Raw genomic sequence first — 70,413 nt, 5'->3', positions numbered from 1 at the left:
GGCTGGCCTATTCTTATTGTGGATGCTCTAAGAGCATCTCCAACGACGGCTAGCGGACCGGCTAGCCGATTCCAGGCGCTGGCTGGTCCGCTAGCCGAACCATTGGAGGCGGCGAGCGGCAAAACGGCGAAGAAATCGGCAAACCCACGCCGGTTTACGGGCGCTGGCCGATTCGCTAGCGATCGGCCAACCCATTTTTACTTTGTCTTTTCGAAGAAATGGAAGAAAGAGGAGAGATGCAGAAATGGAGAAGAAGAAGAAGAAGAAGAAGAAGAAGAAGAAGAAGAAGAAGAAGACAGATGGAGAAAACGACACTTTTTATTTTTAGGTTTTAAATGGACTTATTGGACTTTATAAATGGACTTTTAAAGTTGGGCTTTTGGGCTATCAAATTAAATTTATTTAGTTAAATTTTAAAGATGAATATTAAAGTGAATCTTAATAAATGGACATATTTTTCTGTAAATTAATCTCGTATCTGTGTCGTAAATTTAATTCCATATTTTGTGTGATTGTAATTTATTTGTTTTTTTTAATTATGTAATTTTTTGTGTGAGTGTGAATGAGTGTGAGTGTGAGTGTGAATGAGTTAGTGGAATGTGGGGTCTACTACCAAAATGGTAAAAGTGAAGGTGACAAATTTTTAGGGTCGAACAAAAAAGGAAATAAGTGACAAATTTTCAGGGGCGGAGGGAGTATTACAATCCTTTATTTTTGTTCTGTTTTATGTATGGCCAAGACATGGGTTAAAATTAGACAATTAAACCATGAATCATCTTAATGGAGTACTAGTATTTAGTGGTAGTAGTATCTTTTATGATTTATTTTTATTCACGGTAGATAACTCAATATTTTAATTAATAGTATGACAATATTAATCCAAAATTAAACTTGTAACTAAAGTCATTTCGTTATAAATATCTATTCAATCATTTGCAAGCCAATCACTCTAGCCTCATACTAAAAAGAAATTCAAAATAAAACAATAATAATTACGTAAGCCTCATGCTTGAATAAAAAAAAATAGTAGTATATCAAATTATAACACATTATTTTTGGTGTATTTTGAGCATGTTTTTGTGAAACCGAAGGATAAAGGCGCAATGGTAATATCCGCCTCCTCCATTTTTTTTTCTGGATCCGCCACTGATTAGAAGCACACTGTCTTTGTTGCAGTAGCTTGGTTTTAAATTTAAAACCATTCAACAAGACTTGCAAGAAACAACAAAGAACAATTTTGGGTTTAGAGAGGCAAATGGAAGCCTGGAAACAAAATCCAGGTGCGTGGAGCGTCCTCCATATATAAAGGTGAAATAAGTTTGACATTTTCCACGGAGATTGAATCCCGTGTTAGATTACAATATGGTTTAATCATAATGTTGGTGTTAATAGAGAACAGATGCTATTATAAACTATTTGGAGTTTTGCACTCAAGGATGTGCTACTGATATTTGATTTTTAAATTATGTACTTTCTTGAATCTTGCTATTTTGAATTTTTCCGTAAAGCTTTGCTTTCCTGCTTTAGACCAAAACAGAGAAGAACTAACCATCCGTAAGGACAGGTTTATATTTCTCCAATAGGACATGTTTTAGCTCTATAGTTGTCTTTCTAAAACATGAGTAGTTTTCGGTGTAGTTCGTAATACTTGTTGTTGTTCCCGTCATGAAGTTCGAACACTTTATTTGTGGATGAAGAGGTATGGCCCCCTTCAACTCAGTTCTGTGGCAGCAATGGCAGAGGAAGAATCGCATCGATAGTCCTGAATAATCACTAGAAAGACCACTGAAAATGGTATGTGTATAACATGAAAGAGAGAGAGGCAATCAGGACAAAAACTGCAAGCCTTTACCATAATTTCAAAGTTCTTTGGAACTCAATGTTCACTATGTTACCATGTTTTTAGGTTAAAATTGGTCGATGGATTTGTACATTTTTTAGTACTCCGTTGAGAAATAGTATGTCTAAATACGTTGAATTGGCAAAAATTAGAAATGTGGGGTTGTTGTAGAACGTACCAGAATGTGGACCTCTGAATGAATGCCACATATTGAGAAATCCAAAAATAAGATGATATAAAAACATGAGGTTGAAAATGATGAGTTGGTAATTGAGTTGGTGCCATGGATTCAATCCTCTCCTCCTCCACCACTTTCCAACTGAGAAACCCCCTTCTCTCCCTCCACCAAACTCCATTATTCTCCTCCAAAATCACCATAAGCAAATCACAAAGAACCTTATCCTCTCTCAGAATATCTGCAGCTTCACAATCTGCTGCAACTTCCGCCGCCACGGCTTCTTCCATCGTGCCATCTGAAATGAAGGCATGGTCCTACTCCGAGTATGGCGGCGTCGACGTGTTGAAGCTTGACAACAATGTCGCAGTCCCTGAGATCAAGGAGGACCAGGTTCTGGTCAAAGTGGTTGCCGCTGCTCTCAACCCTGTCGATTCCAAAAGGCGAGCCGGCAAATTCAAGGCCACTGATTCGCCTCTTCCGGTAACTCTCCTTTCCCCTTTTCGAAACTAGCATGATTCTGCTTCTGCTTGTTGATATTGTAGTTAAACATAGATTCATAATTTGTTCATCCAAATGCGTATTAGACTGTTCCCGGGTATGATGTTGCTGGAGTGGTGGTGAAAGTAGGGAAGGAAGTGAAGGATTTGAAGGAAGGAGACGAAGTTTATGCAGATGTGAGTGAGAATACCTTGGAGGGGCCTAAACAGTTTGGATCCTTGGGGGAGTACACCGCCGTCGAGGAGAAACTGGTTGCTCTTAAGCCCAAAAACATTGGATTTGCAGAGGCAGCTTCCCTCCCTCTTGCACTTGAGACTGCCTATGAAGGCCTTGAAAGAGCTGCATTTTCCCAGGGCAAATCCATTCTTGTTCTTGGCGGAGCCGGTGGCGTCGGATCCCTCGTCATTCAGGTAGTGATGAGAGCTGAGAAAAAGTGTTCTTGAAATCTGCCTAACTCTCTCTTCTTCTCCTATCAGTTGGCGAAGCAAGTGTTTGGCGCTTCGAAAGTGGCTGCTACTGCTAGCACACCAAAGCTGGATCTTCTCACAAGCTTAGGAGCTGATTTGCCTATCGACTACACTAAACAAAACTTTGAAGACTTGCCGGACAAATTCGATCTAGTTTTCGACACTGTTGGTAAGATAACATACCTGAAAATGGATGTCTCAAAGTAAAATGGTGATTGCTGATGTGGGAAATGGGAACAGGGCAAGGCGATAGGGCTGTTAAGGCTTTGAAGGAAGGTGGGAGCGCTGTCGTCCTAACTGGCCCGGCCGAGCCACCCGGTTTTAGGTTTGTGATAACTTCGACAGGAGAGACCCTGAAGAAACTAAATCCTTATCTGGAGAGTGGGAAGCTCAAGGCCATTGTGGATCCTAAGGGGCCATTCCCTTTCGACAAGGTTCATGAAGCTTTCTCGTATCTGGAAACCGGTCGTGCTACTGGAAAGGTGGTCATATATCCTATTCCTTAGATTAATATATAATCAAAATCACCACAGTTATAAGAACAGAGAACATTAACTTTCACATGCCTTTTTGGCCATTTCAATAAGGGAAAGGTTGGTATTGTTCAAATACATGTCACTTCACTCAATGCACACACTTGCAAGGTTTCGAGACCTTGGCTATATCTATAACGGAAAATACCAAAAAAAATGTAGAAAGTAACCTCATTTTACAGTGAAGAGACCTTATTCTGTGGCGATGAAATGCCAGTAATATACAAAAAGCATGAATTAATGTTGGTATGGCTCATAGTGAGAGAGAAGGGGAAAGGTTGAAGTCGAGATTCCAGAGCTCGAATGCGCAGTTGACAAAGTCGTAGTGGCCTCCCATAAGCGACAGAGTTTTTTTCACCACAGCTTCCCTCACAAAGGGATATGTTAATAGGTTCCCCAGAGAAACATTCACTGCCTCCTGTTCATCATCATCATCACCATAACCAGTTTATATATATCAGATTCTTTTTCTCTTGCATTATATCAAAGCATCGAATGACTGGTTGAGGATTCGTTACCTTCTCCAGATGAGTGCATTGTTCGCCAAAATCCAAGTCTTTACATTCGGACCGCACCTTCGCCTTAGCCACCTTACAGATGTTCACCCACTCTTCTATGAAATCACTACAACCATTCGCAGAAAAAAATACAGTAAGTCGTAATAAAATTTCCTTTCTTGTTACTAATGGTGAAATTATGCGTCTTTAACACAAAATGCAGGATGAAATTAAAGTACAAAAGTATGCAACAAAGACAATAGAATAAGACATGAGGCAAGATTGCAATAAAAAAGGATAAGAAGCATAAAATAAGCACATTCCGAGTACAAGTAGTGATACTTTTGTATAAGCTACTGTAGGGTCCTATTCTAATGCTTATAGCATCGTAATCCAAAATCAAGACTAAATCTCCACCCTTGGATTTTAAAATGAGTGGATGAGATTAAAGCTCACAAATCTCACTAAATAGTAGACAAAATATCAACAAAAGGATAATATCGTCATTATGTTATCATATGATAATTTTCGTGAGTGTTTTTTTTATATCAACATTGTGTATTACAAATATCAACAATATGACATTAGAATATCAACACAAAGACAAGAAAATATCAACACATTTTTATTGAGATTGGACATGCATAATATTGAGATTTTGCCTATAATATATTGAGATTTTTTGTTGCATTTGTTGAAAATAAGATCAACATGTATGAAAATTGAAATATAATTTATCAAATTTCATCACCCGAACATCGTCGGAACATATGCAATTGAGATCTCGTTGGAATCCTTATTAAATTATCTTTAATTTGATATATTTTTTGCAAAAAAATAATTTAAATTGAGAGATGTTACGTAAATTTAAAGATTTGAGATGATTTTGAGGAGAGAGAAAGTAATTAGTTATAATTACTATGTATAGGATAGGATTTGACATTAATATCCTTTTAATTTAATTAATAATTATTTAAATTTAAAATATATTATACTTGGCATAATATCAACCACGAGATCTTCTAATTTAATGGTTAAAAATTGGTCTCAATTTTGGATTGATAATTAGTTAGCAATTGATCATATCCGGCCATTGTAATAAAATAACAAAGGGATGTGAAGGGAACATAACAGAACACTAACCTCTGCGTGGTCCCATCATCAGGGATGGACATGAGGCCCTTTATCCCTCCACAACAGCTATGTCCAATTACTAATATATTCTCCACCTAACAATACAAATTTCTTCTAATCAATAAAAATCACATGTATCAAAGAATAAATACTAAAGTAAACATTTTTTCAACTAATAAAATGACTCATTTGGCGTTGTCTATATTAGTCAAATTAAATCATTGAACAAAGTAATGATTATGAGGATGAGGAATCTATTCCCAGCTAGTTCAACATGCGTGAGCACCTTCTGTGGTGAAGGGTACGAAAAGTACTGGCATATGATTGATGAATAGTTTAGTTTATGCGATTTAATTCAGAATATACCTAAAACTATTTACTTGATCACCCTTCAACTATAAGATGGATCTTCCTTTTTCTTAAAGAGAATTTGAAGCTGTTTAGTACTGATTCCCACAGCCAAATTTAAGTTTTTGATTGAATTTTGGAAATTATGACTATTTGACTTCCACATTAAGGAACACTTTATCCTAAAGGAGAAAACAACACTAGCAAAAAAAGTGTTTGTGGAATTAGGTTGTCCTGTGGCTGAGAAAGTGGCACATATATATATATTAATACCATTAAGAAGTTTGTGGTATATGTCTGCAGAATTTTTCATCTTTCCACATATACTAACCACAACTTTTACTTTTGGTTATCAACTTATTAAGTTGTAGATAAGCACGTACAAATAATTGTTGACACCAAGAAGAATTAAGGTTTATCTACCCAAAAAAAAGTAGACAAACTTTATGATTTTTGCAACTTAATCCAAAATTTTAATTTATACACAAATATTGATACTTGATTGAAAGATACATCTTTCTAAGATAATTGACTCCAGTATTAAAAGTTTAGAAGTAAAATTAAAATATAAAAAGTAAAGAATAATAACCACCTTCAGATGAATCACTGCGTATTCAATTGCAGCCCCCATCCCTGAATATTTCTTCTGCAAATATTAACCATGGTTAGCTTACTTGGGAAAAGCATCACGAATAAATAGATAAAGACACTTGAATACTTTATTAAAGAATTAAAAGTAGTATTATTATTTGGGTTTGGTGTTTACCTGATCATATGGTGGAACCATGCTAGCAATGTTCCGCACCATAAAAGCCTCACCAGGTTGGAAATTCAATATGTGCGAAGGGCATACTCGCGAATCAGAGCAAGCAAATACCAAAAACTGCGTTTATTCATTACATCAAATTTTAAATGGTAAACTGTCAAATAATCCAGTCTTGTTGTATACATTAATTTTGATCTTGTGATTACCTTTGGAGTTTGGGTTTTGGACAGTTCCTCGTACAAAGCAGGATTTTTCCTATGGAACAAATTTGAGTTTAATAGTGCTAGTAAAATCAAAACTAGACATGGTAGCATGCCAAATGACGTAACACAAAGGGAATTAACGAGGAAGTTGATTGTAATTACGATATAAAAAATGAGTAATGCTTATCAGTTATCGCTACTTGTTGCACCTATCAATTATTGGCGCAAATGAAGGAGGACCACTCATTTCCCACTTGAATCAATCCCATCAAAATAGTGGAAAGATCCCATCTAATGAATGCTTATAAACATCACGTCCTAATAAATAAACTAACTAAAAAAGTCGCAATTAAGGCCCCTGGTAATTAATTAAATATTCGGATCAGCATAGGGTTAACACCGTAAATTAACATCTCCAAGAATCTCGCAGTTATTTTTTATTATCATTATTTTATGGTTTAAAACGCATTTAATTTCCATCTTATCCTCAAAAATCTGAAATGAAAGTCAACATACTCGTAATTGTCCTTCTTGAAATGCTCGAACCCGGCCTGAATCCTGGCAACCGGGTCGAAGCCCGCCTTTGAGGCTGCCGCGCCCGAGAGCTCCGTCATCAGCTTCTTAACCTTGGCCGCTGCTGCACCTTCCAATTCGCCGTTCTCACTGGAGGACAAAAATAATAAAGCAGTCAGGGTGGGGCCCAGGGATGAATGGGTGTTGAAATGAAATTCCTGATGATTTATAGGCCGACTAATCCGGCCGTAGCGGAAGATAGCTTCATCTGCCTCGGGAAAGGCGCAATTTAGTTTTCTGGTGGGGGAATCCCGAGGCCAGAATCGGAAGAGAATTGAATACCTCAGAAGCTTCTTAAGTCCTGCGATGGCTTCCTCGTATACCTCCAAAGCCATTTCACTCTCTTTTCTGCACAAAACAAAAAAAAAATGTCCACAATTTATCTAAATACATCATCCAAATAAACTTGCCTAAATTCATCAAATGTGCATGCTAGGTCGCCAATTTTATCTCCAAAAAGAATCACAGGTTGGTCAAATCGAAATTAACAAATCTGCTGGAATATAGATTTTGTATTCAACCTCTGATCACAATGATCCGCCCAAAAAACATGCTAAACATTTTGAAAATCCCCAAAACAATAATTGTAACTGAGTAAACAAGAGATCGCATGTTAAATGTTGGATTCACGGTGTGAGAATTAAAAATAAATGGAAAGGAATGGAGGTAGCAATTGGAAGAAATAAGAAGGAAAAAAAAGGGGAATAATGAATCGTGGGGGAGGGGATGATGATACGTACCTTTTTCGCCTGAGAAATCTTTTGTCTCTGACTCGGAATAAACCAATGCGTCCTAAAGGGCAGGCCGATCTTGTTCTATTATAGTAGTGCGTATGGGTGAAGAAGTAACCATGGTTAGATGATGCCTAACCGTGGTTAGTGAGAGATGACTGAATATTCAACGCAGCAGGCAGCAGCACATCAAAACGTGTGGGACTGGACCGACTCGGCCTCACCCTTTTTCTCATTTTTTTCCTCTTTCTAATTACATTTTCCTAATCTCGATTGCTTTCTATATTTCTTCACTCTAATTTATGCTCACTAGTCACTACAACACTAATATGTGTATTTTGTAAACTCTCATTAAATCTGACAAACTGCTCAAACACTTACGTACGAGGATGATAATTTACTCAATTAGGATTCACTAATCATTAATTAGTAACTACAATTCACAGATTACATTTATGATTCAGTTAAATGGAAATAACCTTACAATTTACAATATTTTGTACTAATATTTTAGAAATGTTATATGGAAGATCTACATCAATTGATTAAAATTCATCAATTTTAATTTCAGAAACAAATTGTACATCATCAAAATAATAGACTTAATTTTTTTCGCAGCAAAGTAGACATGTATCTGAACAAATTCTCAACAATCACAAAAACCGACATGGTGTAATTTTTTTTTTTTTATCTCAGACAGTACTCTAATTTCTCGACAAATTTCAAGCCAAGTCACATAAACCTTTTTTATATGTTTAGTTTTCTCCATATTGATAAATGATATCGTTACGTCACTGAATACTATACTAGTAAATATATATGTGAGAAAACCAAATAATAAAATAAGCCTTAATGAACTGATTAATAATTATCGTGATATGTAAAAAAATTAATTTTTAATTTATTTTTTCAGTTTTTTAATAAAGAAATATTTTGATTTTCTACTTGTCAATTTGGCTTCCGCGTGTTTCAAATTGATGATGTGGTTAAGTTAATTGTTAAGAGTGGTAAGAAAAATGATACAATTCACGGACAGTATCGTATTTGTGAATTTTTTGGTTATATTAGATATAATTTCATCTAAATTAGACATTGTACGAAAATTAAGAAAAACATTAAAATTCATGATTTTTACGACTGATTTTTAGACTTCCAGGATGAACCAAAATTTGACCAAAACTCATTTTTCTGATAATTTGCCAATAGTTTTAAAATTTGTACAGTTGCTGTTGAAAGAACAAGAAAGAATTTGGGACTGTTTCATTGGATGGAGAATTTATCCTTTTATTACTATGTACTATATAATTTAGTGACAGAAAATTCCAAGCTGTTCAATAATTGCCAGATTGCAAGAGAAAACTGCAAACTTAATTGACGTTGCCTATCTATATTATTGCAGTGGGGACCAATGTTGAACTGCTTCCGCCCAAAACGGATCATTGCCTTTGCTCCAATATCAATTTTCTTACTTATATCAAAGCATAACTTAAATTAATTAACTCGATAAAGTGATATCCAATTTATATAATACATCATAGTACAATATCTGGAATCACTTCTATTTGTAGATATATTTGACAAACTCTTCCTAATCCCTATAGAGCGCACAACTTAATATTTAATTGTTTTAAACACTCTTATTGAGGTTGAGAATGAATCAAAACTAATGAAACTACGTCAAAGTTAAGTATAGTTAACAAAATCACTACTTTCCGATGGCTTAATTAAGTCATGAGAGGATAGTGTGGCTAGTGGGGGTTTTAGATGGGCAAGTCAAATGCCAACCTTTCGAATCATTGATTATCTTCTTCATTATATATTCATTCCTAGCTATATGTATCCATTAATTTAGTCAAATTCTAGTGTTTTATAAAAAAAATTCTTATGTGCTCTACAAAAAGTATGACTTAAATCCAAAAGGGGGAGGGCATGTATAAATTATAATTAAGGACCCATTTATGCATATATTTTTTCTTTTAAAATGTGCATGTTGGCGGAACACGCATTATTGTAGTGTGCTAACCACTTTTTATCAGAATGCTTCTATTTAAATTATTTCGAAATTGTAAAGTTATCGAACCCGACAATGTGATACTATTATCTGCATTTGTTCGATGGGTTTTGGTGATAATTAGTGATTAGGTTATCTTATTATCAAATTCTGGATCCGCCTTGGGCAATACTCATATTTTTTTTTTAAACATGGATAAATTCATAATTAATTAGTGTATTTGTTCTGTCATTATATTATATAGTACAACTGAAATCGAAAGTAAACGACAGATGCATCATTGCATATAGTGCAATCTTCTTTATCCTTCTTTCCCAATAATACTAATTTTCCTTCAAAATTTATGGCATATTTTATTAATTAGTAGTCAGGTGATATGGAGATAAGATCCAAAATTAAATACAGATGTGGATGCGATTTGTCAACCCAAAGAGGAAAATTACTTTAATATAGTGTGTAAGATTAAAGTCTAATATTGATTCTCTATATTTGTTCAAAAAAATCAGTTTACACATTAAGTATTTAAATTTAAACCTAAATTATATATTTTGGAATAATCATTAAATTGCACTTTTGTCTTATTAGTTAATTAATTATCATTCTAATTAACTAAATTAATGAGTTAATTATCATTATAAATTAAAAGATTTAAAATACTTAAGTTAGTAAAAAAAATCCCACAAATTATATCATGACGTATTTTAAAAGAAAATTTCTTTTTATTTAAATTAATTTTTATTGTAAGTAAAATAACATGAATTTTAAATATTAAATTAATTAGGTTAAAATAATTAATTAGATTGATAATTAACATATTTATATGGTCAAAACGAAGTTGGCCGTTGTGGCTCAAAACATATTTTTTAGGATAATAAATTAATTCACTTAATGTGTATATAACTATATATGATAAAAATGAATTGGGCAAATATAGAGAATCAATTTTGAATATTAATCTAATGTGTATATACCGGAATACTTGGTTGTTTCATTGAATTCTACTACGACCTTTTCTATTTGTTTGAAAGGGAAAATAAAATTAATTGCTAAATCAGTTTTTAGGAAAATACAAAAGGTACTTTTGATAGTACAAAAAATCTCTTTTGTTATTGGGAGAAGATGGAAATTTTTTTATCATAGTAATAATTAAATGGTGAAGTCAACTGCCAAAGGTTTTTTATAGCAGAAAATATCAGGAAAAAGAAAAAAGAGATGGCACGTTGATTTGTAAATTTAAATTTATACTAAGTGAAGTAATTGTAGGTAAAGTAGATAATGAGGAACAAAATTTTTGGAAAAACATTATTACTTATAGTGTTTGCTCTCTTTCACAAATACATTTTCATATTTTCACAATTTAAATAAAACTTTTTATTTACTACAAATAATACTTTTTGAGAAACTCAAATAAATATCTCTTTTTCTCTCTATTTATAATTACAAGTCGATAAAACTCATCATACAATCAAATAAGAATTGTATCTATAGTGAATAAGACTTCACTTTAAAACAAGCTAAGACTATAAAAGTCTTATTCGATTTTAAAAATAGTTTTATTTCACTACAAAAAAGGAGGTCTTTCCCGAGCACCAAAGTAGTCGGCAAAGAGGGAAATATGCTCGGCATATCCAACTTTACCGAGCACTTCGCGAGTACTTAAGGTGCTCGGCTTTCTCTTCGTCGGCATTTTTACCCGAGCGCTTCTTGGTGCTCGGCTAACTGGTCAACTACCAGCATTGGCGAGCACCTATGAGTGCTTGTAATGCAGCAAGCACCTAGTGGTGCTCGGCACTTTCGAGAGGTTAACACTAAACCAGCGAGCACTGGCCTACTTCGAGCAGGTTTGCGAGCAAATACATGTGCTCGTAATGCAGCCAGCACCTAGTGGTGCTCGGCACTTTCGGGAGATTACACCCGAAACCAGCAAGCACCGGCCTACTTCGAGAGGTGTGCGAGCACATACATGTGCTCGTAATGCAGCAAGCACCTAGTGGTGCTCGGCACTTTCGAGTGAGAACTAGTTGCACCGACCACTTCGAGCATGTTAGCGAGTACGGCCATGTGCTCGGGAAATTGATTATTCTGATTTTTATATATATATATATTCTAAAATTTTAATTATTTAATAAACTATTAATAAATAAATAATATAGAAAGCTTAAATAACATTAAAAAGATAAATTGTTTGACAAAAATATATAAAGATAAAGGTTATCTTACAAAATACCACTAAACTACACATTTTTCAATTGTCCCAATTTTTCATTTAAAAGGCTCGTCATTCGTTCTTCCATTTGTTGCTCCCTCCTAGCCGCTTCCTCACGCACTAGTGCAATTTTCCGATCTGAATCGGCTTGCACCTTTTCAATTTGTAGCTGCATTTGATCACGATATTCTTTTAACGCGTTGCACGACCATTTCATCGATCTAGCTAGCATTGACGCAGTTAGAACCCACAAATGAGTAAGTAGCCAATGGGAAGAATATGATTGTTGTTTGCCCGGACCAGAAATTTGTTTTCTTTTCTTCACCTTCCCAAAAAGCTCCAAGAAGATGGCTTCATGATCCGGGTTCTCTATTCCTTCAGCCCGTAGTTCTTCAACCCGTGCCATAACGTCATCCTTCCATTAAACAAACATGAGAAACATTAAAAATGTGTAACAACAAAGGGAGAACCTCACAAGCAACAAGCTGATCATATCATACAATTTTGTACAGCATTATAAAGCTACAAATTCAGAAATCAAATCTGTGATTAAACCCATCATTATCAAATCAGAAATCAAATCTGTGATTAAACTCAAAACTCAGAATGAATAAAGACCAAGATTCAACACCAATCCAATCTCTTAGTTTCTATGACTAGCAGTGATGTATGACTGGCAGTGATGCATTGCTGAAAGTGTGTTTCTATTTCCTATGCGCTTCACCTTTTACCAGTAATATGCAGACTCTCATAGTTGCACAGAGACATATCAAGTTATTGTTAGCTATGCAGAGAAAAATTAGTAGTTCACTACTAAGCCAAGTCTCCAATATACAAGGGCATTCCAACAACATTTCTTTAATAAATATTGCAAATCAAGATACCATTGCATACATTCAGTTGTCTATAGCTGGATCATGCAGTAGGCTATAGCAGAACGCGCCTCTTAGTTCCGAAATATAAAGAGGCATTAAAATTTGTCATCCAAACTGTAAGTTTCTTTGCTACAATTTGTGCATAAGCAGGGTAAAATTATGCTTGAATTACCATTCAATTCCACTAGAAAAAAATGTTTAGAGAAACAAATGTCTGACTCTGGAGAAAATATTGGGCAGAAAAAACAGTTTTCAATAGTGTTCCTATATAACTACAAAGTTTCGAAGGTCATTGGGATAAAAAAAAATACTCATAGCAAAGTGAAAGACATGCTAATTCAGATAAGTAGTTTTAGTTATAGTTTTTCAAAAAGTTCAACTGAATTCCGTTTAAAGCTGGACACAATAGCTACTACCTAGAGCCAATGTTATTAAATAAAAACATCCATAAAATCATTCAGTGAAGTGAATGCATAAATCATAAATCATAATTTAACTGACCATGCATGAAACAGATTAAAAACCTTCCCTTTGAAAAAAAATATATAAATTATCCTTAACCTTCCCTTTGAAAAAAAAATATAAATTATCCTTGTGAAAAGACTTACTACAATTTGTTGAGCACGTTGCGAACACAAGTTGCCTTGTGAATCACCGTTCCTTAGCTTGTGGGTCTGTAGAAAGAAATCCATAAATGGAGGAAGCTTTCCATTGTTCTCTTTGGCCTGAAAACAATTTTCAACATAAGTATAAAAGTAACAAACAAATCAAACTAATGAAATATTATAAGTTTTACTGTTTTCGCTGTTGTCTCGGCAAATGATGTAGATCCATTACACTGTGTGCCAAGTGCAGTCTCAAGCCCTTGTCTACGGTTTTCAGAGCACCTCTCAGAAGCTGCAATACTCTCGGGTAAATTCCAGCCTTTCTGGTAATTCGCCCATTGGGCATCTGTGTAAAAAGAAGGTTTCTTTGTCTTCTTTTTATAATAGCTAATAAAATCCCCGTATCTGAGTTTACACTTGCTAACAAAAGACTTTTTACACTCGTCTTGATCATATGCCTCACAATTAGCAAATTTCTACAAATTAACACAAAATGACAATCAAATTTAAACTACAAAATAAGATATTTAAGATTGTAAGTAATCTTACTAAAAGAGGGAGAAAGAGAGATAAAGATAGAAAAAAAATATATCATGCACAAGTTTATCTTAAATTCAGCCCAATACGTGGTGCTCGGAATATGCTAAGCACATAAATAGTGCTCGTCTGTATCAGTAAAAATAAAATGAAATATATTGATGTAATAGATTTAAGAATATCTTAAAATTGTTGGAATGTTTCATGAATATATATATTTTTTTGGGAATTCGAAAAACACTGCATATATATTTTAGGGTATATTTTATGCTACAAAATTGTTGAAGTATTTATGAAAATATTTTTTTAGGAATGCCGAGCATAGGTCTCGTGCTCGGAATATTCCGACCACGGACATAGTGCTCGCTACATCTATATAAATTACACATTCACGCTGCATATATAATTACTGGAATGTTTTAAACAAGCCGAGCACCATTTAAGTGCTTGGCAATTGCCGAGTACCTTAAAAGTGCTCGGCATTTATATAAAATATAGTATAAATAACAATTATTTAACAATAATAATAATTTTAAACATGCCAAATATTTTTATTAGTACACATAAATATCACGAAAATTTTTCATGTATAAAAATTAGTGGATCATTCACCATATTTATTAAAATCTATTTTGAACATAAAATATCAACTTTTTTAACAATTGCCGAGTACCATAAATGTCCTCGGAATTATATAAAAGTATTATAAATACTCTTTATACAATGCCGAGCAACTTTGGAGTGCTTGGCAATTGCCGAGTACCTTAAAAGTGCTCGACAATTATATAAAATATAGTATAATTAATAATTATTTAACAATAATAAAATTTTCAAACATGCCAATATTTTTTACATGTATACAGAAATATCTAGAAAAATTTGCATGTGTGAAAATTTGTGGATCATTCATCATAAATATTAAGTTTGGTGCTCGCTATATTTATAAATTAAAGCCTCGTCTATTATTGCTGGAATGTTGCATTAAAATATTTTACCGAGCACGTATCATGTACTCGCTAATACATTTATTATGCGAGCATATTTCGGGTGGTCGGCAATATTCGAGCACAACGCTTCCCTGACTCAAATTGCTAAACCGAGCACGTTGACCGCGCTCGGTATTGCTCGCAAGTTAACTTCCCCATTCATGATATGGCCGAGCACCTTCAATTATGCTTGGAATGTTGCCGAGCACAGTTTAAAGTGCTCACGATTTTCCGAGCAGAATTGAAGGTGCTCGCTAGTGGTGCTCGGTAAACACTCTTTTTTTTGTAGTGTTTGATTCATCTATATATTTTGTTTATATTTAAAAGAAATAATCTCTTTACATTGAGTAAGTCCATTCTCTATTTTTCTGCCTTTTATATTTTGAAGAATCAGCCGTGGATATTAAATAGAAAAATTTTGTCGTAATTATATTCTTTTGTTGTTTGGGCCAAATGGAAAAGGAAAGTCAAAACCATCGATTTAATGCATATATTAATGTTTCATCACATTAATCCAAATATAATATCTTCAGTTCACGGAAAATATTTATTTATTGGGACCATCTGCAATGACAGATATTCAATTTCAATCTTGAGGGATACGTGAAATATGAATAAGCCTAAATTATAATTCTGAATTAACTAACCTAAATAGTACTAGCAATTAACCCGAAAGTAGAAACATTAACTTAAATTATTGTGATATGGATTTTCTGAAAGGCAAAAAAAGGTAATTTTCTTTGTCTCATAAATACCTACAGTATGATTTATGAACCAGCGTTTACATGATGTTCTTTTTGTTTTCTCCAAGATTTTTTATTCATATTATTTTATTTGTCGAATTAATTAGTTGGTTTCTGGATTATATATAGGCTGGCCTACGAAATGGATTAGATCACGGCCCTAATTTATAACAGTGAGCTCAACCCATTTAAAATCTTAGCTGCCCCAACAGGCCTACGACTAATAGTTCTGTGCCTATTCATAACATTTGAGCTAAGCCCATTTAAAATCTAATGAAACATTGTGTATCTTAGTCCATCACATAAAGTGTATAATGTGCAAAATATATTAGCCACAATTAATTCGAGTAAGCTCTAAAATAAATATATAGAGTAATATTCTACTTTCGTATTCCAATAATATGATATCGGGTATTAGTTAAAATATTATTCATAGAAAAGGGAACTTTAAATTAAGGTCATGAAAAATCAATACATCAAGCGTTGTGTTTCAAAATAAATATTGAAATGTGTGGAGTTAGAGGTCCAGTTCGGATGCCTCGAGTCCATGCTCTGACTCGGACTTTGACCCATGTATTTTCGTTTGTTTTCTATATTATTCTCTCTCTTAATTACTCTTTTTCCACTTTAACTAATACTCCTCTATCCCATTAAAAATAAAACATTTTTTTATTATCTCATTAAAAATGAAACATTTTTAAAAATTGAAACAATAATCTCTTTTTTTTTTCTTCTCTCTTACTTTATTTCTTTTCATTAACTCACAAAACAACACTATATAAAATTCTGTAAAAAAAACTTAATTGTTGGATATCGGTGGTGCACACCCTGACTCGATATTAGTATGATATTGTCCGCTTTAGGCAAAGTCCTTACGATTTTACTCTTGGGGTACTCCCCAAAAGACTTCATACTAATGGAGTTAGAGAAGCTCATTTATATGCTTGTAACTCTTGTTCATTCTCCATATGATATGGTTTGCTCCCTTTCATTAATGTTTCATATTTAATGGGCTTATTAACATTTTTCCAAGCAAGTATAAAAAAGAATTGTCTCAAATGCATAGGGACAATGAGAGTATTATTTTTTTTTATAACCGATCGATCTGTCGATTGTAAAGTCGATCACCTCACTCTAATAAAAGAGGTCTAGATTTAACATAAATTCTAGCGAATATGTTCCTTGTGAGTACAACAAAATAAATTAGTATTCTAATTTCTATTTCTCTAAAAGAACCGAACCAAGATAAAAGATAGTGAATGGTGACTAGACTTGAAAACTTAAATGTGCAAATGTTGCTTTCCCTTACCAAGAACTAAAATATGCTATAATGACGTAACACGAGAGTAGTATATAACGCAAAAAAGTCCGGCTAAATTTTTATTTATGCACATATAAATTATAATGGCTATTTTTGTCTTTCACTTCCTAAATTATTGCGTCTACAACTTTTTTTTTTTCCCAACTATAGATAAGCTAATATTCTTCCCACTAATGATCTTCCGCCCATTTGCACCATACGTACTTTAATGCACAAATTGACTCAATTTGAATTTCGAATATGTTGTCATTATGAATGAGATTATATAGCCACATAATTTTTCTCTTTTATGATATTAATATTATTATTCACCTAAATAAATTTTAAAAAAGCCGAGTTTGATAACTACACCTTTGGTGGCCACTTATACATATGTTTCCATCGTTTCATCACGCCCTATACTTTAAAATATGCTTTATACTTTTGAAAATTTGTTATTTCATGCTTCCATTATATTCTTGTAAGTTGTAGCTTTAATTATTTTGAACTTTATTTTTTATTTTTCAGAAAGTAGTACAAGGCTAAAGCAGGGACCAGATATGTACAAATGAGTTATACTCCATGATAACATTGTTTCATGAAACTTTAGAATTGCAGGAGAATATGAACAAATTTGAGATATACATATTCCAAGAAAGAGTCAAAGATGCAAGAATAAATGAATAATCTCTCGACTGTTATTTCCTTTTCAATATTTAAGCTGTGTCATAACAAAAGATGAATAGTTACTCAAAAATTGATATATATTGATCGATGTACGAGTCTATTGCTCCTCGTTTGTTGTTTGCCTTAATCTCGTTGGTTCTTTGTTGATATTCCTGGTCGCTAATTGCGCAGTTTATTCTGGCTAGCTTTTGGTTGCTTTCTCTTTAGCTTTGTTTTTACGTTACTTTCTTTTTTCGGGCTAGCTTCGTGGTTGATGGGCCGTCTTTTTTCTTTTTTTCTTCTTATTGTTGTATTTCGCCTTTGAGTGTTTTGCATTGTACATCACCCACTGTTGTGCATATATTACTATCTTTGAAAAACGTGCTCACTTATTGTATAACTTCAAAAAGAACAAAGATAAATGTACATAAATAAAGTGTACATTTATGTAATTACTCAGAAAATTTAATTCACTTGAATTAAAATACACATATGTTTTATTATTAGTTTTTTTATTGTATAACAATAAAAAAGAAATAACATGAAAAATTTATGACAATTTTTAATGTGAGTAATAGATTGAAATAATTATGCATTATTCAATTAAAAAATACTAGTATATTTTTTCCTAAATACTAGTAATAATTTAAAATTTTAACATTTTCCTAGATTGTTACAGAATGATTACTGACTAATATTAGATAATTTATAACAAATTAATTAATATTTTTAAATAAATTTTTAATATAAAATATATAAAAAGTTCAATTATGTATATACCATTTATGTACATTTATAACTGGGAGTCACGTGACTCACATCAGAAACTTAAATGTTGTAAGAGATTCAAATTAACAATTTAATTCCCACTTAATTGTTAGATTTTGACGTGATTTCGTACTTAATAGTTAATGCACGTTTTTTTAAGGGAATAGTTAATGCATGCTATACACCAGTATTACACTCTGCCTCCTAATAAATGTGTCTCAAATCTCAATCATATGAATGACACGTGCCGATTCTTCAATTTATATGGAATATATGTTCCCAACATAAAGAAGTTAATGTCAAATTAGTCATATCTTCGATATTTTTGGTAATCTGAATATGAGACGTATAACTAACAATGTTTGATTTTTATGAACGTGATTGGCACAGCAAAGAGGTCGGTTTTCTTCTAATTACTCCCTCCGTCCCGCTTTAACAGTCTCATTGACTTTTCTGCACTCGTTTTGTAAAAATGATAATAAATAGTTAAAGTGGAGATATAATAAAGTAAAAAATAGAATAATATAGAGAAAAGTCTTATCTACATTATTCTCTTTTTTACTTTATTATTTCTCCACTTTAACTATTTATTATCATTTTTACAAAACGAGTGCAGAAAAGTCAATGGGACTGCTAAAGCGGGACGGAGGGAGTACTAATTTATGGATTAATTAAGAAACATGATCTCAAATTAAATCAAAGGTAGAAGTTAAGTTCGAAAGACTCTTCTTTTTGGCCAATGCATACCAGTTGTTTTCAATTTGCCTAAATAAATGAAACCTTCAATTTGATGGCTCGGTCCTGCAATTTTTTGGATTCCCCTACGTACTCCCTCTCCCTCTATTCCATGTTAACAGAGCCTTTTTTTATTTTGAAAACTTATTAATATAAGAACATCCCCAATGGTACTTAGGCCAGTCATAGGCCAGCCATAGGCCAGTCATAGGCCAGCCGCAATAAAAATAATTCAAAATATACTACATTTACGGAATTAAAATTACGATTAAAATACGAAATTAAATTTACGACACATATACGGGAAAAATAATCCATTCCATTAAAAAAAAGTACAAAGATTTTATAAAAAAGTACATGATTTTTTTTTTTTAAAAAAGGGCTTCAACACACGAGCCCCGCCACTCTCTACTCCTCATCGCCGTCGCCGCCGCCGTCGCCGCTGCCGCCACCCGTGGTATCTCGAGCCCATGTCGGAACCCGCTAGCCGTGCCCTCGCGATCTCCAAATCAACACGCATGCTCTCGAACATCTCGTGAAGAAACATCTTCTCCGTGGGGTCAGTGGCGTTCTTCCACTCTTGGAAGACCTTGTACATCGATATATCGTGTTCCTCCCGGTGACCCCTTAACTCCCTCGCATCCTCGGAGTGGCATACCGTGCCGCATCCCCGTGCATCCCGCCTTGCCACATCGATCCCCATCATCTCGCTCGCAAAGATCATCTCGTCGCCGTATCTCCCGGGGTATACCCCCCCACCTGGCGCCGACTGCCCGCCGCTCCCTTGCCCGTCGCCTTGTCATCCCACTACGGCATACCCCTATTGCTAGCTTTACACTGCAGCACCGGCCATCATCCTCATCATCTCGATCTCCAAGGGATGTTAAACCCCGGGCCCATCTCCCCCCATCCAGCATCCCACAGTGTACCGTGGGAAAGTCCGAGACCCACTCGTCGCCGGGACCGGACTCGTTGTTGTGATCCATCGCTCGATGATGCTCTTGTACGAGAAAGTTAGAGAGTGAGAAAACTCGTTAAAACAAGTGGTGCAAATGAAAATGAAACGAAAATCGCGTTTATATAGGTTTTTAAAAAAAGAAAAAAAAATCAAAAATCGGCGCTGGCCGATCGGGCCGCCACAATGGCGGCTAGCCGATCGGCCAGCCCACGCCAAGCGCTAGCCGATTTCGCTCGCCGACTGCAATAGTTCGGCTAGCTAATGACGGCTAGCGACACGATCCGGCTAGCCGGTCGCTAGCCGACCATTGCGGATGCTCTAATTGAGTCATTTCTATTTTTGGTAAAAAATAATCATTACTTTTACTTTGCTTTCTCTTCATCTCACTTACTTTATTCATCATTCACTTACTTTATTCATCATTCACTTAACACATTATTCTTAAACTACGTGCCGAAAAGAGATGCATCTATTAACATGGAACAGAGGGAGTACTAGTACTACAATGACCGCCGAGGCTATATATATTATACATTGGAACAAGAAAGACAATTCATAGCCTACTCAACATTTCTTTTGAAATCAATACAAAATTAAGATCAAATTATAGAAATTTAACAAATGTACAAAGAATCATACTTTTATTATAATCTTCGAATAATGCCTGCATACTTCATTTGTTTATATCAAGTTAATCAAACTCAGTTAGATATCATCCCAGACCTCTATCATCATGTGGGCTACATCTCCATACATATGTTTAATTTAATTATATCTATATTTATTAATTGGGTTGCGTTCAACGTTATAATCCAACATGGATTGATATTGATATGTCGTTATAAAGAATATGATTGAAGAGGGAATAATTATGATCATCGGCATGTGCAGTTCCACTTGATATGAGAAACTTTACTTATTAATGGATCCCAGTTTGAACAGAAATTCCTCTTTTATGAGAGCTGGAATCTTGAAAATGGCCTCAATAATTTCTCTCAATCATTTATCACAATATAAAATAACAACAATAATAATTAATAATATTGAAATTTATCACATAATTAATCACTTTTTTCAGTGTTATAATAATTGTCTGTACTCAACTCAAATCCTTGCAAATTCCAAATACGTATATCTATATGTTTATTGTAGTAGGTTTGTGTTAAAATGACAACCCCTCTTAAAGTGACACTGTGACACCACTTATACAGCAATATTACAAACACTACACAGCAATCTATAGATTGTTGTATAGTGTGTCGGATATTGCTAGACAAGAAAAATTGTTGGATAAAGACCAACAAATTGTTGGCCGTCTTTTTCAGATTTTTTTTTCTTTTTTGCCACGTGCCAGCTTATTATTCGTCCACATATATAAATGATTGACTAAGAATTATTATTTGATATTATTTTAGGTGGTGGTGGCACCTTAACGTGTCCCTATTATATTTGTCACATGGTTAATCAATTGCCTATAATACTGAAACTATAATATTGTTCCCCAATAGTTCTTGAATTATTTTATTTCGGAGGGAGCATCAATCAAATGTACCACGTGGATATCACAAAATTACAGGCTGTATATATACCAACCTAACGGCTAATAATATTAGTATAATTTTGTCTCAAAACAAAATGTACTTAATAATGTTTTCTAGTAAGTGTTAATAATAAAATTAATTTAGACAAGCATAAGACAAATTTATCTACTTCCAGTTAATATAAGTAATGCAAGAGGATACAAATATCTTAGATAGAGCAAGATCTCATGGAAAAAAATTATTGTAGATTATCAAGCTCCTTGTTTAGCTCCACATGGTATACACTATACATACAATCATGCATGAATAAATTTTTGTTCCACTATATCCATATGGCAACAGTTGATTTTCAAAATTTATTCAAATAATCCTTTCAATTCATCATTCACATTGCTTTCCCACTGTGAATGTTTATTTATTAATTACAAAAATGTTGTTTTTCTCCAAAAATAAAAAGGAAATAATTTATTTTTATCTTATTGCATACTATATCCAAGTAGAATCAGTGTAGCTTACGATTCAGGCATTGATCATAAAACTTAATTAAATGACTAGACATTTAGCCAAAACAAATTACTCAATCCTATATTAGCAAACATAAAATACAGAAGTTTAAACAACGGAATATTAGCAGATTTGTGGGGTAACAAGTCCAATATCTAGTAATATTCTTTTTTCATAAAATGCAAGTTTGTGGTGATTGACCTGGTAAACACTAAACAGCACTGGCCCTAACACCATATCGAATTGATCAACAGATTTTAATTTCCAGCACATTGTTCAATATTATTACTTGTAAAGTTTTATTTATATATTTATAAGAATTATGATGCAAATGTGACGCCACTATGATGCATAAGGTTACCTAACTATAGTTAGCATGTATCACAGCTATATCAGCGGAGTCAGTGGATAAAGCAAAAATATATATAAATATATTTTAAGGAATTAAGAAAAGGCATAAATAAGGATATTTCAAAAAAAAATTGAATTAAGTGTTAAAGTAGCATAAATAAAAAAAATTTAGGTCAGGCATCTGCCCCCCTTTTGGAGGCCATGTACATACGTCCCCGAGTTGTATACATATCAAATTATATACGCGTTCTTGAATGATACTCATAATATATGGAGGTGTTGTTCGATGGTCATGACTAAATCATTAAGATTAAGTAATGAGATTATTTTAGTTGGATGACTATAGATCATTATCTTATTATTATCAATTTAGGATTAAGTTGTGAGATTCAATCCCATGAATCAAACGTACTTCGTATTTAATTGTAGAGTGAACTACAAAAATAGTCCCTGGACTATGCGTTTATCTCGCTAATGAACCCTGGACTTTAAAAATATCCCCAGACAACCCTGGACTAAGCATTTATCTCGAAAATGGTCATTTTTCACTGTTTCGTGACGAAAATACCCTTTTAAAGGGTTTTGGAGGGTTTGGGCAATTTGGTCTTTTTACATTTTAAATCTGATATTATTTCAGTTATGTACTAAATCTGATATTATTTCAAAATTATCATTCTTCTTCCCTTTTGTCATCCTTCACTTTGTTTCTTTATTTCAATATTAGATTTAATTTTATAAAATTAAATTTTAAAGTTAGATTTTTAAATATCAATAAACTTTTTAATTATTAAAATTACAATTAAATAACAAATTAATAGTTTTAATCAATATTTGATAGTGTCTAATATTAAAATTATTAAATATTGATTAAATCTTAGACATTATCAAATATTGATTAAAACTATTAATTTATTATTTAATAGTAATTTTAATAATTAAAAAAATTATTGATATTTAAAAATCGAAATTTAAAATTTAATTTTATAAAATTAAATCTATTATTGAAATAAAGAAACAAAGTGAAGGATGGCAAAAGGGAAGAAAAATGATAATTTTGAAACAATATCAGATTTGGTACATAACTGAAATAATATCAGATTTAAAATGTAAAAAGACAAAATTGCCCTAACCCTCCAAAACCCTCTAAAAGGGTATTTTCGTCACAAAACAGTGAAAAATGACCATTTTCGAGATAAACGCTTAGTCCAGGGTTGTCTGGGGATATTTTTAAAGTCCAGGATTCATTGGCGAGATAAACGCATAGTCCAAGAACTATTTTTATAGTTCACTCTTAATTATAAGATATAATTTTACAAACCAAACAATTCACGAGTATAATGACCACGAATGGGTAATGCACTTTTTAATATCCTAATTGGTCTTTTGCATTAGTACTACTTTCTAATATGTATTTTATTTATTTTAACAGTTTTTATTGTCTTAATAGGTGTTTCTGCGCGCTCGAGACACCTCTCTCCAAATATTGATGCTCCCAGGCAATGTCAACTTTTTTAGATGTGCTTTGATTCTTCTTTAGTTTTACTTTTTCTTGTCAAAATTGACTTTTGTCCCCAATAAATTCAGGTCACATTTATAGTATCACAATCAAGCAAAATTTCATCTGCTACCTACCACGTAAATTTAAGTCTTTGCTGGTTACACAAACTGTGTCAAATACCTAATCGTAGTGTTCTACTTTTAAATACGAAAGAAACTCTATATTATTTACTTATACAGGTCTTGTATATTTTTATTATTGTATAGATAAAAGATTGCCGTTACATTGTGCTTATTTGAGACTTCAATAGTTGATAATTAATCAAACAAATTAATATAGTCTAATAGCTTAAGTAGGGTCAAATTAAATTATAGTACCATAAACTGATCCATTAGAATCTTCGGTTTGGTTCATTTTAAGGCTAACACAAGTATAATATAATTGAGTGCAATTATGGCCCACTAAACCTATTATAGTGGAGCGATTGTTTGAATATTTAGGACAATATAATTAAAGTATACTTCTTTATAGTGGATTTAAACATCATGATTTATTCCTTTATCAGAATCTGAAATCTTTTGGGCATAAAATAGAATATCACAATCTTTAAAATATATTTTGGATACTAAACCTTTTATTATCCGACCGACACCACAGAAGTCAATATAGTTCATGGCCGGAGGGCCTGTTTCTCAAATAAATGCACGATTTTATTCGATCTTACAAACCTTTAAAACGTTGTAAATCATATCATCAAATTTTAATTTATTGTAAAATTAATACTACTAATATTTTAGGTCACATTGACATGGCATGCTAAATTTTCATATTTGACACTCAAGTGTCCGTCTACATGTATTTAAAATCCATGGAAATTATCCGGTAATGATCGCAAGGTTTTCAGAGTTTAAATTTTGCTAGAGACAAGGAGAGCAATAAAGATTGAACCCTTGTTATGAATCAGGAAATCGCATGGTTTGATGTTCTCGAACGGTGAAACACTTCAAATATCATCACTAGAAAAAAGTCAGTTTACCGACGAAATTAGCGACGGAAAATTTTCGGTATGAATTACTGACGGAAATATTTCTCTACGAATTACCGACGTAATATTCCGTCGGAAAATTTTTCCTTTTTTAATTAGTCAATGTACTTTCCGTCGGTAATTCTGTCGGTTAAAAAAAATTACCAACGAGTTCTTTATCGAATGTCCCTCGGTAAAGAACTCGTCGGTAAATTTTTTTTACCGACGGAAAGTACATTGATTGTAAAGGAAAAAATGTAGCGACGGAATACTCCGTCGGTAATTGCATGCTTAACTACAAATAGGTCAAAGTAGTGTTTCCTTGTGAAATAAATTACTCCCTCCGTCCGCGATTAGAAGTCCCGGTCACTTTTGCGCACCTATTTTATAAAAATGATAAAAAAAAATAGTTAAAGTGGAGAAATGGTCAATTAAAAGGGAGAATAATGTTGAGAAGACTCTTGTCAACATTATTCTCTCTCTTACTTTACTATTTCTCCACTGGAACTATTTTTTATTATTTTTATAAAACGGGTGCGCAAAAGTGACCGGGACTCCTAATGGCGGACGGAGGGAGTAGCATTTTAACTTCTTATATGCACTAAAAAAAAAGTTAAAAGACATTTTTTAATGCAATTAAGAACACTAATTTATGTTTTCAAATATACCACCAACGCTTTAAAAAGTGTCATTATTATTGGTGTTCCAACTAAAATTAGAGGACGCAAATGAAAGCTAGCGTCCAAAAAAAGCAAAAGATTAAGTTAATAGGAACGTTTACCTTTGCGTCCTAAATTGTGTTGTTATTTTTTAAAACTTCCTGACGCAAGTAATTGTGTCTCAATTTTTATGGCGTGAAAAGATAAGTTTTTGTAGTAATGCTAATAGTCATGAAAATTAGTATAAATTTTGGTTAAATTTTAGTATTCTCCATAAACTTAAAATGTAATCATCTTCACAAACTTATGTAAAGTAGTGAAATTCCTACAATTTGGATTTCCAGCGGAATTTATGAGAAAATTTTAAATTCAAATAACGCATAAAACAACATTATTTTCACTTATTCAAAACAACATAGTTTCTTATATTGATCGAATTGTACACCACATAATCAGACATGCCACCTCAATATCATGGTTTGGTAAAATTGTCACCATATTCCGGGATAGATTGTGCGGATTGTTCGTTCATCACCTTCCACTTATCTAAGTAAAATTGTCGCTACAATATTTACTTTCAGAGTGAAAATTGATGCAATATTTCTGCAGACATGAAACTGAATTAAGAATTGATATGAACACAGTCCGTCTGAATGATGTTATGAACAATAATTGTTTCCTTGTTAATTGTTCAAATTTTATTCGCTCATTTTTGTATGCATGTGCTTCTTTTTTAATTTATTTTGAGTATTTTTCTTGTCCATGGACAAGGGTTTTTTTTTTTAACTTTTATTATATTTGCCAAGTGAATTTTACATTCTACTAATTCACTTCACTCACATTTTATTATAAAACCAGTATGCGAAAGTAAGATCAACATTGCACTAATTTTTTCTACCATTTTTTTATAAAATCAAACAAATTCTTAAAATCCAAACGGTAAAAAAATGGGACATCTAATGTCGGACAGAGTGAATACTATAATAAGGTCTATTGTACTAGTATTATTAAGTGCAATTAATAAATTAGATTGTGCATATTAAGTAAATAAAATCTAAAACTTTAATTTATAAAGAAGTAGACTTAACAGATATCATTATTTATTGTGATATTTAAAAAAGCGAACATCTTTTATGGTCCTTGAACTTTGTCAAACTATTATTTTAGGTCCATGAATTTAAAAAATAGCATTGATGTCCGTCAACTATGAGTTAATATCAATCGAAGAACTTTTTTACTATTTCCAAGTTTTTCTGGATGAAAATACTCTTAATACCTTGAAGGGTGTATATTTTTACTAAACTTATCACATACTCATATTTTTATAAATATCTATAGTATATATTTTTTACGAGATATAATTTGACATTCAATATTATCACTTAATTTTGTGACATGAAAGAAAAGTTCATTCTTCAACTTTTTATAATTAAATAATTTAAAAATATTTTTGAGGTATGGATACTCGAAAAATTAATGTCACAATCAATAGACGATACTTGAATATTGATATATTGAAGAAGGAACTTTTTTTTAATGTCACAAAATTAAGTGATAATATTGAAGGTCAAATTATATTTAAAAAATTTATCAAAAATATATAGTAAAGATATTTATAAAAAATATGAGTATGTGATAAGTTTATTACATCCTTCAAGGTATTGAGGGTATTTTCGTTCGGAAAAACTTGGAAATAGTAAAAAAGTACTTCGATTGATATTACCTCGTAGTTCACGGACCTCAAAGAATAATTTTAAAGTTCACAGACCTAAAATGATAGTCTGACAAAGTTCGTGGAAAAAAAAGATGTTCCTCTGTTTAAAAATATTACAATAAACAGCACATGCAAATTTTTATCCACTCACCATTCCATTATAATTTAGGTAGTATTTTTTTAGATACAAAATTTATAAAAATTATATTTAGTGAATTGACTGAAGAGAGAATAAATATGAAAAAAAAAATAGTAGGTATTAAAAGTGTTGCTTTATTGTTAAAAATGTATTGACTTAACCATAGCAAGATGGGCAAATAAATACTCATCTGACTTACTTATAATGAGACAAATTTATTATTTTTCATGACGCTAAACTTTGATATATTTTTTTTTCATAAGGTGTTGTATACGTAATAGTTCCAGTAATTTTCTTAACCTCGTTTGAATGTAGTGCACTGACAAGAGGTGAGGCAGTTGGACTCCAATAAATCCAAAATATTTTAGGATTTTCTACCGAAAATTAATGCATGCCTTATCTGTGTTTTTTTAAAGTCCACGGAATATCCAACTAATTAATTAAAAGAGTTTATTAATTTTTTAAAAAGTCCACGGAATATCCAACTAACTAGACGAGCTTATTAATTTATTTTGACTTTGTGACACATTTTTAACATAAAGATAATTTTTATTTATACACACGTAAATATAGTATGTCAACTGATTGGATATAATTATAGTTGTCCTGGCACTGTGGTCATATTAATCTTTTCTGTATTGTTTCAATTTTATCAAATCCACGATTTTGTGTACAAGATGAAATAAAATGGCATTATTGGTATATATTTATTGAAATAAAATGTAGGTTAATTAAGTATTACTCCTATTTATTTCAAACTTTAAAATTTTATGTAACCATTGCATTGTTTGAGATTTGGAGCATCTCCTCATGCAAAATACTACTCTTTTATTTTCTCTCTCTCTTTCTACAAATTTTACTTTCACTTGTTTTCTTTTAAACATAAAAATAATTCAAGATTTATTTCTTATTCTTATTAAATTTAAACCTGATTTAATTCCATCATACAGGTCGATGTCATTAATTATAATTTAACTATGTTGCCCCCCCTTAAAGATCGAATGAAGGTTCATGATACACGCGTCGCTTTCAACTCAAACATACAAAATAAGACCTCAAGAATAATAGTTACAGTAGCATCACTTAAATAAGAAAAAGGAAAATAGAAATAAATGGCTAAAATTAAAGAGGAAAAAGACAGCAATTATTAGAGTGGGTGGTTGCGAGCCACATAAACAATGACGAGAGTGCCCTTGAAACTCCTCAGAAAATTACGGGTTTTGGCCCTGGTCACGGGCCTTTGTCCCTAGCAACAAATGTACAACGCTCTATCACCACTTTACGCTGAGAATATTAATTATAATAACCAATGTTGGGAGTTGATCCTATTCAAAAACAAATTTTTTTATAATCATAAATCCATGAAAAAACATTCACTGCATAAAACAAAATACACATTCCAATTCGCAAAGGCTAGAAACGCGTTTTTCTATCCACTATTCAAATCAAAGACTTACCCATCCACCCAATCGCCACTATCCACGTGTCAATAACGCGTTTTTACTTCTCACTGTGAGCCTCGACTCACAAGTCGCTGTTGCAACTTTCACCTAATTAATGTTTTGTTTTAAATATTTTTTTCTCTCGCATGATGAAATACTCGACTACTATTATTTAAAATGTACTACTACTGTATAAAGTTAGCAATTAACACCAAATTACCAGATATTTTAGACAATATGATGGGAACATGAGTGGAGCTAATTATGACTTCAAAAGTTAGTTAGTGATGTTAATTTAGAGCAGTGTGGAAATTAAAAATATGTTCATTTCATGCTGAAAATAGTGTTGAATAGAGTTTGGTTGGCATTGAAATAGTGCAAATTTCACATCAAATTTGGTGTAAGCATCCTATTGGAGATGACCTTCTTCACATCCTAGGCATGAAATGTTTATATGAAAATTAAAATACATTGCTAACAAAAAAACTACACATTTAATGCATTGAAAGAGTTTAATGACACGAATTTATATATTCATAAAATAACAAAAAATTACAATTATTTGATTAGTGACATGCAGGTTATAATTCAATCATTATAAACATTACTCTATTATTTAAACAGTAAGTTCGTAATGTTACAAACTAAGATTAATGAGCAAATATTACTACTACAAAAGGGAGTATCATTTTCAAGCTAGTTTTCAAAAGTGAAATGAAACCATTTTTCTTAGGAGAACAATATTCTAGGTATTTATGTTATGTATTACCATTGCTGTTAGATATCTAAAGTAATACTACTACTATATTGAGAAATAAATTATATTAGGAAATAAAAATTAATGATCACAACTTGGGATTAATTAAAAATAACAATTAATTTTAAAATTGTAATACAGTAACTTATAAATTTTGAGGTCTCACTTACATGTACTATTCTGTAGTGTATATTTTAAATAAAATTTGTCTTAGACCATTATTTATTAAAAACGTTCATTTCAGAATAATCCTAAAAGTATTGCTTTATAGAGGTTTTATTGTACAAAGATCCAACAAAGCATATTACCGGGGATCTAAAGGTCAACTCGTTCAACAAAAATATTAATATACGAGTATGTACCTATATTTTTGAATCACACCTCTGATGTGTGTAAACCTTAATAAAGTTGGAAATACATGTCGGACCTAAATCCTAACGAGCTTCAACTTATAAAGCAAACAATATATTTCAGTACCAATTTCTTCATCATCACCTTTCTATGTCGAATGTTGCTAACACTTTCTTTATAGTAATATTTCATTCTTAAAGTTTGCTTGCATATGGAGTACTCTACAAAAAACTCACTGCCAATTACATAATTCTCGATAAGAAATAAAGTGCCGTTATATACATTATGATAATGTATGGTTTAGAAGATTATATTTTATAATTAAATTTGGTTTATGAGATTAAATCTCACAATTTAATTTAGAATGAATAATTATATAATAAAAAATTATAGTCATACATTTCCAATTAAATTAATCTCACAACTTAATCCTAAATGAATAATCTTATAATAACTAGTCACACTCACCATCCTTCAACTAAAATAATCTCGCAACTTAATCTTAGATAGATATTTTTGTGATAATTAGTCAGTCATCTTCCTTCAACTTAAATAATCTTTCAACTTAATCTTAAATAGATAAATACGTAATAATTAGTCATTGCCATATATTTAAACTAGTCTCACAACTTAATATTAAATGACTAATTATATATTGGCAAATGGAATTAATTGGATGGTGCATATTTACCAAAAAATACGGATAAATATATTAGCAGTGACGGTATTCAAAAATCAAAATGGTACCCAACTCAACCCCACCTTCCATTTTCTCCTCCATCACACTCTAGTATAAAAAATGTTGCCTCCAACCATCAACCAACCCATCACCAACATTCTCACTCTTCTTTCTCTCACTAGAACAATGAGCTCCGCCGCCGCTCCGCCGCTCCTCCCCCTCTTCCTCCTCGCCTTCCTCTCCATCTCTTCTCTCAATGTAAGACACAAATATCTCTTATCCTTATCCTTTTCCTTTTCCTGTATCTCCGCTGGTTCAAGCATTTTATCAAACACCTGTGGTCCTCTAATTTCTTGTTGTTTTGTGAAATGCAGGTAGCAGCCGCTGGAGAAAACCCATTCACGCCCAAGGGCTACGCAATGCGGTACTGGAAGAAGCAGATCTCCAATGACCTGCCCAGGCCGGAGTTTCTGTTCGACAAAGCTTCGCCGCTGAGCGCCGCCCAATACGCTGCCTTCTCGAAGCTCGCCTCCGATCAGAGCTCGCTGTCGACGCAGCTCCCGGAGTTCTGCTCCAATGCCAATCTCCTCTGCTTCCCCGATTTGGCCCCGAGCCTGGAGAAGCACAGCGACAATGCCAACTTCGCCGCCTACGTCGGCAAGAACTTCACCAACTACGGCACCGATCGCGTCGGCGCAACCGACGGCTTCCGGAGCTACTCCGAGAACGAGAATGTCGTCGCCGACACGTTCCGCCGCTACAGCCGCGACTCCACCGGCCACCGCGATAAATTCACCGCCTACGCCACGGACGCCAACGTGGTGGACCAGACCTTCAACACCTACGGCACGGCGGCCACCGGCGGCAAGGGCGAATTCACCAACTACAACGACCAAGTCAATGTGCCCAACCTCGTCTTCACCTCCTACTCCGACAGCGGCAACGGCCGCCTTCAATCCTTCACAGCCTACACCCAAAACGCCAATGCCGGCGACCAGAAATTCACCAGCTACGGCAAGAACGGCAACGGCGCCGAGAACGAATTCAGCAGCTACGGCAACGAATCCAATGTGATGGGCTCCACCTTCACCAACTACGGCGAGAAGGGCAACGGCGCCAACGACACCTTCACCAACTACGGCACCAACACCAATGTCCCCGAGAATCACTTCAAGAACTACGGCACTCAGGGCAATGCCGCCACAGAAACCTTCAAAAATTACAGAGATCAATCCAACGTCGGCGACGACACCTTCGATTCCTACGGCAAGGCCTCCAACGCCGCTAAAATCGGCTTCGTCAACTACGGCCAGTCATTCAATGAGGGCACCGATAAATTCACCGGCTACGGCAAAGACTCCACCGGCGCCGAGGCCGATTTCAAGATTTACGGCGTCAACAACACCTTCAAAGACTACTCGAAGCAGGGCACCAAATTTTCAAGGTACATTAATGAGAGCTCTGCTGTGGTGGCCTCATTAGTTTCCAGTGGCAAAAAGGTGAATAAATGGGTGGTTGAGCCAGGGAAGTTCTTCAGAGAGTCCATGTTGAAGACTGGTACAATCATGCCTATGCCAGACATCCGGGATAAAATGCCCAAAAGGTCATTTTTGCCCCGCCTCATTGTCTCCAAATTGCCCTTCTCCACCTCCAAGCTCGCAGACCTTAGGAGGATCTTCCACGCTGTCGACGACTCGGGCAGCATGACCAAAATGCTCACTGATACGCTGGCGGAGTGCGAGCGGGCACCCAGCCCCGGCGAGACGAAGCAGTGTGTGGCCTCGATCGAGGACATGATCGACTTCGCCACGTCAGTGCTGGGGCGGAACGTGGCGGCGCGGACGACGGAGAGCACCCGGGGGTATAATGGGAATATCAAGATTGGAAATGTCAAAGGGATCAACGGTGGAAAAGTGACAAAATCAGTGTCGTGTCACCAGAGCTTATTTCCCTACATGCTTTACTATTGCCATTCCGTCCCAAAAGTCCGGGTCTACGAAGCGGATATCCTGGATCCGAAATCTGAGTCGAAAATTAACCACGGCGTCGCTATCTGCCATGTCGACACGTCCTCGTGGAGCCCGGGCCATGGGGCGTTCATCTCGTTGGGGTCGGCCCCTGGTAAAATAGAGGTGTGCCACTGGATATTCGAGAACGACTTGACATGGGCAATTGCGGATTGATCCGGGTTTGGAGCCAGATACGGGTTAGAGTCGGACCAGTTGTGTTACGGAAAGGGTGAACCACTGGTTCGACCTTATTATAATTGAACTCATTCTATATTAAGCCTAAGTTATTTATTTATTTTCAAACTCTAGAATCTCTGATAGTTGCTCAATTCAATGTTCCATGTTGATCAATCAGTTATATAAATGGGCTACGCCTCCTTCCCTTTCGTATTTTTCTTTGTATAATTTTTGTGCTGTGATTTAACAGTAGTATAATGTAGCAAACTTTTGTATTTATTTTCTTAGCCAAAAATTGCGATTAAGAGATTGATTGGGAATTTAAATGCTTCATTGGTTTTGGATTTTGTTAGACAAAGATGTCGTCGGTAATTGGTCAAACTTGGAAGTGTCTCATTGTTTAAATAATTTTTTGAAGTAGAAGCCTATCAAATTAATTTATATAGGGGCTCGAGTAAGCACAAAAAGGGAAATTAAACAAAATCAAACCAGTGTTTTTTTCTACTCAAATGGAGATTTGGTGAAGAACTGACAAATTTGAAATGGGAATGGGGAAATAAATAGAGGGATAGTAGAATATTAATAAGATGAAACAATGTCAAAAAAATTGAATGCTGAGGCAGTTGGGAGTGAAATGGGATGTTTGTTCATAATCATATTCTTATTTCTTACTATGTACTACTGTGGATTTATGTATGTAGAATTTATGTGGCAAAAATATTGTGGTCCACATGAACCACTGTGTATATTTATTTATTATAGTCACACCTTCTTTGATTGTTGAATGTGAGTGTGAGTGGGAGATAAAGCCATTTTCCAGCTGTTTTTGGGCCACTTTATTTTTGTAACTTATGACTATATTTTTTGTTCCATGAAAAAACTATAGCTTGTGTATATAAATATATATTTTCCATTTTCGAGAACACATCTACTGTTTTATCTTCTTGCAAAAAGTGAACAAATAAATAAGGAAATAATACTGTTCGATGCTGATGACTGATTATGGTGGGATGGGCATTATGCATTATCCATCACATTTGGATATATGGCTTTTTTACTTCTTTTGAAACTTTCATCTAATCGAATGACGTTGTCATCTACTTATCTATTGTTAAATGTGATTTGTGGCCAAACTTTGGAATCATTTATAAAAATGACATAAACTTCAATGAAAGTAGTAAAATTGGTTGTAACTTCATTGAAAATTATAAAGTCGGCCCGAACTTTATTAGCCACGATGCTTTTTATTTTTATGTTTTCATGTAAAATGTCAATAATTTAAGTTTTCTTAATGTATATATACACACACATATATATGAAGAATAGTAGTAATAATGAGTACTAAATTAGGATGAGTAAATTTATATAGTGCAAATTCAATTCATTAAGACATGGATAATTTACTTAATTAATTTAAATTTACATCAAATCACAAAAGACCTAAAGCTACACTTTTTTATCAGTTTCGATCCTCAATATCACTTTACAAGTCACTTTATTTTACTTGGAAATGCACAAACAATATTACTAGTATTTATCTTCATTCAATTCTTTATTATCTTGAATTTCCTTTTTGTTAGTATGATGAATAATATATCATGTTTTATTGCGTCAATACAAAGAAAAGCCGCGTTAGAAAAGAGGATATATAAGATTCTGAAAAAATAGGGTGATAGAGCAACATCAATAGCTTATTATTTTGTGGTGTTGTATTGTTGGATCACAAAAATCCGATAATGTTTTGATTCACATGTGAAACTTACTTGTAGTCTTGTAATAATTTATCTCACTTCTAATTGGAAAAGTTTTGAGATTGAGTCACGGGGCCATCACCATATGTCCATGTCCTTGTATTTTCTTGTGACTCAATTCCCCTACAAATTCATCTCCTTTTTTATTTCAATTTTATTCACAACTCTATTCCAAATTTTATTTATTTATCTGACTAAAACCTTCATTTTAATAATTCTTGTATAACCCTTTATGCATTAACTTAATTGGATAAACAACTGGCAGCCACTTAATTTTGTCCAAATAAAATGATCCAACATTATTACCTGATTAACACGGATTCAGTTGGATTGTTGTACTTGTTTTTGATATTTTGCTCGTGTTTGGTTATGTCCTAAAGAATCGAATTTCTCTTTGTCTCATTTTCTACAATTATGACAAATGAAACCATTTTTTAAATGCACTAATATTATTACTAGTTTAATTCTATTGGAAATTTGATGTGACAAAAAAAAGTGAAAGTCCTCTTATTTGTGTGTTGAATGCAGGCTTTGGGAATTGATTGGCATAATTTTCTACACTGTAAAAGCTGGGAATCGTTACCTCAAATTTAAAAGAATGTTGTTTACATGGTGTGGACATATATGATGGAATTCGTGCTTCAGAAAAAAATCAAATGATTTCAAGGATACAAATAAAATATCGACACCAGTAGCATTTTTTCTTGTTTTCTTTGTAATAGTAGAAAAAAATTTATATATATCTCGATCTGGACTACCACTAACTTAAAAATATAAAAAAAATAAAAACTTGGGTTTTAAAGAGCTATATGTCCAATTGATGGATGCTGTGTTATCTATCATTGATTAAATTTAGTACTAGTACTAACAAATACTGGCCTATGTTGTCATTAATTGCTGTTGTATAACTCTACAACTTCTTTTAATTAGTTGCAATGAAGGGACTTACAAATATAAAATATCCTACATTAATTGTGTCACAAGATCAGCATGCCGAAATGCAACATTAGTATAAATAAATTCGATATTAAAGTCACGTGAGAATTAATTGGTGATAACATGATGTGTATTGCTACTGTAAAGTTGGAATAAGCCTTTTGACGATGCCAACAATTTTTTGCAATTCCCATATGCTACATGTGGTTAGACATTGAAAAATCAATAACTTTTTTGTCAAGCTTCTCTATTGCATAGATTAGTCCCAAGCTTAAAATTAAGTGGAGTGATCAGGCAATGCCGGCATAAAATTAGTAGACTGTTACCAAACTTTGAGTATTCTATTCGTTTTTGTCACATATGTAACATATGAAAATAAAATATTCCAACATGATTCCAAGAAATTGTTATTTTTGGATGTAAAAATGAACCTAAAATAAAGATAAAGAACATATAGAGGAAGAAATGCTAAATTATCTATATCAACAAATTAGCTCTACGTTGAGAAAATATACAGTGTCCCTATCAAACATTGCCCAACAGTGAATGTGTTTAGTACTCCCTCTGTCCCGGATAATTCGGGTCACTTTGACCGGGCACGGGTTTTAAGAATTGTAATGAAAAGTGGGTTGAAAAAGTTAGTGGAATGTAGGTCATACCTTTATATATTAATTTTATAATAAAATGTGAGTAGGAATGAGTTAGTGGAATATGGGGTCCACTACCAAAAATAGTAAAAGTGAAGTGGGACAAATTATGTGGGGCGGACCGAAATGGAAAACTGGAACGAATTATCTAGGACGGAGGGAGTAATTACCATAACTTTGAAAGTACACAAAAAAAAAAAAAAAAAAAAAAAAAAAAAAAAAAAAAAAAAAAACCCAACACACAAACATAGTCGTACGAGAACTCAATAGTTATTGCAATCGAAGTAAGGATGAGATGGGATCACTTGAAGATCCCCAGCCATAAAATGTATAACCCCCCACATATCCCATCTACCAGCAAACTAGTATAAAGTGCATAATCAGAAAAGCAGAATCCAATTTCAAACATTACTAACTGCAGCTCATATAGCAAGATAAGTCTACTGAGTTTTGAATTTTAAGAGGTCCACTAGTTAACAAGAAATGCAGCAAAACTTCTCTATTTCTCTGTCCGCACGAGTTATGATAAATGTACTTATTGGATCATCTTACCTGGTTTAGTGGTTCCTCAACATATAATTTGGGATATGAGCGGAAAAAGGAAATCCAAATGCAAGAGCTGGTCAAACAACCACCTAAGAATATTCAGGCGCCATCATCTTCATCTAAGTAGGCTGATTGCCTGTTCAAGCCGTCAATAAATTTCTTCTATTTTATGGCTTGAGTGACTATATGGAGAAGAATTCAGCCACCGCACCTCAAACATGCATAAACAATTATGCAGTTCTTCTCATACATGGTTTTCCTGCAAATGCCGTTTGTGGTCTCTTTCTGAATACTCATGCCTCCCCAAACCATTCCTATCCAGGGGGCTACCAGGCTTCCTCTTGCGGATTGACCTAGGTGACTGATATTCCCGGTCAGCCTCATCAGATGGTTCAACTTCCCCTTCTTCAACAGTATCAAAATCATCTTCATGTGAGGATTGACCTTTCATTTGAGGTAAATCTGTGGCTCCAGCCTCATTGTTGTATTTGGTGCTCTGAGCGTTCTCATGCTCTGGCCTTGAAGGCTTGGGCCAGCTCTGCTTTCTTTCGCGCTTAGTCTTGTCGCTGTCGCCTGGTACTTCCACGTCTTCCAGTTCCCTCTCAAGCTCATCCAGGGGATCTATTTTATGAGTTACATCCCCTTGAGCTTTCCTTCTTTTTTCAACGAAGGTAGCTCTAAGCTTCTCCATGTCATGCTTTTTAGTTGAACCTTGAGGGAACTGGCCAGCTGAATCATCAATGTTAGACACATTTTTTCCATGATATTTATCCTTCGGTTCAACCGCATCCGTTTCCTGATCTTCATCTCCATGCCCTTTATTCTCAGTATCCCCTGAGTTCCCTTGCTGTGTCATGGCCTCTCGCTCATGAATTTCATCTTCTCCCTGATGGTCTGAAATACTATTATTTTCAGAACTTCCATGTTCATTATACCTTGTTTGATTAACTCCAGGAGGTCCACTTCGATTATGATGACCATCTAAGCCTGGCCTTGATGGTGCTGCCTTCACGGACATCTTTGAAGTAGCTCCACCATGGAAGGAATTATAACCAGTACCATGTTCTTCATTGGCTAGAGCTTTAGATGGAGGTCGTTGACTGTCTCCAGCACTTCCCTCTGCTTCACTAGCATGTGATGGTGGCACTCTGTTTTGTTCATACAACTCCAGCATCTGGTTGCTAACCTCTACAAGGAAAAAACTCCAATTAAAAGGGAAATATTATTTATGATAAACCAAACTAGCAGATATATAAACTCAATGCAATAGTTGAATCATCCTTGACCCTCCTCCCCCTTCTTCTCCATTCAGGCCAGAAATACATAGGTAAGAATATCAAGCAAAACTAGATAAAACCATCTTTTCAAACATTTAAAATGATCTAGTGAGAGGAATAGTCTACTGATTAGCATGACGTTTGTTCTATTTAGCATTATGAGTTCAATCTGTACATGCAATCAAAGGCAGGTAGGGTTCCAACCCTCTAATTGGCGTGGGGTGACATCAAACTCCTGCCACCAAACCTTCTCACCATCAGATGGAAGCTTTACTTTGAGAAACTTGGCAGCAAGGAAAATGGCACCTGCTGCAATGTGGTGCGGCTTAAACTGCAGGCACAGAGATGTCCGAAGCCTGCATGCCACTCTCGGATCAAAAGGAGAAACAGGTAGGATGGCCAAGGATAATGCTAATTTATAACTATATGAGTGCATCATACCCATCATTTACAAAGTTCCATGCAACTTGCGCTAGGGCATTTTGTGCCACCTTGAATTTTTTAATTGCCTCAACAAGGGGTTTATAAGGATGGTGTACGTTGAGATCATAACCAAGTGTTCCAAGAACAACCCTTTCTCCCAACAGAGTAAGTTCCTTTTGTTGCTCATACACCTCCTGTACTAAATGATCCATTATCAAATAACGGATACATAAAAGAAATTTCCTTTGTAGTATTGTCATATATACATGTGTGTGCGTGTCCATGCAGATTTTAGGTATTATAACCTAACGGACATAAATAAACATGTATGAAATGGCATATCAAATGTGAAAGAATCAAGGCTAGTATCAAGCCAACAAGAGAGTAATTTTCAGCACCTTCTGCTTGATCCTTTGCACAGCAGCAGGATCTTTTTTGTGAGTAATCTCATATGACACCAGAATTACATCTTTTAGAGGACGAGGAGTTTCTTCAACCTTACCCGCTAAAAACATGCATACTGTGGCAATGGTCTGCAAAAACATGTAGATACATCAGCTTTCAAAATCTATACATACATAAAGCCAGCACAAAATAGTTTTAGTTCAGACAATATAAGATTTAATATTATCAGCACCTGAGTCTGCATGCAAGACTTGTTTAAACTTTATTTTTGTGTGCCTTTTATTATCATTAATATTCTATAGTTATCATAAACAGATGTTGAAACAGTATAAGCTCATTGAAAACTAGCTATAAACAACTAACAACTCATGAACACCCACAAGAAAACATATTAGAGACACACTGCATCTGGATTAACCTATAATTATATTATGGTACAGTGTCCAAATATAGAACTCACAATTGCTGTCCTACGAACATTAATCGTAAGGAAATACACCCAAGTTGAAGAATAATACACCCTCCGTCCGCTATTAGGCGTCCCATTTCTTGACGGCATGAGTTTTAAGAAATGTTAAGAAAAGTGGGTGGAAAAAAGTTAGTAATTATGGGTCCCACTTGTATATATTAGTTTTAAATAAAATGTGAGTTGAATGAGTTAGTGGAAAGTGGGACCCTATTACCATTTATAGTAAAAGTGAACCGGGACTCCTATTAGTGGACGGACTAAAATGGAAAAACGGGACTCTTATTCGCGGACGGAGGGAGTAATAGATACTAACTTTTCCTTATATGTTTTAGCATTTGAATAGGCCTTGGCATTTGCTTGACAATTTTGCAATACATGTTTACTTGTACAACCAACTTAGAAACAAATTCACTAAAACAGTTGCATTGCTGATAAGTTCTGGTAATTCCCAGATGTTATGTCAGGGTCAAATATTTACAAGATGCAACAAATAAGGAAATGATTTATGCTCTCTGTCAAGATAGATGGGCCCCAGTTCCAAACTTACAATAAGAGTATATAACATGTCACCCACTAGATATTATAGCACTGAACCTCTACGTAATTCTTTACTGAAAAAAAGAATGCCATATTAGCATTCAGTTCCACAAAACCATATATTAGTGTTCAACAACTCAACATGAGTCTTTTGCAAGAAACTTTCATCATTATAATTTATGAAGAATATAATTGAAATTTTTTATAAAAAAAAAAAAAAACTCACCCTTCTATCATTTTTAGCATGGGACTGACGAAGGAAGAAGCGATGACAAAATATAATTGCGGTAGCAATTGTCACCTGAGGCCTGCATTATGAAAGATCAAGCAGTGCGCTAAGAAAATTGCAAAGGTAGCATGGTATTTGATTGCAGAACTAGAACGCCATCGAATAACACAAGCAGGATGGACTATCAGTACACAGATTTATTACCATATCTGTTCACGTTTCTTTTATGAGGATGCATGCAGGGACGGAGCCAGGAATTTATATAAAGAGGGGCAAAATTATACATAGATAAAATTTAAGAGTTTCAAGAGGGGCAAATAGTTAGAAATTACAACAAATTAATTTTATAATGTATATTTTATAGATATGTGATGAAATTTGAGGTGGGGCATTTGCCCATGCTAGCTATGAGCTGCATCCGTCCCTGGATGCATGCAAATGAGTTATAAGAAGCTCACAAGAAACCAAAAAAATTCTGACCTTAAATTCCTTAAGAGGACCAAAGTGACGAATACTGGAAGAAAACCTGAAAACCTAAAAACCTTAACATCTGCCATCTATTATTTAATCACTAAGTAACACAAAATTCACAAGAATTCACTCATTTACAATTAATGAGATGGAGCATTTCACACAACAATATCAATGAGCATTAATTGAACCCCACAATTACTCACAGCTTACTGGCCTACCATTGAAACAAGGACATGCATTCTAATGCTCTTCAAAATTAAAAACAAAAGGAGAAACCAATCATACCTGGAGCAACACTAGCTATCATATTAAAAAAATCTACAGGCAGTCAGGCACCCACAGGCCACAAGGAACTTTCAGTTTTGAATCCTCATAAATACGAGTAACATTATGAAACTACAAAAGCATCCGGAGACAACTTACACTTTGAGCCGCATGCCTAAATCTTGTAAAAATGTGCAATATGATTTGCGCAGGTAATTCTCTTTCTTCAAATCAATGCCATTCTGTCTAGATGGAGAGTTCTCTTCTAGTTCCTTCCTTGAAAAATACCATTGCTCACCAGATTCTTCTGCTTTCTCCTGAGTAACCTTAAAATTTCCATCAGATGCAAAGGAGGATGGCTCACCAGCCAGCTGACTAGCCATATGTAGTTCCTTTCTCCAACCAAAATTCTTAAGGAAATATAGACTCCTCTTAGTCTAATATAATAAGCTCTGCATTGGAGCCCTCATTCATCAGCTTTCACCCAGCAGACTAACACGATAGCAGCATCAAAGTAGAGTTAACATGCACCTGTCAGTATAAGTTAGAAAAAGAATACAAATAGATACAGCATGGAACCAAATAACAAAGACCATCAAGAGGCATTATAAGGGCACCAAAATCTGGCACTTTGAAAAATCAACCACACATTCACATTAAATTTTCTTTTTTTATTAAATTTTCCATATGATGTTCAACAACGTCTTCACTAAACCAAAAGTTAAAAGATTTTGAGGAGAGAAGTCTGCTCTAGATGCCAATTCATATAAGCAAAGCGAATATAAAATTTAGATCAATGGCTTCCAAAAGTTCCACACGAACGAATCCTGGAAATTGGATTCCAAAGTTGCAATTTTAAGTTCTCAAACAGGCAGCCTCCTACAGATCTTATTTAACTGCAAATTGGTGAAGCACAGTTTCTAACAACGACTTGACACAGTTGAACTTAATAGCACAGGCAATATTAAAAGTTAAGTAGATTATATTTAACCCAATAGCTTCTGTATAGGCAGTACAACTGAAAACAGTTCCCACATGAACAGTTTTTATATACTCCTCTTTGCAAAAAATTATATCTCATGTGACTGATTCCATATGCGAAGATTACTTTGTCCAGGAGACTCTCATTTGGCAAAGGCATAGCAAAAGTGACTGAAATTCATCCTAGATTCCACAGTTTAGGCAACATGCAGTATCTTCATGTATCTAATTAGTTATTAACCCACAAGAATTGGAAACAAGCAGAAAATAGGTTTCAAGTAAAAGGAACAAAAATATAAAACTAGGGTTTATCAAATACCAAAATTTACATCAGATAAAACAATTCTTAGGCCGTGTTTGCTAGCAGTGATATGATAGGAGGCATTCAGATAGTGATGAAGACACGGTGACATGATTCAGTATGATATAGTAATATAAGAGTTTGTTTGGTGGAAAAGTTAAAAATGTTGATAGCATGCTTTTGGCATTTGGTACCGAAGATTGAAAACCGCATAGCATAACAATATGACCAGTTTAAACTTTAACCTCGTCAAAATAATTTTATTTCAATAGAATCCTTCCAGCTATTATTCCCATTTAGCAGCACTTTCACACTTTTGTTCACCTCAAACACCAAATTTGAAAATAGGGTTTCCGCAGCAGGTGAAATTTGGGCTGCCACCGGTGGTTGGTTCGTGTCCCTTCTCCGCCGATCCGACAGGCGTAGCGTAGCTATATGTAACTCTTTTGCGAATGCGACGCAACAGCCACACAGGGCAATATCTGGCCAAGCAAACTAAAGCTGCACCTTGAAACCCAGCCAAATACAATTTTCAGCTGATATGAAGGATTCGGCTTTCCAAACAATCAATTTTAATGGACCAAAACGCTCAAATAAAAAAGAAATAATCTGAAACAAAACACCCTCTTACGGCCTCTGCATTTGCACATAAAATGCACCCACAAACCCAATTATGCCACCACCCAACTACACCCACACACCCAGCAACACATAAATCTATTAAAGATAACTAAGCTATTGCATTTGCACAACATAAACCCACATCTCGAACTTGGACTCACGCACCCAACTTAACAGAAAAATGTTAAAGGGGTCAAGCCCTAACTGCATTAATCTCGCATAAGTGACGCGCCTTTCAAGTGCAGGCAGAAAGCAAAATGGGAAACGTTAATCGCGCAGAAGTAAAAAGTCGGCAGCCCCTCTCCCAGCGATTTGATTTCGTGAGGAAAGCCAACAGTAATTACCTTGGGGTTGCGATACACTCGGTGAAGGTCTTGGTGAGATGCGTATCCACCGAAATCCAGCGTCGCCGGAGCTGAGAGGAAGAGGCAATCGACGGCTTCAACGGTGGGATGGAAACCCTAGCACCCGATAGCTGCTCTGGAATTATGTGGAGGGGTAGATGATAGCGTAATGGCAAAGAAGGGGCATAATTGGAAAGTTGGGCTTCTATTATTATGGTTTTCTGCCCCAGGCAAACCCCTCCGATTCCATATCACTTTTCAAATGACGAATTTGGGTCGGCCAAAACTTCAAACGTGCCCTTAATCAGTGGCGGAATGTTGTTACGAGGGAATGGAATGGATTGTTTAAAATAATGTCAAATTGATTTTGTTATCTACAAATTTTAATAACTTAGTAGAAGGTAAATAATTGTAGTTTGGACCTGTACTCACATCTTTATGCCATTTTTACTATGCTACGGCACTTGTCTTGTGTGCTACTACTAGTTTTCAAGTGCGATACAAATCATGTATTAATCCTATGTCTTGGTCTACCAAACGTTGTTTGTTTCTCATGTGTATTATGGAGTACTATGGTTTACCAAATGTTAGAGAAGAGATCGGAGGATTGCAGATGATGTCTCTTTACTAGGAGACGGAGTGAAAAGAGGTGTGAGAACCCATAAATAATGAAGAAAATAGATGGATAAGAGCAGCGGTGAAGTCATAAGTTTTACGATGATGGCCCAAATTACTGTTAATAGTTCTATGATTTTTTCGATGTTCGTAATGTGGGAAGCTCAAAATAATCGTTATTTTCAATTTTTATGTAAATATAATGGATGGAAACGATTTTTTCATAATGTTTAAATGTCACCATAGAAAATATCAACGAAAATATAAATTACTTCATCCGTCCATTTAGAAATCTTATTTAAGTCAGGCACAGGTTTTAAGAATGTAAATGAAAGTTTGTGAAAAAAGACAGGGAAATGTGGGTCATATTTTTATATACTAATTAAATATCAGTGGAAAAAGGTTAGTGGAATGTGAGGTTTATTACCATTTATGAAATATTCTAACCGGAACTCCTAAAGTGGGACACCCATAAATGGTAAACTAGGACTCTTAAAGTGGGTCGAAGAGAGTATAACAAATAGAATACAATAAATTTTTTTATTTTTATTTTTATTATGAGTATAATAATGGAAGAAAACAATTAAAAAGCTAATCGATATTGGGACCTAGTGAATAGGAGACACGGTCTCAAACCACTTGCGCTATCACCTTCGCATATAACATTTGGTGTACATATAAAGGTAAAAGAGAAATTGATGGGGGACCAGGGCCCCTGGCCCCAACGTGGCTTCGCCACTAGATAAGAGCCAGAGTTGCTTATGGCTTTAGTTACGAGCCCAAAGTAGACAATTTCTATCCATGGGTGACAATACATCATGTAACCTACTACTCCGTCCTTTAAAATAAATCAAGCGGTATAGATTTTAATGCACAACTAATAAAATATGAGAAAGATTAAAAAAAAATTAAAGTATTAAGTACTTACATAACAATGAGTCTCACCTTATTTTAAAAAATCATAAAATATAAAGTTTTTTATTTTAAGATACAAACTAATATGAAAATAGTTGTTATTTTATTATTTTCTTATAGAGGCTGTTTTGGTATTATAGCCTTGTAATTGTGTTTTACCTGCAAGTTTATGTAATTGAATTTTAATGTGAAATTGAGTAATTGATACTATAACATTATATTGAAAAGTGAAAATTAAAAATTGAATAGTAAATCAATCATGCTAACTTAAATAGAATAATAATTTTAAAATTTTAAAATTCATACACTTATATATATATATTTTAAAACAATAAAAATGGAAAAGGAAAACAAACAAAAAAAAGGGTTAAAAATAATTTTGGGAAAGAGGGCAATAGGGATGTAATTTTTTTAATGTGTGTCGCATATTATTGGCTTAATTTCCAGTCCAAATATTTAGTCATGCCAAATAGTGAATTTCGAAATGGATCGTCCGAATTCCAAATCTAAGCACTCGACACATTCTTAGGACTCGTTTGTTAAGAAAGATGAGATATAACAAGATTTGTTAAATAAGATAAGAAATGCGGGCTTCGTGTCAAGATAAGCTCGGATGAAAGGTTTTTCGTTGTTGTTTGGTAGACAATAAATTATCTAGATTTTGTATTAATAAATCATAATAAATGAGTTAGAAATGCTATCCGACCAAATTTGTGAGATACATATCTTTGTATTTTAAGGAAAAATTTGCGAGCTCGGATGGGCTATAAAGAAAACCACGGGCTGACATAATAGGTTAACTGTGATATCAAATACTTAGAAATAGTCATATAAGTATCTATATCTATGATATCAAACGGACCCTTAAAAGTAAACATATCCCACTTTCTTATTGTAATATAATATTTTTTTACCAATTTTATTTTAAAACATTTTCCATCCACAAATATAATTATTTTTTATGATCGAATGAAATATAATTTAATACTGTTAATATATAAGTAATATTTTACTAAATCAATGAATATATTTGTTCACAATTTACCTAAAAATACAAAAATAGTAAGATCATGAAGACTATCCAACAAGATTTTGCTTTTAATGTCTTTTTATAAGCATATTGACAATCTTGTATCCAAATGAGAATAATGTATATATTTTACATGCTTTATCTTCAAACGGTTCTTATAGGCAATTGGAGAAATAACAATTCTAAGCGAAATATCACAAAGGAGCGAAATTATATGTTCAAAATTTTACCAAGTGAGAAGTCCAAAAACAGTTGAATTCAACAGGATATATTGGGAAAAAAATCTATATTACCTAAATATTTATGAATGTTTACGACTTAATTATTCTTATTTATGTATTCAAACAAAAATATAAATTGCTGGGTAAGAGGGGTGTAGTGTAGCAGAGCCACCTCAAACATGACCGTTGCACTCTTCCGCAACGTTCCAAATTCCCAGATTTTAAATTTGTTGCCGACCGTTGAGCCTCCCCTCTAATTTACTTGACTCACGCAAAATCCACCTCCGCTCCGCAGCTAAAACAAAATAGAAAACCCCAATTCCCATTTCTTGGATTCATCAATTCAATTCAATCCAATCCTCTTTTCAAGAAATTCAGTCAGATAATGGCGGCCTTGGCACCGGGGATTCTGTTGAAGCTCTTGGACGGCATGGCGACCGGCCTGAAGGCGACGAGCGAGCACCGCAGCTCCCTCGTCCAGGTCACCGACATCGTCCCCGCCGATCTCGACGAGAAGAATCTGCTCCCCAAGCACGGCTTCTACATCAAGGTCTCCGACTCCTCGCACTCCATCTACGTCAGCCTCCCCTTCGACCAAGGCGATCTCGTCATGAGCAACAAGATGCAGCTGGGCCAGTTCATCTACGTCGATCGCCTCGACCCGGGCTCCCCGGTCCCCGTCGTCCGGGGCGCCAAGCCCCTCCCCGGCCGGCATCCTCTCATCGGCACGCCGGAGCCGCTCATGGGGCTCAGCGCCAAGGGCCAGAGGAGCGCCGCCGCCGTCCCCAAAAGGGCTTCGTGGGAGACAGGGTCCAGCGGGAGCGACGAATCGCCGCGCACTTTGAAGCCGGTGCCGCTTGATTTTGATCAGTGTACACCGCTCAAGGTCAGAGGGCGGGCGATGAGGGATGGGAGCGCCGTCAGATCCTCGGCCGGCGGCGGGCTCCTTTCGAAGATGATGGAGTCGCCGATGATGCGGAAGAGCTGCGTCATCACGCCCTCCAAGTTCTCTCGAAGCAAGAGTGTTTGCGACAGAGAGCAGCGGATTTCCAAGACTCCCTTCACCATAGCTGTAGGTACATCTTTGCTCAAATGGGGGCCTAAGCAAGAAGAATTCCAAGTCATTGTTGCTGATGCTATTTCTCATTTTGCAGGAGAAGAAGAGTTCCACTCCACCTCCATCGTTGAGGAGTAATGGGATCCCCATTGCACCTTCTCCCAAGATGATTGAATCCTCGCACTCTCACATTACTTCCAATGATGATTCAAATTCCATCAACACAAGTATTCACATGAATCTTCCTGGAAAGCTCAGCATTCTTGGAAAGGTAAAAGAGTCTCTTCAATCTTCAATGTAGTGCGTGCTAATTTGCTAACTCGTTGGCTAATGACATCAGGAGGCCGTGCAGCAGCGAGAGACGGCGCAGAAGATCGCACTTCAAGCGCTACGAGATGCCTCAGCAACTGAGAATCTCGTTCGCTCTCTCAAGTAAGCACTACTAATTCTCTTATGCAGATGATTGCTTAATAATGAATGAAATGAAGTTTGATGATTCCATGGCTTCTTGTAGGATATTTTCAAACTTGACTAAAAAGGCAAAGGCAGAGTCCCCTGCAGCCTGTTTCGATCAATTCCTGGACTTCCACACCCAAATTCAGCAAGTAGTGGCAGAGATGACATCCATTCAAGCAGCAACGTCTTCTACCGAATTAAGAGAAGAAGACACAGCAGTTTTGAATGAGATAGCACCCAACTCCATGGAGCATCAACCAAGCTCAGAGTCGGTCGCATCCAAACGAAGGGCCGCGCTTCCCAAATCCATTGAACCAGCTTCTTCAAACAAGTCAGTATTGGGGAAGCATTTAAGGTCGAAAAAGGCATCCGAAGCAGAGAACGACGAAAACAAGAAACCAGCGTCTTCTTGCAGCATGTCCAGCTCCATCAGACTTGGAAAGCAGATCGAGAATGAAGCGGGTAACTGGTTCATGGAATTCTTGGAGAAAGCATTGGAGAAAGGCGGCCGAAAAGCCAAAGAAACAGATGGTCAGAAAGTTCCTCAATCTCTTATATTGAAAGTGATAAACTGGGTGGAAGTGGAGCAGAGTGACCCAAACAAAAGGCCAGTGCACCCTAGAGCTTCAATCATAGCCAGAAAGCTCAGGATTAGGATGAAGAATCCCTGATTTTAGATAATATCAGGCATCATTTGATTGATTTATTAGTTGTGCAAATACAGACAGTACGTTTGATCAGATTATAAACTCCTCCATATGTTTACATCTCTGTTTAATCCCCCTATAAATAATACTAGTACGTAAACAAAAAACTTGCACCAAATCAGAACTCGGCAACATCAGTTGAGCAAAAGGTGTGGACCGCTAGAGTACTATGTTTCAGACTTGGGCTCCTTCAGCCCTTTTTATTTTATTTTATTTGGGATTTGTTTTCCAGCTCCTCAACGCAGGAGTATGTTTCATTAGATTTCATGGTATTTATTTATGTTTCATTAGATTTCATGGTATTTATTTACATTGCATCAATGGACATTTTTGACTGCGTCAGTTTTGCCTATGTTACTTAAAAACAAGATAATCACCATTTATACAAAAATTGCTATCATTATCTCATCGTAGTGCAAAGATAATCACCATTTATGATACAATCCGTTTTGTAGTTTGACAAATTTTGCTAACATGACATTTGTTTCATCAACGTATGGCAAAAGAACGGTTTACATAATCTCATTCTCTCAATTGTCAATTCAAGAAATTAAGGCTATGAATTTGTACACAAATTGAAACGATTTTAGGTGTTATTCTCACTGCGATTAATTTTTCTCATACTTGTCTTTTTTATTTTCTTCTTAGATTTCATTCACAAGTTTCCCAGCTTTTGAGGCTTGGTTATTCGATTACCCGATAATCGAACCGAAACCGATAATGGACTTTTAAAAATAAAATAAAACACAACAAGCATAATAGTCTTAATATATTGACTTTCATGCCTGTTCTTACTCAAATTTGAAAATTCATTTTTTTTTCATTCACAAATAGAATACATGCCATAAAAAATTGTCTCATTTTTTAAAATAAAAAGTTTAATCTCATAGTACTTTACCCACTTTTTCTACATATCTCTCTTACTTTATCTATTTTTTCTTTTTTTCCCTTCTTATTTTACCAATTTTTTTGTTAAAACCATGCCGTCCACAAATGAGACTATTTTTTATGGACAGATATAGTATAATAAATAAAAAATTGAGGAAGGTGTTATATCGTTGATTTTGCCATTTAAGTTCGATGAATGAGATAATAGATAGGCAAAAGTTGACATGGTCAAATGGCTGATGACAAAAATGTATCATGTTGAGATTGGATGAAATATTTGATTGAAGAAATCTGTTTATGCAAACTCAAACTTTTTTACCAACATGAATCGATTTATCGTAAATTATGTATATTAGAGTTGTATTATTCCATTTCACGGTAATTTAGACGGTGACCCAAATGTCACGCTGGCAGTAACTCATATGTGATACATACGCCACCAAAAATGATGTTAAACTAAGTCCTTTAAAAATAATAATTATTTCATTTTTTATTTATTCTCTAAAAATATGAATTTTCAATTTAAAGAAATTTCTTTATCTCTAATTAGGTGAGACCCAGTTTTTACTAATACATTTTCTTTCTATTTTCCTCTTATTTTATAATTTTATATTAAAAGTTATGCCGTTTCACGAGTTTATATTTTTATTGGATGGAGGTAGTATCGTATTTAGAATAAAATATTTTGTATAATTATGTTAACTTGAATTTATTTTTTCAATTGTAAATTGTTTGTGTACATTAACATACCCCAAAAATAAAACTAATCGCGGATTACATAAGCTTCATTTAAAAAAATTCATTTTATTACTTCTCTTTTGACGAAGGTGTATTTACTTCACCGGGCCCGGGGCGATCTGGCCGGCCCGGCCCACTTGACATTCCTATTTAAACCCTAGAAATTGTAAAACAAGCCGCATCAACTATTTTGCCCAGTTTCTTATTGATTGCATCTCTCGACTTCCCCCAATTTTATTCACTAATCTAGCCGCATCGATTTTCATCGGAAGAACTTCTCTCTTCCCAGTTTGTTCCACAAAGCCCTATTTCTATATCTTCCCTCACTATTTCTTTTCTCTCCAATTTAATTTTAATGGATCTACTGCAATCATACAAAGATACCGACATGGAAGACGACACTTTATCGCCGGCATCTGAACCCGACCCATCTCCCGATTCATCCCCGGTGCGTGCTATTCCGGCCAAATCCGCCGCCCCTAAAGTTGACGATGCAATGCTCTCACTTACCGAAGCCGGGAAGGCCCAGTTTCAGGCGCAGAAGCCAATCGACCCGACCCAGCACCTCGTCTCCTTCAACCCCACCTACGACCAGCTGTGGGCTCCAATCGTCGGCCCCTCTCATCCGTACGCCAAGGATGGCCTAGCGCAGGGCCTCCGCAATCACAAGCTAGGGTTTGTGGAGAATGCGAATATCGAGCCTTTTGTGTTTGACGAGCAGTACAATACTTTCTACAAGTTCGGGTACGCGGCAGATCCATCGGAGAACAATTACGTTGGTGATGTGGAAGGGTTTAAGACCAACGATGGGATTTCTGTGTATAATATTCCGCAGCACGAGCAGAAGAAGAGGAAATTGGAGAAGAAGAAGGAGATGCTGAAAGAGAATGAGGAAAGCGGTGAGGTGGATTCGACGGAGCTGGAGAATCCTTCTACGGATACCTGGTTGATGAGGAACAGGAAGAGTCCGTGGGCGGGGAAAAGGGATTGGGTGCAGGGTGAGTTGACGGAGGAGCAGAAGAAGTATGCTGAAGAGCACGCCAAGAAGAAGGGAGAGAAGGAGGGAGGTGAGAGGGAGAAAGGAGAAGCACATGTCGACAAGTCTACTTTCCATGGGAAAGAGGACAAAGATTATCAAGGGCGGTCGTGGATTGCGCCTCCTAAGGATGCCAAAGCGAGTAACAATCATTGTTATATACCCAAGAGATTAGTGCATACTTGGAGTGGGCATACCAAGGGGGTTTCAGCTATTAGGTTCTTCCCCAATCATGGTCACTTGATATTGTCTGCTGGGATGGACACAAAGGTCAAAATTTGGGACGTTTTCAATTCCGGGAAATGTATGAGAACCTACATGGGCCATGGCAAGGCTGTGCGAGATATATGGTTTAATAATGATGGGTCCAAGTTTTTGAGTGCTGGTTATGATAAGAACATCAAGTATTGGGATACTGAGACGGGGCAAGTGATATCGACCTTTTCAACTGGTAAAATTCCATATGTAGTGAGGCTTAACCCGGATGAGGATAAGCAGAATGTTTTGCTTGCTGGAATGAGTGATAAGAAGATTGTTCAGTGGGATATAAACAGCGGGCAGATCACACAGGAATATGATCAGCATCTAGGGGCAGTGAATACAATTACTTTTGTGGATAACAATAGGAGGTTCGTTACTTCAAGTGATGATAAGTCACTGCGTGTATGGGAGTTTGGGATCCCTGTGGTGATCAAGTATATCAGCGAACCCCATATGCATTCAATGCCCTCGATTTCTTTGCATCCGAATTCCAATTGGCTGGCCTGCCAGAGCTTGGATAATCAGATACTTATATACAGTACAAGGGAGAGATTCCAACTCAATAAGAAGAAGAGATTTGCTGGGCATATTGTGGCTGGGTATGCTTGTCAGGTTAACTTCTCACCTGATGGACGGTTTGTCATGTCTGGAGACGGTGAGGGTAGATGCTGGTTTTGGGATTGGAAAAGTTGCAAAGTATTTAGAACTCTCAAGTGCCACGATGGAGTTTGTATTGGTGCTGCATGGCATCCGCTGGAACAAAGTAAAGTTGCTACCTGTGGCTGGGATGGATTGATCAAATACTGGTATGAATACTCATTTCTGGTTCAACATGTTATTTGTGTCTTTAATAAAGAAATATGCACGTTTTAAGGTTTAAATCAGAGCTTAGTACAAAAGTCTATTAGCTTTCTAGCAACTATTGCAACCATCGATGTCTTGCGTATCACTTAATTACAGTTTAGTACCGAGAGTCGAATCATCTTATTTGTTTGCTACCTTGTACTATAAGAGTAGTGATCCCTTTGAGTGGCAGAGTGACTTGAGGTTCAATTATTTCTTAACAATTCTGCCTACCCATTTGCGTATTATCTTGCTCCCAAGATTAATATTAAACTGACAATACTATACTTCTTTAATGCACAATCAATTATTAGTTATGTTAACTGTTAAGCCACCGCTATAACCAATGTGGGAACAATAAACTTACTATTCTACTACTAAATTGACATCATTTCTCTAGTTTCTGAACGTGATTTGAAATTTGATCTCAATCTGATTGAGGATCTATATTGGAGAAATCTTCTTGTCTTATTGTTGTGGTTCGATCTATCCACTTACCTTAGAGGGTGTTTGGCGTATAAGTTTTAAGGTCTTGAGAGCTTGTAAGTACCGAATACTTTGGATAGTTGAGCTTATAAACTGGAGAGAGGAACTCATAATTAGAGAGAGAAAATCAAAGATATAGGAAATTGGAAGGGTATATGTTGGTGAGAAATTATAGTTGGGTTATTTTGTAAATTGAATGTTGCTTACAAGATTATGAAAAAATATGATGGAATTGTTGAACTTAATTTTACTGTTTATAATTTGTTTTAAGGAGCTTTTAAGCTTAGCCTAACACCGGCTTAGTCTTACCAAATACCTCTAGTTTACTGAGTGCATTATTCAAAGTTTGTTATACTCTGTATGTTATAATTGGTGAAGGATGATAGTGCTTCATTTAAGAAGCAAATGTTAAGATATGCATGGCATCGTTGGAAATACACATCCGGACTCTGCAAGCTAATTTCATGCAATGAACCAGACTACATTGTGATCTTAAGCAAAATTGTCATTGATGGCCCCCAATTGTTGATATGTGAGAGTTTGTTGGCTGAGAAACCTAGTCATTTGTTATCTGGAAGCTTGAGAGTGATTACGAACACATATACCTATTTTTTTAGCACATTTTATCAGTGGTGGATCTACAAATTAACAAGGAGGTTAGCAACGGATTATGCCGAATAGTGCCAGATTGTGATTACAATTATTAGTGGTTGTATTGGCTCTGAGTATAGGCCTTCACTCAATCTGCCTTATGCACTGAATGCAACAGGGGTACATGCTATTACACCAGAAGTCTGTTTTTAGATTTAAATTCTCTTAAATTTAGTTTCTCCAACCTTGGCATCTTGGATATGACCCTTTACTTGTTTCTATGAGCTATTTGCATATGTGATGGCTTACTTGTCTACCTCTGTTGGAGCTTTATAGATTATTCTTCCGTCATATATTTTCTTGTCACTGCAATCGTGCAATGTGCTTTGTGGTTTTCTAATATCATCACAGACCGTCCCCGTTACAGGTCCAGCTTTCTCCCTTGCCTGATATGAATATATTTGTAAATGGTTACTTTGATGCACACCTTCCAAGTTACATTCTTCTTCTATTATGTGTAAAAATCGAGTTGATGATTTGCCAGCTATAGTTTTAACCTGTAAACAACTATAAATTCCATTTCTGGAATTGCTGGTATACTAGATTAGGTCTCTTCATTGGGAACACAGTAGTGTGATTCATTTGATAAACACATCTTCCCCTGGCACAGTTGCTGGGACGTGTAAACTCGTTTATCAATCCACCTTTTTTTTCCTAATAACTTAGAATAGTAAGCCAACATGCTTTCTTCAAATGGCCGACTAATTCTTACTTGGTGGTTATTATTTTCAGGGATTAAATTGCAGGTGAGAGATTGGTTTGGTCATTTGATATCCCCGGAAGCAGATGATGGGAGGGGGAGGGCTACAAAGACAAGTTCCATCTGAGGTTAAGAAGAAGCCACAAGCAATGTGTTGTACAAGAGTCACACACTCATGTAATTTTATTTGTGCCTCTTCCAAGCTGTCCAGAACAGTGAGATGTATTATCTTGTTTTCGTCATGCATACGACCGCCACTATTTCATGAGGTCAAATTCTATTTGCGATAAACCAACCGAAGCTATATTTTGAAGTAATTAAACAATAGCTCTCGCATTGAATATTCAACTCAAATAAAATTATTTACATCTACCAGATTTCAGGATATGCGCTTCTAAACTTCCAAGTAATCTTAATTTTAATGCAGTTGTAAATGCTTAACGAATTATTCTCTCGGTCTCACTTGTCACAAGTGAATGACACAGAATATTGCCAAACATTACTTTACTGAAGTCAAGTCAAACAGCTGGGAAATAATTTCTGTTTTCTTATTAAAAATGGTTATAAAACTCAAAATAAAAATTAAACTAAAACTAAAACAACAATGCGTAGATTTCAGGATATGCGCTTCTAAACTTCCAAGTAATCTTAATTTTAATGCAGTTGTAAATGCTTAACGAATTATTCTCTCGGTCTCACTTGTCACAAGTGAACGACACAGAATATTGCCAAACATTACTTTACTGAAGTCAAGTCAAACAGCTGGGAAATAATTTCTGTTTTCTTATTAAAAATGGTTATAAAACTCAAAATAAAAATTAAACTAAAACTAAAACAACAATGCGTTTGCCGGGAGTCGAACCCGGGTCTATTGCTTGGAAGGCAATTATCCTAACCGTTGGACTACAAACGCTTGTTGACTTATGGCAGCTTTTTTTGAAAATTATATTTTTTAAGTGTTTCTCCCTTTTTAACTGCTAACTTTTTTCTCATAATTTTGATAAATCCTAAGTTCATATGATACCTGAAGAATGATTGCCATGTTATAGTTTACAACCTGCATTCTATTAGCGGCCTATGATTTGCTTGCTCGGTGTTCTTTCTAATCATTTTTTTGCAGCATAAATTGATAACGATTTAAAAAAAAATGAGCCTACATGCTGAACTCAAGGCACTCGGAACCACGAAGTGAAAAACATATCCCGACTGTTAAGTCAATCATCATTGTATTGCTATGTGCTGCATATGTACTACTTTCATGCGCACTTTTGAGATATACAGATACTGTTCACTTTAGAGGACGGACTAGTGATAAAAACCATTGTGACTCCTTGTCTTAATATGTGTTCTAGTCAAGTGAGGTGTGCTATGAATTGTCAGTTTTGCTACACCATGAAGTAAGATTTTTATTCTATATTTAGATTTCTCTTCAACTACTGTATATGTTTAATTACTTGAGTATATGAAGACGAACTTGGGACTGAAATCTTTTGAGTTTCAAAAGGATGTGCTCAGACTAAAACACTTGTTGCAAATTTTAACAGAAGAATGCTATTCTGAATATATATTTTGTGATCCAAGTAATGATTGTTCCTGTTGATTTCTTTGGTAGAATGGGGATTCATAAGAAACACTCCTATATCTGCTGCTGAGATAGTGGAGCAGTCTGTGTTTGCAAGGCGACTGCTTGGTAACATAGAAAATGTTGTATTCATATCTCATTTAAATTGATTATGACGCTTCTTAACTACTGTTACCAAAACTTCTTCCTTTGACCTAGTGGCCTTGTTCCACAATATAAGCGTTTCCTTAAAGAATCTGACTAAAGAGGCAGTTGAGTGGCTAAACAAGGCTTTCACTTGGCTCAATACCATCTAGTGGTTTGTTTTCATCAAGGTCAAGGGGTAGAACAAAGTGTACAAGAGGCGGTATGATGTTTTCCTTCACCTTTTCTTCAGCTTCTGTGTCTGCATGAACTGTTTTGACTTTAAAATTAGGGGTTGGCTCTGGCCAAAGCGTGCAGTGCCATGCTATTGATCACTAAAAGTTAAAATCAAAGATAATTGGAAACAAAATCCTGCAATAGAAGGCCAAATCTGGATGCTTTTGTATTTGTTGACGAGAAGCAGACCTGGACCACTTATACCTTCTCAGTTCTACAACTGCAACTGTACAGAGATGGAGTATACTATAACAGACCATGATTTGTATTATGGTCCTGTTTAGTTTTTCAGTTTATCAGTGTTCTATATATTGCTCATCCCCGTTTGAAGTAAAAAAACCAATTTATACACTCTTTTTGTAGAGAAGCTGAGCACCCTGTGGCATAATTATCTGTTAATGAGTTAGAGACTTATCTACTGTATCTTGATAATTTTAGATAAACTATATTGTTTTTGTTACTAAACTTGGCCTAAAAAATGAAGTGGTTAAGATAATAGAGCTCATAGTTGCTCTTGTTGATTGATGAATTCTTCTATTGCTCACTAATGGTAAATTCCTACTTTTGATAGGCTTGCTGATACAAGAGCTGCAGAGGGGGATATGTGCATGCTATGTATAATACAGTCCTATTCTACTCACTTGGTGAAGGATTGGAGATATCTGATTTGTTGGCTAGAAAATGGTTGACGACGGCCATAGCAAAGCTCAATAAGAGCCATGCTTCTTGCTGACAAATGGCACTCTTTAGCTTAGTTTTGCATTTTAGCTTCATCTTGTCTCTTAAAGTAAACTGATATATAGCTCGATGTAATTATAGTATGAAAGCGTTAAAGGATGTTGTAACTTAACATTGTACTTTATAATCAATGATCAATTGAAGAATCTGAGTTTTCTAGTTAAGCTTTAATCGCACAAAAACCATAGCCAATTCATTTTCATAAAAGGAATGATTCCCTGTACAAAAAATCTGATAAATTTTCACACATCATCCCAAAACAATTGACTCTATAATGTCAACAGCAGCTAAAATTGACAATAACCAACAAAGATATAGTAGAAGCTAACAGGACATGCCTCTGTAGTTTTATACTTCACCTCCTGTGAAGACGAGTGGCGTTGTAACAAACAAGCAAGCTATCCGTATGGCAACCTATGGCGCTAGGAATGGCCTCTGAGCAAGCATACCAGAGTGAGATTGATGGAAGACACTAAGATGGTAGAGTGCCTGAGTTATGAGTTCTTTCAGTTCTGGGTGCTGAGCAACAAAAGCACGGTCCACCCCCTCAAATGCGTTCACCACTCCTGCTCGTTCCAAATCATCGCTCTTCCCTGCGTGGATAGCAAGGTAGCACACCAGGATCAGTCCGTGAAGCTGAGCCCTCTCATTTCCCTTTAACAATCTCATCAGAGGAGGAACACCCCTAAACTCAATAACAGTCTTCGAATGCTCCACACACAGAAAATTATCAGGACAGGTAAATTTCCCAAGTGCAATAGCAGCTTCTATTGCCACATCCTGATTTCTGTGACCAAGCTGCTCCACTAAGGGGCCAACGATCCTGGTCTCTCGTGCAGGGAATGCTCTTGCCAAGCACCCTATGGCCGTTATAGCTGCTATCCGCAGCTGGGAGTCATCTGAATCTTTGATCACTCTAAGGAGCTGATCCACCACGGCCTTAGAAGCCGGGGAATTTGTCTTGAAAGTTGCCCTTCTGAGGTCGGCATTGGATTCAGCTGCGTTTGTTATCTCCATTATGGTCATCAAGCAGTTCAACTGCAACTCCCCTTCCTCGGTTTCAACGAGCTTAGCTAAACAAAGCAACCCCTTGGTCTCTGTGATTCTCTTGCTATTCGGCACATTCCCTTTAGCCAACATCCACAATGCTTCAGCACAACTGACTTTGAGCTTGTGCTTCACCTCTGGCTTCTCGTTCTCTCTGTCCTTCCTGTTACCTCCCTTGCCACTTCCCTCTGAGTAATGCATAGACTTAGAAGTGCCTAATCCCGGCTTGTATAAACTCTTGCTCTCCATCTCCTTGTTGATCTGAACAATGGAATGGATGCTTTGCAACCCGGATTTGAGCTTCGAATCCTCCATCAGCAAATCATGTGACATCAATGTGACAAGAGGCCTAATCGCATTCTCCCTTGCGAAATCCTCTTGAGCCAAGGGGCAGTGCTCCGCCATTCTAGCAACCACATTAGCAACCTTAATCTGAACCTTCATGGGCGAATCACTTAAAACTTGCACAATAGTTGGAACACCAGATTCATCGATGATTGCTCGAACCCTTGATACATCAGTAGCTAAATTATAGAGAGCAGAAGCAGCAGCAGCTTGCCCCTCCGCCGAAGTACTATCCTTTAACAGCTTCAACAAAGGCGGAATACCGCCTTCTTCAACTATAATCTGCTTGTTCCTGTCATTATCTTTGGCTAACGAAGCTAATTCATTGGCAGCTTCGATTTTATCCGGCAATTGACCCATATACAAGGAAGAAACAAAAGACCAAACCCAAGAAATCATAGGATCGTTGCTAGCAATTGGGGGTAAAGTGAGGACGATACCTCCGCCGCCGGCCTCGTAGACGCTGAGGACCCATTTCATGTCAGCAACGGAGGAGTCGAGGAGGTTGTGGAGCTTCCTGAATTCGGCGGAGGAGACGATGGTGACGACGCGGCGGAGAGGGTTTCGGCGGCGGCATTTTTTGACGAGGGTGAGGGATTTCTCGAGATTTTTGGTGACCTCGGTGGCGATGCGGCGGACGGGGCGGACGTAGAAGGTGGCGCCGGGGGCGGTGGAGGTGGCGAGGCGGACGGCGGTGCGGAGCATCTGGCAGAGGCGGTCGACCTGCTTGCCGACCTCGGAGCACTCGAATTTGAAGATTTCGGCTTCCTTGACGGCGCCGCTGATTTGATCGGATAAGAGGATCGGGTAGGATAAAACCTCCTCGATTCGCTTCTCTTGCTGCTCGATTGCGGTCTGCTTTTGGGGCTGGAGCTTCTGGGAGATGGCTGACAGCGTGGTCGCCGCCGATGTGGGTTTCGCCGCCATTATCAGTCAATCGAGGTTGAAGGGGATTTTAGGGAAGTTTTGTGCGGTTTCGCCAACTCATTGACTGTGTCCAAACTCAACACTCTCTCTCTTTCTTTTGATTGGTCTCAGAGTTCGGAATGAGAAGGTTTGGGGAAATGGAATTAAAAAGTTTTTTTTTTCTTTTTTGTGCATCGCATGTTTGTGCCATAGACAGTTGTACCTCCTGAATTTGGTTTCCTTTTTTTACATCTGGGAATATATTATTTTATTGTTATTGTATACTCATTTCTGTAGGTGAAATTCATTTTCTTCATAGAGAATCTGCGTAAATCCGTAATCCTGGTCGGATTATATCTGTCGAATCCGTACGCGTATTATATTGGTTAAGAAATCTTTAATCATACTCCGTATTATTTAGTAGGAGTATTAAAAGGGTTTAGCTTAGGATATCATACACAGTATATATATTTGTTTGATTAGAATTTCAGAAATTTATAATTACATACAAAAGTAAAATGGAGAAAATAAAATAAATAAAGAACTTAAACTTCTCCAACTAAATAAATGGAGTAAAATGGAGAAAATACAATAAAATCCTTTTAGACTTGGAATGAATTCTCTCAAATGATTTCACATCCTTTTATAGAGCTATATATATAAAAAATATATTCTAATTCTACAAGTATCTTCTTGATTTGTTTTTCCATAATCGTTAATTGATCTCCTCCATTATTCTTGCTATAACTTCATCTCTTGATTATCTTGTTCTCAAATTAATATGTTACGCTTCAATACTTCTAACTATCCGAGAAGTGCTTATGCTACCCACTTTCTATTAGTATCTTCCGATAATTATTGACTGTAATCATTTACTATAACTGTTGTTGCCACTCTCGGGCACAATATGTACCATTTTATATATTCAATGACCGGGTTAAGTGATTGAAGGTTCGCCTAACCCTCCACAGGAAGACATTTTATGAAAAAAAGTACTAGTATTACTATTATTTACGATAACATCATCCTTTTGCTTATATATTATTTTAATTTTAATATCTTAATAATAATTATTAGTATTATTTTACAAATGACATGAAAAATAAAATAATTTTTTTTTATATTTTTATTCTATAATTTAACGAAGTTGATTACAATATATAGTAGTACAAAACTAAAAGAATATGCTAAGGTTAACATATACTCCTGTTCACACGAGGTGAATGACATATAAAATATTGCTTGTCTGATGTAATAAGCAAGATTTGGATTGAATTTTATTAATCTAACTATCTATGCATTAAATCAAAGATTATGCCTAGGGTTAGATGGTGCAAAGAAAAGGAGTTTAGGATAAACTCTTGGTATCAATCAGGCAGAAAATGCTGGATTTATTAAAATGTTTTGAGGTTATATGGGCTGGGCTAGGCTAGGCCTTAGGTTTTTAAACGTCGTGATCGTTCAGGCCCATTTCCGATTAGTTATTTGTGAATGAAAGAACAAACCCAAGAAATCATATAAACTGTGCAAGATCTATTGCACTAAGATTATCAACCCACATAACAGTGCACTTTTCATTCTTGGTCTTTTAACTCAACGAGGAGGGAATGCATGCAAGTAAACTCTAAACTCTAGAGCAACATGCGCCACAACTCCAATACTCAGACTTCAATGCTCTCATGGACGGAGCCAGAAATTTATACTGAGAAGCTGTGAGAAGCCTGAAATTGTAGGTGGACACAATTTAAGAGTTTCATGAGGGGGAATTAGTGAAAAATTAAAATAAATTAGTTTTATAGCAAATAATTTTTATATATGTGTGAGGAAATTGGACTATTGGAGGAGGGGCATTTGGCCAGTCTAGTTATATGCAAGCTCCGTCCATGAATGCTCGATCTCATACTGACTATATATCTGTTTTTTAGTAAGTGTAGTATCTACTAGTTGATCACCTTCCGTCAAGGCCAGAGGCTTGAGTTGTGCTCGATGGCTCTGCGTGGTCATTCATGCAAACATCTTTTTATAGTTTTCTTGTTCATGGAACTCTTGTAATCTTGTTAATTTATTGTTAATAAAAAGTTTGGTTTTTCCCATAAATTTTACCCTCTGCTCTTATTTCCCAAGTCTGATTTTCCGTCTAAGTAGTGTAATGACGTGTGGTGTGTATTTAAGTTGACATGGAAGATGATGTGGATGTTGAGTGTGTGATAACATGACAAAACGCGAACTTCAGCCCTAAGATCAAAACGTGAACTTCGAACATCCTATCTTCAGCACATGAGAATGAAAGCCTAATTTTAATTTAATTCAAAATGATGCTCGTTTTATGTTTTGCCGACGATTTGCCAAGTCACACTTCCGGCGTGCCGCGTAGGATAAGTTTGTGCCGGAAATCTATCGGGTCGGGTCGAATAGAAAATTTACACAGTCCGATAAAGTTTATGACTTTTCATATAACATTTAAAGTTCAAGAGAAAAATCAAACCTTTTTAAAGAGTGAAGGCCAAAACCGGTCCTGAACATATGATCATTTTATGATTTTGGTCCTAAACTTTATCTTTTGGATTTTTTGGTCCTGCACATTTCAAATTGTGATTTTTTGGTCCTGCACATTTCAAATCGGATCACAATTGGTCATCCTTCAATAGTTCCGTTAATTTTATAACAATCAACGAGTTTAACCCAATTTTGACCAAATTAGACTTTTAGTTCTGATTTTTAAGTCATTAATTAATTCCCTAATTAATGAATAGTATATTAAATTTCAAATCTACCTTTTTTTAAAGGTATTCAAGTACTCTTACAGTCTTCTTACCACGTTTGCGATTCAATCTTAACTCCTCCCTCTCTCTATAAAATACCCACCACCATCATCACTCCTTGCTTTGCATTCAATAACTTGCTGCACAGAGAGAGAGAGAAAGAACTTCATCTATAATGGAGATAGCAGCAGAGAAAATCCCTCCACCTCTCCGCCAGCAGCAGCAGAGAAATCCTTTCATCTATAACTTTCTCAATTTTCAGAATTGATTTTAGGTTCTTCGCGTACACGAATCTAATCGTCTTCGCATTGACGATCCTGTCGATGTTCTTCGCCTACGTTGGCAAAAAGGGCGGTGTGGGGAAGATGAAATAAGAACCCTAATTCTATTAAATATTTCTGATTTTAAATGAATATTTACTAAAATAATTAGAGAATTAGCTAGTGACTTAAAAATCAGAATTAAAGTTTAATTTGGTTAAAATTGGATTAAACCCATTGACTTAATGGAATTATTAACGGATGATCAATTGTAATCTGATTTGAAATGTATAGGATCAAAAAATCCAAAAAATAAAATTTAGTATAATGATAGGCCTTTACTCTTTTTTAAAAGTCGAGGACTCTATAGACAATTTGTTCTTTTTATTATTGCAAGATCTAATTGAATAAGATATCTCATCTGTTTTATTTGTTTTCATTTATTGATCATGTCAGCTGCTACCCAATCGCGCATTAAATGTATAGTGAAATTCCCAAGACAGTAATTGGTTGCTTACTGACTCTTGTTTTATTTAGCTGCAGAAATTCCAAGTTACAGAATAGTACAAAGTAGATTACGTGAAACCTCTTGTCATATAGTAGTATTAACTTATACTACAAGTAACCAAATAATCTAAAATGAAAACATATTAGCAAGTGTTCAAATAAAAAAAAACATAATACAACTAATTAACAAGTAAATTGCACTCGCGTATAACTTACTTTAATTTACCTGGGTTGGCTGTTCTACTAATTTTCTTGGTCTGTGACTATGTGAAGTTGCAATTATATCATTGCAATAACTTGTATATATAAATCAGATATATATACCCATCATTTACATGGATGAATAATTTTGCTATTTTAGATTTTGAGGCTTTTGTAAAAGTCTAATTAATTAGTACGCACATAACATTGCTAATGCATTCGTGGTGCAAATTATTGCAACCCATTATGGTATTGCATGTGGCTGATTTATATGTGCAGCTTTTCAATCGGAAAGATGAATTATGTGATGAAATTATTATAGTAGAAAATATACTACTCCACTAGTATAGAATATAATCAAGTTTGATATGTGTATTTTGTTTTAAGTACTAGTAGTCTAGTAGTACTAATATTTATAGAATGGTGTCAATTTTTTTTTTATAAACACATTAATATTCAAGTGAAAAATGACATTAATGTTATACGGTGTAATGATGCCTTCAGTTTGATGTTGCTGTTACTAATCTGTCACTTAAAGATATTTTGCCCATTACTAGATCATCTAAAATACGAGCTGATCAATACTGATAATACAGTAATTTATTCTGTGCACTTTGAAACACACCTCATGATATGAGATTAGAAAATCTAATAATAAAGAGGTCCCATAGTTTTTTCTTTTGTTGGTAAAAGCAAGGCCCCATAATAGTTTTTTCTTTTGTTGGTAAAAGCAAAGGCCCCATAAAAAATTGATAATGCAACTCATAATAAAAGAAGGCGCTGTGTTTCACTTAAATACAGAACGTAGTTCACTCATATAACTGAGGCAAAAAAATGGAACACACAGCCAAACAGCCCCTTCTGGAACACCAACAACCCGGGCCTCCCGTCCTCGATCACTCTTCCGTCGTTGAAGGCGCGGACATTTCTCCTATCACAAGCCCCGCTCAATTCTGCAAGGAGTTCATAGCGGAGTCGAAAAGGCTGTGGTATTTAGCTGGCCCGGCCATCTTCACCTCCGTCTGCCAGTACTCGCTGGGCGCCATCACCCAAACCTTCGCCGGCCACGTCGGCACGCTCGACCTCGCCGCCTTCTCCGTGGAGAACTCCGTCATCGCCGGATTATCCTTCGGCGTCATGGTAAGTGCGTGATTCATTTGAATTTGGATTTCGATGAAATTGAAGGGTTTTGAGATGATAGATGGGGATGGGGAGCGCGCTGGAGACGCTGTGCGGGCAGGCCTATGGCGCGGGGAAGATCGAGATGCTGGGGGTTTATATGCAGAGATCGCTGGTGATTCTGCTGTCGACGGCGTTCCTCCTCATGTTTCTCTACATCTTCGCGACGCCGTTCCTGCTGGCGATCGGGCAGAAGGAGGAGATATCGGTGGCGGCGGGGAGACTTGCGGTGTGGATGATCCCACAGCTGTACGCCTACGCGATGGTGTTCCCGATGGCCAAGTTTTTGCAGGCGCAGAGCAAGATCATGGCGATGGCGTGGATCGCGGCGGCGGCGCTTGTGCTGCACGTGGCGTTCAGCTGGCTGGTGATGCTGAGGCTCGGGTGGGGGATGGCGGGCGGTGCGCTGCTGCTGAACGCGTCTTGGTGGTTCATTGTGGTGGGGCAGATGGTCTACATAATGAGCGGCACGTGCGGAAGGGCGTGGACGGGTTTCTCATTAGGGGCTTTTCATAACCTGTGGAGCTTCGTCAAATTGTCTGTCGCTTCAGCCATCATGCTCTGGTAACTACTGTAACTCTTTTTTTTTTTTTTTTTTTTTTTTTCCTTTCTGGACTTTGGTCATACAAAAAAACTTTTGAGGATTGGCGCTTTTTCTTGTCGGTTATAATTTCTTGTACTACTAATATAAAATTAGAAGAAAAAATAAAATAATAACGAGAATATAGGTTCTTTAAATTAAACTTCCTAGTAACTAGGAGTACTTAGTAAGTACTCCCTCCGTCCCATAAAAGATGTCATACTTGTGACGACATGTGATTTTAGAAAGTTTTGTTTTGTATGTTAAATGGAGAGAGAAAATATAATTTTTATATTCATGCGAGAGAGAACTTTTTTCAAAAAGAGAAATATGACATCTTTTGTGGGATAAACTAAAAAGAAAAATGTGATATCTTTTGTGGGACGGAGGGAGTAGTACTTATCTCCCATCATATTCTTCTCAATAGTTGGTATATCAATTTATTTACCTTTTTAAAAAAAAAATTAGAACATGATCTATCGTTTTCATCTATAACGTTCTAATATTTTCTTTATTAAAATATATCATACCCATGATCACGTGATGAACGGAGAGGATGTGATACATCAATTGCAGGCCCACTGCCCTGACTTATTCCACAATCGTTCATTTCGTATTTTCTTATAATCGGTTTTCTGAGTAATTACTCGCAAATCTGCACATAATCACTTGAGTGCTTCCCAGTCTCATAAATTATTCATTAACGTACGTATATAATCACAAATCTAATCTTTATTGGTACAATCCAACTACCCTAACTGTACATTAATATACATAGGCCCACTTCTTCATTTTGTCGTTCATCCAACTCATTGGCAGTGTATTTAATGCATATATCAAGAAGAGTATAAAATGGTTTAAAATTTAAATTACAGTTCACTAATTCATAATTCAAGTTTATCTAAACTCTAATTACGTGGCAGTTTTCCGACCGCATTATAGACTTATAGTTGACAGTGATTCTACAACATGTTAAAACATCGGTCAAATATTAGATGTTGAAAGTTGAACTATAAGGCATAAAGATGTCCCTTAATTAATTTTCATTTCTTCTTTGTGATTTAGTTCTTCATTTTGTTGTTTAGTTTAATAATGTCCCCAAAGATAACATTATGTGATAATATAAGGCCCTCCTCTTTTTGATTAACTTAGCTCTTTAGTGTGATATTTTGTTACATACTCTTGAAATTAACCTAGTTACAATTAAAAGTTTAAACGTAAGCTTTATAATTTATTTTTAGTGCATTAACTAAAAATTTGATTTAATGTTACAGTATATTCTAATTTTACTTACTGGCAGCTTGGAAACATGGTATTTCATGGCGTTGGTGCTGTTTGCCGGATACTTGAAGAATGCAGAAATTTCCGTGGATGCCCTCTCCATATGGTAATAATGCCCCTAATTTATTTTTATAAAAAAAAGGCATGATTTTTTTGTCCATGCAAAATAATACGGAGTACTATTACTCTACTCCCACGTTATGTTGAATACAATACATTTTAGACTTTTTATTACTACTCCGTAACATTCAAGATGTTCACATTCTTGAATGACACAGGATCTTAGGTGAGTAGTTGTTGTGTGTGATAAAATAAAGTAGAATAAGTGATTGAATATTTTAATGAAGAAATATGAGAGTTATTTATTTCCAAATATAGAAAGTGGACATTTTAAGTGAGATAAATTAAAAAGAAAAGATAGACAGTGAGACATAGGGAGTAGTAGTATATATTTTCTCTGTCCACAAAAAATGGTCCTTTTTTTTTGCTATATCCACCAAAATGAATCCATGTCGATTTTAAACTTTCGCAATTTATTACCCTTACATATCTACTACATATCTACTATTTATCTACAACTCATACTTACTTGGCTCACTATTTTAACCATTTTTTTTTCTCTTTCACTATTACTACTACTCCATATTTTATTAATTGTATCACCAGAACTATTCTTTGGACGAAAAGAGTATTCGATAATGGTGTTCAAATACAGAAATGACATAATGTAAGATAAAATGGACTGCATAATGACTATTAAATGAGTAAAAATGATTCATGAGATCTTCGTAGTGTCACTTTCTTTGTGCTAATCAATTTATTAATAACCATTCGTTCTCTTTTAATATATGTAAGGACAATATCAGAATAGATAACTAACAAGATATGTAGTGATCTATAAAAACTAGAAGGCATTTGAATAAACAGAGCAACCATTTGGACCACATGATATAGACCTTGAAATTCTTTTCATCGGCATTAAAGTCCTTTTTGTCTTTTTACGAAGTGATTTTTTGACGTTTTCACTAGAAAAGAAATGTGCTGCCAAATTAGCTGTTCCTGGTAGTTGAACTTGATTTTTGATCGAGGCGTCTCTGTTGTTTTACATGGAAAATAGTTCTAATATATATTTAGATTATCACTATAAGCTTGGGAAAAAGGAAATACTCTCCAAACCCACCAAAATACATTGAAGGTGTGTTTTAGTGTCTTTGTACTTGAAGTAGGGGATCCAAATCTTAATATTTAGGACAGAAATGAATTGAGTTTTTGAGTCAATATTCAAATTTGAGAGCGAAGGAGTGATAATTAAATACCACTTAATTATTTACACATGAATTTTATTGTCAAAGCTCATCTTTTGCAGCATGAACATATTGGGGTGGGCAGTCATGGTAGCTTTCGGATTCAATGTAGCAATAAGGTATTCGTTCATCTACAATAATACACATACAAAACAGCACAAGTTCCTTTTTACATTGTAACATTGTAAATATAATTATAATTGTATATTATGATGGTGTACGAGCAGTGTAAGAGTGTCTAATGAACTGGGGGCTGCGCATCCAAGAATGGCCAAGTTTTCTGTTGTAGTGGTGGTGGTTTCAGCCTTCTTCGTTGGCCTCCTGTTTGCCATGATCCTTCTTGTGTTCCAATATCAATATCCTTCACTATTCTCAAACAGTGAAGAAGTCAAACAAATTGTGTACCAGTTAACACCATTGCTTTCATTCTGCATTTTGGCCAACAACGTTCAACCCGCTATTTCAGGTGGTTTTTATTATGAATTAATGATTCAAGATTTTGAAGAATAATGTAAACATGATGGTTTTGAATGTGCAGGTGTGGCTATTGGAGCTGGATGGCAATCGTTGGTTGCATACGTTAATATTGGATGCTACTACATATTCGGGATACCATTGGGTCTAATACTAGGGTTCGCACTTAACAAGGGCGTTGAGGTTAGTCAGAATTTCAATAAGAAACCAATTTTCAAGTTGGTATTTGGTAAATCGAGTAAAGAAGAGTGCATTTTCAGGGAATATGGATGGGAATGGTGACCGGAACAATTGTGCAAACGCTGGCTCTCTTTTTCATTTGTTACCGAACTAATTGGGAGAAAGAGGTATGTATCTGTAACTGTACTATAATTACATCATACACACAAAATGTTTGGAAATTTCATTGCTTGGATTTTTTCTGCATTTAGGCTTCTGCAGCAGCTGAAAGAATCAATACGTGGGGAGGAGCTAAAACTATCGACGTTGAGAGATAAAGATCCCATGAATTGTTCATTTACCATTCAGTATGGTTTCGTTTGGATTGATTCATTCTAATTAATACTCCTAGATCTGTTATGCGATTCTACAATTTCAAATCTATCAATCAAATAGTACTACTGTTAGATACGAAAGTAAATCAGATCAGATCCAGAGCAATAAACTAAAGAAGAACATTACGAAAACCAATTCAAACATCCATTGCAAAAACCCTAAAATTCCAAAACTCGATCATAAACCACTGAATTCCAACATTTCAAAGAGTGAAACAATAAAACAGAAATAGAATCAATAACCTTAAGCAGTGAGAAGCACCGCGCCGCCGGCTTCCTTGATCTTCTTCTCCGCCGTTTTGGAGATGAGCTTGGCCTTGACGACTACAGGGAGATTATCCGGCAACATCCCCTTGCCGAGAACCTTGAAATAGCCGAATTGCGTGACGTCGATCAACGGCACGTTGTCCTTGGAGGCCTTGTCTCTGATTTCCTGAGGGATCAGAGACACGAGCTTGTCGACGTTGACGGTGGGGCAGTGGAACTGGTTGCGCAGTTTGTGGAAATAGCGCATCCCCACTTTCCCGAAATACCCCGGATGGTACTTGTCGAATAGGATGCGGTGGTGGTGCATCCCGCCGGCGTTTCCGCGACCGCCAGGGTGCTTGCGATGCTTCCCGATGCGGCCGTGCCCCGCGCTCACGTGGCCGCGCTTCTTCCTGTTTTTCCTCAAGCCGGTCGTCATCGATTGCTGATTCTGTGCGAGGAGAAGCAGAAGAGGGACTTTGTATTCTATGAATGAGGATGCGGCAGCAGAAATAGAGATTTAAGTGGTTTAGGGTTGGAATTTTGGGCTACTGCCCAAGTTAGGGCTTCTAAATATATGGGCTTTTTAACCTTGGGCCCTAAATTGCTATACGAAAAATATTACATTAATTGGTTGAATTAATGAATAATAATAGTCCTTTTAAATGTTGGAACGTTTATCATTATTTATTGTATTTTTAAACATAGCTTGTTGGAATATGAAAAATCTATATTACTTTTTATGCTATTTCACAATTTTCAATGCTGTAAATTTTCTTTTTGTAAAATATATTTAATATAATTATATATTTTACTTAATTGATCACCTATATATAAGATAATTAGATTCTCTATATAAAATCAGTTGTATCCCGAAACAATTAAGTGCCAAATCCTAATTTCAACAATAGTATTATTAGTAAACCAAAATTTGGTTGTAAACTATTTTATTTTGTTTGAACAACTAATTGTTTGACCAACTCTATTTTAAAAGGTTTAATTATCTCATTGCAAATATACATATTATGCACCACTTATTAATTCATCATAAGTTATAAAATATTATTTTTTGAGACACCATATAATATAATTACAACACAAGTTGGAATATAAATATATAAAATAATAAATTGTGTAAAGATAAAGATAAACATTATGCTTGTTTGAGTTAAGGATGTTTCAATTCTTCCATGTCTAAGAATTATAGTAAAAAATATTAGCATAGAATTCTCGAACCATATACACACAGTACTCTAACTATTGCAATAAAAAAATGAAATGGAAATTACAACGAAAATTATAAAATAAACTGAACTACAAGTCTATTTGAGAAAAACTCTCTTTCCGCAAGACAAAGTACATCACGGTTAGTACTTTCGAATTGACGTATTATCCCCAAAGATGAAACGTCTTCCTCCTAACGTGTATAACTTCTCAAACCCGCTGGCACCGATGAACTTGATGGAGTTCCAAAAATTGAGCAATACTCTAAAATATACAATAAAATGTTGAGAGCTTGAGAGAGAATGGTGAAATGTGTAATTCATCTACAACTTTATGCTTTTTATAGGCACAAAATTAGAATATGAGAAATCATGGAATTAAAACATCATAAATTATAAAAGAGTAAAGGTCAAAATTGGTTCTGAACATATGTCCATTTTATCATTTTGGTTCTAAACTTTATCTTTTGGATTTTTTGTTCCTAAACATATGGAAATTTGATCATTTTGGTCCTCCGTCAACATTTCCATTAATATTTAACGGTCAACCATTTTAATCACAATTTTGACCAACTTAAGCAATTTTTAATTATTTAACCCAATTTTGATCAAATTATAATTTTAATTTTGATTTTTAAGTTACTAATTAATTCTCTCATTACTCCTCTTTCAAAGAGAAAAAATTCCCTAGTCTAGACATACCAAGGTGGAATGGTGATGTGGTGTGTCCCATCTATAATATATTTATAAATGGAAATATACATTACTCCACTTCTAGCTGGAAATTATGAGAAAAAATTCTCTAGTCTAGACATACCAAGGTGGAATGGTGATGTGGTGTGTCCCATCTATAATATATATTGACAAATGGAAATATACATTACTTCACTTCTAGCTGGAAATTACACCTCAACCCATGCTAATTGGGGATATTTCTTTTTTGATTCTAGAGGAAAACTTAAGTTCCATATTTGTACTGAACTTTTACTAAAATCCGACTTTGAGAGAGACGCATTAAGGTCATGCGTCTCCGTTTAATGAAACGCACTAGC

At 35.3% G+C, this 70,413-nt stretch overlaps 9 protein-coding genes and 1 non-coding gene across 17 annotated transcripts; 5 read left to right on the top strand and 5 right to left on the bottom strand.

Annotated features, from left to right (window-relative positions):
- The first annotated feature begins 2,101 nt into the window (after positions 1-2,101).
- On the top strand, positions 2,102-3,592 carry LOC125205242 (2-methylene-furan-3-one reductase). The gene is made up of 4 exons (XM_048104074.1): positions 2,102-2,498; positions 2,603-2,926; positions 2,993-3,152; positions 3,224-3,592. Exons 1-4 carry the CDS (start codon positions 2,124-2,126, stop codon positions 3,487-3,489), a joined length of 1,125 nt encoding a protein of 374 aa, XP_047960031.1. The 5' UTR covers positions 2,102-2,123; the 3' UTR covers positions 3,490-3,592.
- Positions 3,535-7,869, bottom strand: LOC125205243 (carbonic anhydrase 2-like). Its single transcript, XM_048104075.1, has 9 exons — positions 7,778-7,869; positions 7,320-7,385; positions 6,981-7,127; positions 6,468-6,516; positions 6,262-6,378; positions 6,088-6,141; positions 5,157-5,242; positions 4,035-4,140; positions 3,535-3,934 (listed from the first exon to the last, which is right to left on the bottom strand). Exons 2-9 carry the CDS (start codon positions 7,370-7,372, stop codon positions 3,770-3,772), a joined length of 777 nt encoding a protein of 258 aa, XP_047960032.1. The 5' UTR covers positions 7,373-7,385; positions 7,778-7,869; the 3' UTR covers positions 3,535-3,769.
- A 23,047-nt stretch (positions 7,870-30,916) lies between these two features.
- On the top strand, positions 30,917-33,216 carry LOC125207080 (polygalacturonase-1 non-catalytic subunit beta-like). The gene is made up of 2 exons (XM_048106283.1): positions 30,917-31,075; positions 31,192-33,216. The coding sequence occupies exons 1-2, from the start codon at positions 30,938-30,940 to the stop codon at positions 32,998-33,000; spliced, it is 1,947 nt and encodes a 648-aa protein (XP_047962240.1). The 5' UTR covers positions 30,917-30,937; the 3' UTR covers positions 33,001-33,216.
- Positions 33,217-36,724: 3,508 nt separating this feature from the next.
- LOC125205267 (cyclin-T1-3-like) lies at positions 36,725-43,396 on the bottom strand. Of its 8 annotated transcripts, XM_048104102.1 has the most exons (9): positions 43,209-43,396; positions 42,489-42,750; positions 41,121-41,492; positions 40,221-40,302; positions 38,982-39,116; positions 38,602-38,777; positions 38,365-38,516; positions 37,095-38,071; positions 36,725-37,019 (listed from the first exon to the last, which is right to left on the bottom strand). In XM_048104102.1, the coding sequence occupies exons 3-8, from the start codon at positions 41,342-41,344 to the stop codon at positions 37,128-37,130; spliced, it is 1,713 nt and encodes a 570-aa protein (XP_047960059.1). In that variant the 5' UTR covers positions 41,345-41,492; positions 42,489-42,750; positions 43,209-43,396; the 3' UTR covers positions 36,725-37,019; positions 37,095-37,127. The 8 variants fall into 8 exon arrangements, with proteins under 8 accessions (XP_047960059.1, XP_047960052.1, XP_047960055.1 ...); XM_048104095.1 differs by having other exon boundaries at positions 36,725-38,071; positions 43,209-43,395; XM_048104098.1 differs by having other exon boundaries at positions 36,725-38,071; positions 41,121-41,453; positions 43,209-43,395.
- Positions 43,397-46,265: 2,869 nt separating this feature from the next.
- Positions 46,266-48,499, top strand: LOC125204388. The gene is made up of 4 exons (XM_048103042.1): positions 46,266-47,061; positions 47,144-47,317; positions 47,387-47,478; positions 47,561-48,499. Exons 1-4 carry the CDS (start codon positions 46,375-46,377, stop codon positions 48,171-48,173), a joined length of 1,566 nt encoding a protein of 521 aa, XP_047958999.1. The 5' UTR covers positions 46,266-46,374; the 3' UTR covers positions 48,174-48,499.
- A 1,529-nt stretch (positions 48,500-50,028) lies between these two features.
- On the top strand, positions 50,029-54,103 carry LOC125205397 (pre-mRNA-processing factor 17). The gene is made up of 2 exons (XM_048104293.1): positions 50,029-51,938; positions 53,845-54,103. The coding sequence occupies exons 1-2, from the start codon at positions 50,191-50,193 to the stop codon at positions 53,849-53,851; spliced, it is 1,755 nt and encodes a 584-aa protein (XP_047960250.1). The 5' UTR covers positions 50,029-50,190; the 3' UTR covers positions 53,852-54,103.
- A 550-nt stretch (positions 54,104-54,653) lies between these two features.
- Positions 54,654-54,725, bottom strand: TRNAG-UCC. Its single transcript has one exon. It is a non-coding gene; the product is annotated as a tRNA-Gly (tRNA).
- Positions 54,726-56,663: 1,938 nt separating this feature from the next.
- Positions 56,664-58,941, bottom strand: LOC125207856 (ARM REPEAT PROTEIN INTERACTING WITH ABF2). The gene has a single exon (XM_048107358.1). It carries the CDS (start codon positions 58,809-58,811, stop codon positions 56,907-56,909), a length of 1,905 nt encoding a protein of 634 aa, XP_047963315.1. The 5' UTR covers positions 58,812-58,941; the 3' UTR covers positions 56,664-56,906.
- A 4,351-nt stretch (positions 58,942-63,292) lies between these two features.
- LOC125205692 (protein DETOXIFICATION 29) lies at positions 63,293-67,930 on the top strand. The gene is made up of 8 exons (XM_048104761.1): positions 63,293-63,660; positions 63,722-64,263; positions 65,580-65,666; positions 66,927-66,983; positions 67,092-67,330; positions 67,403-67,521; positions 67,599-67,685; positions 67,770-67,930. Exons 1-8 carry the CDS (start codon positions 63,355-63,357, stop codon positions 67,833-67,835), a joined length of 1,503 nt encoding a protein of 500 aa, XP_047960718.1. The 5' UTR covers positions 63,293-63,354; the 3' UTR covers positions 67,836-67,930.
- Positions 67,931-67,998: 68 nt separating this feature from the next.
- On the bottom strand, positions 67,999-68,638 carry LOC125205693 (60S ribosomal protein L27a-2-like). Its single transcript, XM_048104762.1, has one exon. The coding sequence runs from the start codon at positions 68,575-68,577 to the stop codon at positions 68,137-68,139; it is 441 nt and encodes a 146-aa protein (XP_047960719.1). The 5' UTR covers positions 68,578-68,638; the 3' UTR covers positions 67,999-68,136.
- Between the last annotated feature and the right edge of the window lie 1,775 nt (positions 68,639-70,413).

This window comes from Salvia hispanica, chromosome 2 (genome assembly GCF_023119035.1).
Source record: "Salvia hispanica cultivar TCC Black 2014 chromosome 2, UniMelb_Shisp_WGS_1.0, whole genome shotgun sequence".
NCBI lineage: Eukaryota > Viridiplantae > Streptophyta > Magnoliopsida > Lamiales > Lamiaceae > Salvia > Salvia hispanica.
This window is presented reverse-complemented; position numbering and strand designations above follow the sequence as displayed.

Excerpts from the sequence above, each read along its gene's own strand:
- LOC125205242 (XM_048104074.1), top strand. The coding sequence starts at position 2,124 with ATGGATTCAATCCTCTCCTCCTCCACCACTTTCCAACTGAGAAACCCC. Across the intron at positions 2,499-2,602 it reads CCACTGATTCGCCTCTTCCG|ACTGTTCCCGGGTATGATGT; the intron begins GTAACTCTCCTT and ends AATGCGTATTAG. Across the intron at positions 3,153-3,223 it reads TCTAGTTTTCGACACTGTTG|GGCAAGGCGATAGGGCTGTT; the intron begins GTAAGATAACAT and ends AAATGGGAACAG.
- LOC125205243 (XM_048104075.1), bottom strand. The coding sequence starts at position 7,372 with ATGGCTTTGGAGGTATACGAGGAAGCCATCGCAGGACTTAAGAAGCTT. Across the intron at positions 6,142-6,261 it reads TGGTTCCACCATATGATCAG|AAGAAATATTCAGGGATGGG; the intron begins GTAAACACCAAA and ends TAATATTTGCAG. Across the intron at positions 5,243-6,087 it reads ACGCAGTGATTCATCTGAAG|GTGGAGAATATATTAGTAAT; the intron begins GTGGTTATTATT and ends TTGTATTGTTAG.
- LOC125207080 (XM_048106283.1), top strand. The coding sequence starts at position 30,938 with ATGTTGCCTCCAACCATCAACCAACCCATCACCAACATTCTCACTCTT. Across the intron at positions 31,076-31,191 it reads TCTCCATCTCTTCTCTCAAT|GTAGCAGCCGCTGGAGAAAA; the intron begins GTAAGACACAAA and ends TGTGAAATGCAG.
- LOC125205267 (XM_048104102.1), bottom strand. The coding sequence starts at position 41,344 with ATGGCTAGTCAGCTGGCTGGTGAGCCATCCTCCTTTGCATCTGATGGA. Across the intron at positions 39,117-40,220 it reads ATGCTAAAAATGATAGAAGG|ACCATTGCCACAGTATGCAT; the intron begins GTGAGTTTTTTT and ends ATGTTTTTGCAG. Across the intron at positions 38,517-38,601 it reads TGGAACTTTGTAAATGATGG|GCTTCGGACATCTCTGTGCC; the intron begins GTATGATGCACT and ends AGTGGCATGCAG.
- LOC125204388 (XM_048103042.1), top strand. The coding sequence starts at position 46,375 with ATGGCGGCCTTGGCACCGGGGATTCTGTTGAAGCTCTTGGACGGCATG. Across the intron at positions 47,318-47,386 it reads AGCTCAGCATTCTTGGAAAG|GAGGCCGTGCAGCAGCGAGA; the intron begins GTAAAAGAGTCT and ends TAATGACATCAG. Across the intron at positions 47,479-47,560 it reads AATCTCGTTCGCTCTCTCAA|GATATTTTCAAACTTGACTA; the intron begins GTAAGCACTACT and ends GGCTTCTTGTAG.
- LOC125205397 (XM_048104293.1), top strand. The coding sequence starts at position 50,191 with ATGGATCTACTGCAATCATACAAAGATACCGACATGGAAGACGACACT.
- LOC125207856 (XM_048107358.1), bottom strand. The coding sequence starts at position 58,811 with ATGGCGGCGAAACCCACATCGGCGGCGACCACGCTGTCAGCCATCTCC.
- LOC125205692 (XM_048104761.1), top strand. The coding sequence starts at position 63,355 with ATGGAACACACAGCCAAACAGCCCCTTCTGGAACACCAACAACCCGGG. Across the intron at positions 64,264-65,579 it reads GCTTCAGCCATCATGCTCTG|CTTGGAAACATGGTATTTCA; the intron begins GTAACTACTGTA and ends ACTTACTGGCAG. Across the intron at positions 67,686-67,769 it reads GAACTAATTGGGAGAAAGAG|GCTTCTGCAGCAGCTGAAAG; the intron begins GTATGTATCTGT and ends TTCTGCATTTAG.
- LOC125205693 (XM_048104762.1), bottom strand. The coding sequence starts at position 68,577 with ATGACGACCGGCTTGAGGAAAAACAGGAAGAAGCGCGGCCACGTGAGC.